Below are 52,820 nucleotides of genomic sequence, written 5' to 3'. Positions count from 1 at the left end.
CTGGGATTACAGGCATGTGCCACTGTGCCCAGCAAGTTTTTTGTATTTTTAATAGAGACGTGGATTTTACCATGTTGGTTAGGCTGGTCTCGAACTCCTGACCTCAAGCGATCTGCCCCCCTAGCCTCCCAAAGTACTGGCATTACAGGTGTGAGCCACTGCACCCTGCCAATAGAATGAATATATAGTATGGAGGTGAGTAATTGACAGATTTGGGAATATAGTGGTGGAAGTGTTGAAAATACTATAAAACAAGAAAATGCATAGACGGAAGTTATATGACCTCAAGGCTCCACTTAGCCCTATCAGGAACAGTAGCAAAGACAGGCCCGAGACTCAGCAGAGGAGAGAGTGAGATAAGAACCAGGTGGAATTCTGGAGCTGGGTCCTCAGGGAGCATAGCTATCCTAGGAAAGCCCCAGGGCACCGAGCAGGCCAGGAAGAGGAAATGAGGCAGGCTGGAGGCCAAGAGTCTCCTCAGACCTAAAGACAACATCCACCCGAGCCCAGGCCTCTCTTGGCCAGATGGTTCCGGAGAAGCATCTGTCCCTCCATAAATTATCCAGGGCTCCCTCCAGCCTATCCTCTCTGGTGACAGCCGGAACAATTGTCCAGGAATTCCATCTGCTCCCCTATCCCTCTCTCCTCCACAACTCATCAACATTTCAGAGCAGCAAGGTATCCCATTTCCCTGGGCCTAGGCATGGAGCTGGGTCTGCCCGTTGGTGAAGCTGTTATCAAGTACCCACCCCCCATCAAGGCACACACACAAAAACCTCAGCAGAGCTTCCCAGATCCCCAGAGGAATAGGTCAGCCATCTTTATTTTTCATCCCATCCATGCCTTTCTATCCCATACATTTTTTTTAAAATGAACTTATTAAAATTACACTAAACTTAAAAAAATTACACTAAATACATTAATCATATAGCTTTTGGTACAGCTTAAGATGAAGGCTTCCAATCGTTATACATCTCCACATGGTTCCTCTTAAATTGCCCATACAGTACTTTCAAAATGTGACATTTGTTGTGATATGAGACTACACATTTCGGATTCTTTGAAATATGATTTTTGCTGTTTACCAAAAGGTATCTGTCTGAAGGAAGACATGTAGGAAATTGGTTTGGTTTTCTAAATAGGTATAATTCCCAGATATCATAACAACCTTTCCAGAAATTGTTTTGGGGTTCACAAAGGCTGTTATACTTTCAACCGCAGATTTGAAAAGCAATTCAAGTTTATATTTTGAAATGGAGGAAGTATCAATAAACATAAACATACCTTTGAAAAGAAAGGGAATCACAGTCCTCTAGAATTTTTAACTCTTATTATTATAGTTATTATTACTTGAGATGGAGTTTCACTCTTGTTGCGTAGGCTGGAGTACAATGACACAATCTCGGCTCATTGCAACCTCCACCTCCTGGGTTCAAGCAATCCTCCTGCCTCAGCCTCCCAAGTAACTGGGACTACGGGTGCATGTCACCAGGACCGGCTAATTTTGTATTTTAGTAGAGATGACTTTCACCATATTGGTCAGGCTGGTCTCAAACTCCTGACCTCAGGGGATCCACCTATCTCAGCCTCCCAAAGTGCTGAGATTACAGGCATAAGCCACTGTGCATAACTTATTATTTATTTATTTTTTTTTTTGAGACGTAGTTTCGCTCTTGTTACCCAGGCTGGAGTGCAATGGCGCGATCTGGGCCCACCCCAACCTCTGCCTCCTGGGTTCAGGCAATTCTCCTGTCTCAGCCTCCTGAGTAGCTGGGATTACAGGCACGCGCCACCATGCCCAGCTAATTTTTTTGTATTTTTAGTAGAGAGGGGGTTTCACCATGTTGACCAGGATGGTCTCGATCTCTTGACCTCGTGATCCACCTGCCTCGGCCTCCCAACACTATTATTTTTAATAAAGAATGCTTCAGCCGGGCGCAGTGGCTCACACCTGTAATCCCAGCACTTTGGGAGGCCAAGACGGGTGGATCACGAGGTCAAGAGATTGAGACCATCCTGGTCAACATAGTGAAACTCCCTCTCTACTAAAAATACAAAAAATTAGCTGGGCGTGGTGGCGCGTGCCTATAGTCCCAGCTACTCAGGAGGCTGAGGCAGGAGAATTGCCTGAACCCAGGAGGCAGAGGTTGCGGTGAGCCGAGATCACGCCATTGCACTCCAGCCTGGGTAACAAGAGCGAAACTCCGTCTCAAAAAAAAAAAAAGAATGCTTCATGAATTCCTGTGTCAATGTGTCATCCTTGCACAGGGGCCATAGTAATCTTCCCTGAATCATTCCAGTTTTAGTATATGTGCTGCCGAAGTAAGCACAAGTTTTTAACTTGTAACATATGAAAGATAAGTTATTTTTATTGTAGGGTGGTTGGTTTACTTCATCATTCCCCCTTCTGCGGATGGACAAACTCACTTGTATACCTAAGTATTCATTAGGCCACAATTACATAATTATTCACTATCACTATGAAAGAATCATGAGAAAAGTGGTAAAAATGAGGGATCCCTTCTAGCTTTCAGGGTCTTAAGAAGTAGCTGCAATTTCCAGAAAAGTTAGGCTCACTTCATTTTGATGACAATTTTCATATGGTCGATGTCCATATGGCTGCAAGTATGCAGAGCCCACCTGCACAAACATGGTCAAGCATTTCTCAAGGCATAATCCACCTAGGTTCAAGGCAGTCCTTTCTGATGTTTTTGTTTTTTTTTTTTTTTTGAGGCAGAGTTTCACTGTTGTTACCCAGACTGAAGTGCAATGGCACTATCTTGGCTCACCACAACCTCCGCCTTCTGGGTTCAAGCAATTCTCCTGCCTCAGCCTCCCGAGTAGCTGGGACTACAGACGCGCACCACCATGCCTACCTAAGTTTTGTATTTTTATTAGAGACAGGGTTTCATCTTGTTGACCAGGATGGTCTCGATCTCTTGACCTTGTGATCCACCCGCCTCAGCCTCCCAAAGTGCTGGGATTATAGGCGTGAGCCACAGTGCCCGGCCTGTCTGATGATTTATTTTATACGGACTATTTACCCTGCTGGGACAGATGTGCTGGGAGTGGAGTCCAGGGTTGGCATGACACACTCTACATAGGCAGAAAGGGGTCTTGGACAAAGATAGCAATTTGAGCTTCAGGTATTGGAGGAAATCACTGGGAAAGAGGAGTTGAAACCATACTGGGTTCAGCCCCACAGTCCTTTGACCTGTTTATTATGACAGCTAGAAGGGCCTTAGGCCATATGCAGTCTTTTTGGTTGCAAGCGACATCATCTACTAATAGTGTGAAGCCATGGGGCTAACTATATTCCTAGTTGTGATTCTGATTTTGTGATGCTGAACCACATATACATGGTTGTTATAACAATGATTTCAAAACTTCAAGAGGTGATAACTTAATCTACTTCTCTAGGTTTAAGTTACATACATTTCCTAATTCTTTAGTCTATTAATAGAAGTCCACAGCTGCCAACCTGGTGGATAAGCTTTTATTAGATGTAATGACTTTTTCCTAACTTGAGATGTTGAATTTTATGGAAGCCTAAGAAATGTAATTTTAAAGACCTTAAAACTTGGTGGGAACTTGCATTCTTCATATTATTAAAACCATTTATCTCTCAAAAGATACTTAATGAAAGCAGGAACTCAAACACTTATACACCTGTGTTCATAGCAGCATTATTTTACAATAGCCAAAAGGTAAAAGCAACACAAAAGTTAATCGATAGATTAATGGATAAACAAAATGTAGCAAAGACATACAATGAAATATTATTCAGCCTTGAAAAGGAAGGAATTCTGACACAGGCTACAGCATGGATGGACCTTGAGGTTACCACACAAAGTGAAATAAGCCAGTCACAAAAAGATAAATAACTGAATGGTTCTACTTATTTTAGCTACCTGGAGCAGTAAAATTCATAGAGATAGGAAATAGTAGCCGGGCGCAGTGGCTCACGCCTGTAATCCCAGCACTTTGGGAGGCCGAGGCGGGTGGATGATGAGGTCAAGAGATCGAGACCATCCTGGTCAACATGGTGAAACCCCCCCTCTACTAAAAATACAAAAATTAGCTGGGCACGGTGGCGCATGCCTGTAATCCCAGCTACTCAGTAGGCTGAGGGAGGAGAATTGCCTGAACCCAGGAGGCAGAGGTTGCAGTGAGCCGAGATCATGCCATTGCACTCCAGCCTGGGTAACAAGAGTGAAACTCCGTCTCAAAAAAAAAAAAGAAAAAAGAAAAGTAAATTAGGAGTTAGTGTTGTGTTCTTATTTTGTTGTTTAAAAATTTATTTAAGAGGCAGAGTCTTGCTCTGTTGCCCAGGCTGGAGTGCAGTGGCATGATCATAGCTCACTGCAGCCTCAAACTCCCAAACTCCCAGGCTCAAGTGGTCCTCTAGCCTTCACCTCCCAAATAGCTGAGACTCTAGCATGCCTGCCTAATTTTTAAATTTTTTTGGAAGGCAGCTATGTTCACCACTATACCACCAATGCTTTTTTAATTTTTTGTAGAAATGGAGTCACACTTCGTTGTCCAGGCTGGTCTTGAACTCCTGGACTTAATTAATCTGCCTGCCTTGGCCTCCCAAAATTCTGGGATCATAAGCATAAACCACCACGCCTGGCCATCCATACATCTTTATATGAAACCACGTCTTGTTTTCTGACTTCTACTGAGATCTCACGTTCCCAGCTGTAAAGCAGGAACTCCCTGAGAGCAAAGCTTGTTTCCCCCACCTCAGAATTTGGGCACCCTGCAGTTAATGCCTGTGCCTCCCCTCTCAGACTGTGATTTGAATACTGGGAACACTCAGAAAGTGCAGGACTAGTTTACCCCTCTTTTCTGGACTGCACTGGGACCTGTTTGTCAGGCTCTGCTTCACTCTGACCCAGTTGGGGCTGGGTAGTTCTCCAATCCCTCATCTCTTTGCTGAATCAGGAAGTCCTCCCTCCATCTCAGGTCAGGACCTGAAAGTTGGCCTTGAAAGTGTAACTTCAAAGTTAAACTTGGGCAGTTTAACTTCAAAATGCATTTTTGAACCTTTCTTTTCCTTTCTCTCGAGTCTCAAAATGTAACCTCGAAGCTTATTGTGGAAACCTTTTTATCCCCCTTCTTCTTATTCTTAAAATATAGCCTTGAAATATACTTTCTTTTTTTGTTTTTGTTTTTGTTTTGTTTTGAGACAGAGTCTTGCTGTGTCGCCTAGGTTGGAATACAGTGGCACGATCTCAACTCACTGCAACCTCTGCCTCCTGGATTCAAGCAATTCTTCTGCCTCAGCCTCCTGAGGAGCTGGAATTACCAGCCTGTTCCACCACACCCGGCTAATTTTTGTTTTTTTTTTTTTTTTTAAGATGGGGTTTCACCATGATGGCCAGGCTGGTCTTGAACTCCTGGCCTCAGGTGATCCACCCACCTCGGCCTCCCGAAGTGCTAGGATTACAGGCGTGAGCCACCGCGCCTGGCCAATTTTTGTATTTTTAGTAGAGACAAGGTTTCACCATGTTGGCACGGCACCTGACCCAGAAACTTCAAGTAAGCCTCCGGGGATGACTCCTATAGCAGCTACTGGAAGGGCTGGACCATGACCCATCCAGGGGCTACTCTTGAGACAGACAGAGCAAGCCTGAAGATCCAGCAGCAAAACTCTGGAGAGTGTCTCAAGGTGGCCAGTCAACAAGCTGGACAGTATTAAGATGAAGCCAGCCCATGATCTAGGTGTACTGAGACCCAAGCTAGCCACTGGAACAAGATACACGGACATTGTACTCAGCACAATTTGTGCATGCCTTCCATATCAAGTTTTCCCTTTTTAAGTCCCTGCCTTCAACACCAAAATCAAAGTGCTTGCTTTGGATAGGAATCCAGCCACTTCCCCATTACTATTTTTGGTTAATAAAATCACTTTATTTTATTTATTTATTTATTTATTTATTTTTAATTATTTATTTATTTTTTTTTTTGAGATGGAGTTTTGCTGTTGTTACCCAGACTGGAGTGCAATGGTGCGATCTCGGCTCACCGCAACCTCCCCCTCCTGGGTTCAAGCAATTCTCCTGCCTCAGCCTCCCGAGTAGCTGGGACTACAGGCACGCATTACCATGCCCAGCTAATTTATGTATTTTTAGTAGAGATGAGGTTTCACCTTGTTGACCAGGATGGTCTCAATCTCTTGACCTCATGATCCGCTCACCTTGGCCTCCAAAGTGCTTGGATCACAGGTGTGAGCCACTACGCCCGGCCAAATCACTTTCTTTCTACCAGACCTTGTTCTTTTTTTTTTTTTTGAGACAGAGTTTGCTCCTGTTACCCAGGCTGGAATGCAGTGGCATGATCTCAGCTCACTTCAACCTCCACCTCTTGGGTTCAAGTGATTCTCCTGCCTCAGCCTCCCGAGTAGCTGGGATTACAGGCACCCGCCACCACGTCCGGCTAATTTTGTATTTTTAGTAGAGAAGGGTTTCTCCATGTTGGCCAGGCTGGTCTCGAACTCCTGACCTCAGGTGACCCTCCCGCCTCAGCCTCCCAAAGTGATGGGATTACAGGTGTCAACCACGGCGCCATGCCTGCTTGATATTTTGGATACGAGCTGCATGACTGCAAACTCATCCTATCAGAGGGCAAAGCCTCCTCCCTTATCACCTTTCAACTCACCCTAAAGCCCATAGTCAGTATCCTCCCAGGCCCATCTTTCTCTCTTTCCCTGAGCAAGCATTTTCGGCTACCCTAAGCATGGTATTCAGAGCCTGAGCTTGGCACAACTGCCCTGGAGGCACACGATGGGTCCTGCCAACACACACTTGCACACAGTCAAACAGCCAAAAGATGGGGAACAATTGCTGGGTTTGGATTTCAGCCCTGGGGCCGCTGGCTCCACCTCCTGCGCTGAGGTAGGGGTGGGATGGGGGAAGGAAGCAATCAGAGGGAGACAACATTGTTTCAGGACCCAAAAGCCCTTCCCGGCCTGGCAGAAGGCCTCACAAAGTCCGGACTACTTGGATGTGCTCGACTCCTTCCCAGCACTGACTGTCTCTACCCTGGGGCCCCCACTTGTTGGGCTGACCATAACTGGCTTGGAGAGGCAATGACAGATCAGAACAAGCAGGGACCGGATTATCCCTTACCTGGTGAGGACAAAGGCCAGCTCTGCATGCCCCTGGGTCTCCATGAAGTCTAGGGCCCACTGGTGCCTCTGCACCCCCTGTTTACTGGGGGCGTGTGGGGTAAGTGACTGTGTCTGCCCTGCTAGGCTGTAAGTTACTTGAGGTCAGGGCCTAGCACTTTTTTTCATTTGTATTAATTCAGTCACTCGTTCAACTCATATTTATTGAATGTTTGGCACTGAGTTGGAATGTGGGTGGGTCAATGGATGTGTGAATGAAGAGTGACAGCCCTTGTTCCCTGTTCTCTGGTCTCTGCACTCTCATTTGGTAATGCACAAAACCCTCTGATAAGGAGGCTAAGGAAAGAAGAGGGGAACCTGAGAATCCACTCTCAGGGTGAAGGGTGGGGAGGCCAAGAGAGATAAATCCTTATAAGTGGGGGCCCTGGAGGAGGGGTTTTTGATAAGTCCTCAGAAAAATGCTCAGGAAAGTAGGGAATCCCGAGAGTTGGGGTACTGGCGTGTTCTGGGGCAGTATAGTTACTATTCAAGTCTAGCGTGAAAGCCAGAAATGAGCCTCACATGTCTACTGACAACCCAAAAAAAGAAGACACTAGAAGATAGGCTTAGGAGAATCCTAAAGTCATGAGGCTGCCAACCTGTTCCAAAATCCTCCAAGGAATAGCCACTAGGTTGTATGGTAGGAAGCAGAAATTAGAGCCAAGAGGTGAAGAGTGTCAGCCAGGGGCTCTCACTAGGTCTACCAGTCAGTCACCTTTCCCAAGGGCAGGACAGTGATAAGAGCAGGGTCCCTGAAACAGACTGCCTGGCTTCATCTCCCAGCTCTGTCACCTAACTATATGAACACAGGCAGATAACCGGAGCTGTCTGTGCCTGTCTTCCCATATGTAAATGGGGGTTAAGCATAGCACCTACCTCACAGAATTCTCGTGAGAGTCAAAAGAATTCATGTACATGAGTGGTTAGACCAGTGCCTGGTATATCGAATGTCTTTCTATTTTACCAGTGAGGGCTTGGAGGGTCAGAGAGGTTAGCTGTCTCCTGAAGGCCAGCCAGCTGCAGACGATAGAGCTGGAATTTAAAGTGACTTCTAGTACTCTTGCCTTGACATCACATAGCCTGAGGAGTCATAGGAGTGATCGCAGGCTGCTGAGCTGAGGAGTGAGTTGATAAGAATGGCATGGTAGGAATGTTTAGCCTCTAGGCACACTGCGGAATGAGTGATTGCGGGAAACAGATAGGCCTGAAGGCCGGGAGACCAGGTAGGAAATGCTTATCATGGGTCTGGTGTGGTGACAAGGACTGAGGTGGTGGGACAGAAGGGACACAGGGCCATGGGAGAAAGAGAACTGGACAATATTTGGTAGCCAGCTGGAATAAAATAGAGGAGTTAGAGGAGGCTTTAAGGTTTTGTTTGTTTGTTTGAGACAGAGTTTTGCTCTTGTTGCCCAGGCTGGAGTGCAATGTCACAATTTTGTCTCACTGCAACCTCTTCCTACTGCATTCAAGTGATTCTCCTGCCTCAGCCTTCTAAGTAGCTAGGATTACAGGCATGTGCCACCATGCCTGGCTAATTCTGTATTTTTGGTAGAGACGGGGTTTCTCTGTGTTGATTAGGCTGGTCTTGAACTCCTGACCTCAGGTGATCTGCCCGCCTGTGCCTCCCAAAGTGCTGGGATTACAAGTATGAGCTACCACGGCTGGCCAAGGAGGCTTTAATGTTGTAAGCTCTAGTTACCCAAAGAACAGTGGAGTTTCTGCCAAAAACAAGTGATTGGTGGGGGATTGTGTTAGTCCGTTTTCACTCTGCTGAGAAAGCCATACCAGAGACTGGGCAATTATAGAGGAAAGAGGTTTAATGGACTCACAGTTCCACATGACTGGGGAGGCCTTCCACATGGCGGAAAGCAAGGAGGAGCAAGTCACATCCTACATGGCAGCAGGAAAGAGAGAGAATAAGGACCAAGCAAAGGGGTTTCCCCTTATAAAACCAACAGATCTTGTGAGACTTATTTACTCCCATGAGAATGGTATGGGGGAAATTGCCCCTATGATTCAATTATCTCCCACCAGGTCCCTCCCACAACACCTGGGAATTATGGGAGCTATAATTCAAGATGGGATTTGGCTGCGGACACAGCCAAACCATATCAGGGATGTTCTCAGAAATCCAAGCAGTGAGACAAGCCCTCTTTACTGGGCGATTTTTAAATGGGGGAAGGGGATGTGCTAGAAAAATTTCACAGAGACAGAAGCCGGGACTAAAGGATGCCTTTTATGTAAAGGGGCTAATAGTGGCTAGATTCCTGAAGACACTAGGACAGAAACAATTGCTCAAGGCTGGGCACAGTGGCTCACACCTGCAATCCTAGCACTTTGGGAGGCCGAGGTGGGTGGATCATCTGATGTCAGAAGTTCAAGACCAGCCTGGCCATCATGGTGAAACACCATCTTTAAAAAAAAAAAAAAAAAATTGCTCAAAGGCAAGCCCCATCACAGCCCGGCTCAGCCTCTTGGCATTGCTTCTGTTGCCAATCACCTCTCCTGCTCCACTGTAGGAAACTGACTTTACCAGGGATCCCACAGTGCCTCTGCAACCACTCACCTCAGCCCTGACTCTCTAACCTCCTATACACATACCTCACCTTTACACACACTCTCATTCTACCCCTCACAGCAACCGTGTTAGAGAGTGGGGCTGGTGCTCTTCTCCTCATTTTACAAGTAGGGAAACTGAGGCCTGAGAAGTTTGTGAAACTTTCTCAGAATCACACAACCAATGCCAATCAGTGACCAGATTCCAAATTCTGTGCACCTCACTTCATTACACCATGCCTCCACTTCCAGAGATCTCAAGCAGATTGGAGCCAGAGGCACATACCTCCTTTTCCTCAGCAGATCCATAGACATCCCTTGGTTTCCGAGAGCATTCATTTTCCTTCTGGGAGTAATGGAATGATAGCAGAAGGGAATGGAATGGAATAAAGGCAGTGAAAATGGGCAGCAAGGGATGTGGCAACATTATGGTTAAGCACCAAACATCAGGGCTGAAAACATCCTTAGAGACCATTACGTTAACTCCTTCTGTTTGCAAGGGAAACTTAGGCCCAGAAAGAAGGGACTTGCCCCACAGGACACTGCAAAGTTTATGCTACTCCCATCATTCTAGTTATCTATCACTGTGTATAAAAAATCACCTCAAAGCCCAGTGGCTTGAGACATTTTATTATCTGTCCGATTTCTGTGGGTCAGGGACGCAGTCAGGATTCAGCTGGGTGGTTCTGACTTTGTGTCTCATGCAGCTGCAGTCAGTTGGTGGCTGCAGGTGAACAGGCAGGGGCTGGAGCAGCTAGGGACTGTCTGGGCATCTCTCTTCATTTACGTACTCTCTAGACCTCTCCTTGTGGAAGCCTCTCCAGTGGGGCTAGTTTGGGCTTCCTCACAACTTGGTGACTTCAGGGCAATCAGACTAATCACTCATACCTCCAAGACAAGTGTCCCAAGAGAATAAGGAGAAAGCTGTATCATCTTTTGTCATCTAACCTCAAAAGTCATATAACATCACTTCTACCATAGTTACAAGGCTGCCTAAAGTCAAGGGAAGGAAACGTAGACTCTACCTCTCAATGGGAGTGTCAAAGCCACACATTTTAAGGGAAACGTGAAATGGGAGGTCTTGTGATAGCCATCTTTGGAAAATGCAGCCTGCTGCACCCTTGCACAATTACCTAGATCAATAGCATGGCCCAGGGGAAAGACAGGCCTGTGTCTGAACCCTGGATTCTCACTCACTAGCTTTATGACTGTAGGGAAGTCACCTAACCCCTGGTATCTTCTCCTACCCCATCTATAAAACTAAAACAATGAGGCCAGGGGCAGTGGCTCATGCCTGTAATCCCTGCACTTTGGGAGGCCAAGACGGGTGGATCACCTGAGGTCAGGAGTTCCAGACCAGCCTGGCCAACATTGTGTGAAAACCTGTTTCTTTTTTTTTTGGAGACAGAATCTCACTTTGTCGCCAGGTGCCAGGCTGGAGTGTAGTGGCACAATCTCGGCTCACTGCAACCTCCGCCTCCCGGGTTCAAGCAATTCTCCTGCTTCAGCCTCCCGAGTAGCTGGAACTACAAGCGCACGCCACCACGCCCAGCTAATTTTTGTATTTTTAGTAGAGACAGGGTTTCACCATGTTGGCCAGTTTGGTCTTGATCTCTTGACCTCGTGATCCACCCACCTCGGCCTCCCAAAGTGCTGGGATTACAGGCTTGAGCCACTGTGCCCAGCTGTGAAAACCGGTTTCTACTAAAAATACAAAAATTAGTCGGGCACGGTGGTACATGCCTGTAATCCCAGCTACTCGGGAGGCTGAGGCAGGGGAATCGCTGGAATCTGGGAGATGGAAATTGCAGTCAGCCGAGATTTTGCCACTATACTCCAGCCTGGACAACAGAGTAAGACTCAGTCTCAAACAAATAAACAAATAAACAAAACCACTAGAATAATAATAATGCCTGTCTGGCAAGGTTGTGGTGAAAATTAAATACAAGAGCCTGGCTGTTTATTAATTAAAGTAGTATAAGGGATGATGTGTTCACTGCTATTTATTTTTTTATTTTTTTCAAAGTCTTTCTCTGTTGCCCATGCAATAGCACTTTGGGAAGCCGAGGCGGGTGGATCACGAGGTCAGAAGTTCAAGACCAGCCTGGCCAACATGGTGAAACCTTGTCTCTACTAAAAATACAAAAATTAGCTGGGTGTGATGATGGGTGCCTGTAGTCCCAGCTACTTGGGAGGTTGAGGCAGGAGAATCACTTGAACCCAGGAAGTGGAGGTTGCAGTGAATTGAGATCGCACCACTGCACTCCATCCTGGGCAACAGAGCAAGACTCCATCTAAAAAAAAAAAAAAAAAAAAAAAAAAAGAACAAGCTAAATTCTAGACTTTATTCAGGCTTTGCCATCCACTATTAATGTTTTTCTGTTTCAGAATCCAGTTTGGGATAATACATCACACTTAGCTGCCTTCCTTAGCATTCTTTCCATCAGGATCACCCAGGCTGTTACATAATAGAAGCCCAGTTAAGAAGCCATTGCAGAGCCAGGCGCAGTGGCTCACGCCTGTAAGCCCAGCACTTTGGGAGGCAGAGGCGGGCAGATGATGAGGTCGGGAGTTCAAGACCAGCCTGGCCAACATGGTGAAACCCTCTCTCTACTAAAAAATACAAAAATTAGCTGGGCATGGTGACATGTCTGTAATCTCAGCTTTCTGGGAAACTGAGGCAGGAGAATCGCTTGAACCCGGGAGGCAGAGGTTGCAGTGAGCCGAGATCACGCCATTGCACTCCAGCCTGGGTGACAGAGTAAAACTCCAACTCGGGGGAAAAAAAAGAAGAAGCCATTGCAGCAGTCCAGGCAAAAGATAATGGGGTATTCAACTAGGGTGTTAGAAGTCACATTGTGAAAAGTGGTCAGGTTCTGGATGAATTTGAAGGCAGAGGCAAGGGAATTTATAGGATATGGATTGTAGGAGAAAGAAGAGAATCAAGCATGAACCCAAAATTTGGGGCTAAACAACTAGACAGATGGAATAGTCATTGACTGGAATGGGTAGAGCTGACCAAGAAATACTATTTGGGCTGGAGATCAGGAGTTTGCAGCAGTCAGACAAATGAGTGGTACTACCAAATTTATTTTTAATGAATGAATTTATTTATTTATTTTCATAAGGACAGGGTCTTATTATGTTGCTCAGGCCTGAGTAACACAATTGAGGTCTCAAACTGCTGGGCTCAAGTGATTCTCCCACCTCAGCCTCCCAAAGTGCTGAGCTTACAGGCGTGAGCCACCATGCCCAGCCAGACTCACAAGTCTGGATTTCAGGGAGAAAGCTTGGCTGGAAATACAAATGCGGGAGTCATTAAACTTATAGCTAGCATTCCAAGAAATTAAGCTGTATGAGATCATAAAAGAAGTGAATGAAGACAGAAAAGACAAGAAGTCCAAGGATGGAGCCCTGGGGCTGAGGAAGATGTTGGGAAGAGGAGGAGGAAGCAGAGGAGACCGAGAAGTGGTGGCCATTGCATTAGGTGAAGAAGTAAGTGAGTGATCCCAGAAACCCAGTGTCGAATGCAGTTAACAGAGTCTTTGAGATGAGGACTGATAATTAATCACTGAATTTGGCAGTGGTGAGGGCAATGGTGATTTTTTTTTTTTTTTAAGATGGGGTTTCAGCTAGGCTCGGTGGCTCATACCTATAATCCCAGCACTTTGGGAGGCTGAGGCGGGTGGATCATGAGGTCAAGAGATTGAGACCATCCTGGTCAACAAGGTGAAACCCCGTGTCTACTAAAAATACAAAAATTAGCTGGGCATGGTGGGTGGTGCGTGCCTGTAGTCCCAGCTACTCGGGAGGCTGAGGCAGGAGAATTGCTTGAACCCAGGAGGCAAAGGTTGCAGTGAGCCGAGATTGTGCCATTGCTCTCCAGTCTGGGTAACAACAGCGAAACTCCGTCTCAAAAAAAAAAAAAAAAATGGAGTTTCACCATGATGGCCAGGCTGGTCTTGAACTTCTGACCTGAGGTGATCAACCCACCTTGGCCTCCCAAAGTGTTAGGATTACAGGCATGCGCTGCCACGCCTGGCCGGCAATGGTGATCTTTACAGGAGTGATTCTGGAATGGTGGGGTGAGAGTGGGTTCAAGAGAGAATGAGAGGAGAGGAGGTGATTATGAGAGCAAGGAGAGTTTTCAGTAAAGAAGAGCAGACAAATGTAGCCAGAAGAGAACAGAGGGTTGAGGGAGGTGATTTATTTTTTTATTTAAGATCTGAGAGAGGTTGATGACAATGATCCCGTAGAGGCAGGCAAACTGATGATGCAGAAGAGATGGAGAGGATTGGAGAGCTCTGGATTTGCCCAGGTGAGAGAGAATGTTAACTAGTGCCCAGGTGAAGGAGCTCACCTAGGTAAGAACACAGGCAGTTCACGTACAGTAACAGGAAGGATGACGGAGTACATGGAGACAGATGCAGGTAGGTGGTGGAGGCATGTGGAGATTCTTTCAGATTGCTTCTATTTTCTCCAGGAAGTTGAGAGCAAGACCATCAACAGAGTGAGCAGAGAGGAGGAGGGGGTGGAGGTTGGAGGAGAGAGGGGAATAAAATAGTTTTCGGGGTGGGCGGAAGAGTGCACAGAACTAAGGAAATCCAAGAGCGCTGGTGATCAACACAAACAGCATTTGAGGGTCATGAATTTAAATGAGACTAGCCAGTTCGGAGGCATGTTTTTTTTAGCTGTTTGGGTGAAGGCTGAAGTCACAGCAGTGGATTTTTGCCACATGAATATGATGGAAGGAGAGGGGGCCAGGGAGTTAAGCGTGTATGCAATGGACTAATTATAATAATGAGGCATGGAATCAAAGCTGAGGAAGTGTGAAGGGTGGATGTGACGGGGATAGGGGATGGTGAAGGGAGGTTGATTCTACCTCCTTTTCATGAAAGACAAGGCTGGGTGAGGTGGCTCATGCCTATAATCTCAGCACTTTGGGAGGCCGAGGAAGGTGGATAACCTGAGGTCAGGAGTTCGAGAGCAGCCTGGCCAACATGGTGAAATTCAGTCTCTACTAAAAATACAAAAAATTAGCTGGACATGGTGTCACATGCTTGTAATACCAACTACTCAGGAGGCTGAGGCAGGAGAATCACTTGAACCCAGGAGAGATCACGCCACTGAACTCTGGCCTGGGCAACATAGTGAGACTCTGTCTCAAAAAACAAAAAAGACAAGGTCAATTTATTCACAGTAGGTACAGGGCCTAAGTCCCGTAATACTTTTAAGGACCCGCAAAATGTTTTTATTTTGAATTTATTTTAAAATCAGAAGGGAAAATGAATACAATAAAAATGTGTATAATAATGAATTCAACCTGGATTATATTAGTCTTTATACTAATGTAGTTATACAATATAATATTTAATATTCTTATGTGGAGGAAGGGGCCCACTAAGGTGAAATGGCTAGGGCCCATGAAAGCCATAATGTGGTTTTTGTGAGAGATCCCAGTGGGTTAGTAGACTTGTTTGAGCCAAGGTGCTAGAGGTCATGGGCTGGAAAGCTAGGAGTTGGTAATAGGAAAGTATGATAATTAAAATAGAGATGATGGAGTATATGAAGCTGTTGGTAGCAACAAGGTTTAGGGTGGGATCATCTTTCTCACTGGAGGGGAAGAAATCAAGGAAATGAGAAGCTGGTTTTATCACATATCTATTGCTATATTAACAAACCATCTCAAAATTTAGTGGCTTAAAACAATGACCATTTATTTGCTAATGGCTTGGCAATATGGGCTGGGCTCTGCTGAGCAGTTCTTCTGTTGGTCTTGCCTAGGTTCACTCATGGGGCTGCAGTCATCTGGAAGCTTGACTGGGGCCAGGTAATCTAATAGGACTGCATGTCCAATGTTGTTGGGCAGGGTACCTCAGCTCTCCTAAACTGGGTTTTTCATCTTCCAGTAGGCTAGATGGACTTCTTGACCTGATGTTGCAAAGTGGCAAGCTGCAGTCTCTTCAGACCTAGACTCTAGGAACTCACACAACATTTCTACCCCATTCTATCAGCTAAAGCAAGTCATAAGGCCAGCCCACATGCAAGCAAGAGGTTAAGAAATAGATTCCACCTCTTTCTGGGAAAAGCAGCAAAATAATTGCAAAGTGTCTTGTGGAACAAGAGGAAGAAGAGTGGCCATCTCTGCCACTATCATACTTATTGGAAGAACTGTTTATGTCATATCGAATCATCAAGAATCACCAAGAATTTGACAGAAGTGGGAGTGAAGGGATTGACAAGCCAGGTGCTAAAATCTTCAAAGCAGGAGGAAGCACTAAGTGATATTCTCTAATGCCATCAACTTCACATGCTTCAAATACCTTTATTGTTTCATGAATGAGTTTTCATACATTTCATCAGTTAAAAGGAATTTATTTTTCATGACTTCTTTGACTCAGTCACTCATCAGTTCAGACCTGATCCTAAGGAAGGAGCCTAAAACATGGGGAAAAAAACCTATCTTCATAAAAATGTGTGGCACTGGCCGGGCATGATGGCTCATACCTGTAATCCCAGCACTTTGGGAGGCTGAGGTGGGCGGATCACCTGGATCACCTGAGGTTAGGAATCCAAGACCAACCTGGCTAACATGGTGAAAACTTGTTTCTACTAAAAATTAAAAAAATTAACCAGGTGTGGTGGCACACACCTGTAATCCCAGCTACTCAGGAGGCTGAGGCAGGAGAATCGCTTGAACCCGGGAGGTGGAGGTTGAGGTGAGCTGAGATTGCACCATTGCACTCCATCTTGAGCAACAAGAGCAAAACTCTGTCTCAAACAATAAATAAATAAATATGTGTGGCACTAATATTTATCTGGGGGCTGTATCCTCAGTGCCTCTGGTATCTAATGGTAACATATGAGTACTCAATATTTTTTGAATGAATTTATAATGAGAAAAAAGTAAAAAACCCAAGCAGCCAATAATCAGCCAAATATAGTATATCTATTTACTATTAATAGAATATCACACAGCCATCAAAAATTATGCTTTTGAGAACTATCGATATATGATATGGAGTAAAAAAAGCAGGATACCATATTGTAGATACATTATGATGTTGCCTGTGTAAAACCATCTGGTTGGAAAAAAGGAATCAAAACAACAATAATAGTGGTTTTCTCAAGCTAATAGAATTGTGGGTGTTTTTTTTTTCTTTTTACTTTATTCTAAAAAAAAGTTAGGCTGGGCACAGTGACTCATCCCTGTAACCCCAGCTCTTTGGGATGCCAAGGCTGGTGGATCACTTGAGGTCACTTCAAGACTAGCCTGGCCAACATGGTGAAACCCCGTCTCAATTAAAAATTCAAAAATTAGCTGGGCGGGCTGGGCACAGTCGCTGACGCCTGTAATCTCAGCACCTTGGGAGGCCAAGGTGGGTGGATCACCTGAGGTCAGGAGTTGGAAACCAGCCTGGCCAACATGGTGAAACCCCCGCCTCTACTAAAAATAAAAAAATCAGCCCGCTGAGGTGGTGTACGCCTGTAATCCCAGCTACTCAGGAGGCTGAGGCAGGAGAATTGCTTGGAACCGGCAGGCGGAGGTTGCAATGAGCCGAGGTTGTACCACTGCACTCCAGCCTGGGTGACAGAATGAGACTCAAGAAAAGGAAAAGAAGTTATAGATGCTCATTGTAAAACAAACAAAAACTAAAGTGTTAATGCCGAAAAGTATCAATAGGAAAAAAAAAAACCAAACTTCTATAATTCCATCATCCAGAGCAAAGCAATGCCAAAGTAGGTTCTGCTTTGTTTCCGGCTTCCCCCACCCCACTTCACAAGTTCTTAGCTTTTTTAACATCTTCAGAAGTCAAAAAAAGTATTTTTAACAGTCACATAGGGTTAATGTACCATAATTTATTTGGCTGCAGTAATTTTTGAATTACAGGTTGTTTGCAATTTTTCACTGAAAAAAAATTTTAAACAAAATGAATGGTAGAGCCATGTCATTACTCAAATTCAGAGAGCTCTTCAGGGAAGAGGCCATCACAGTTGAGAGGAGGCCAGCTAGGGAGCTGGGTGGGTGTGAGTGTTATGTCCAATGGAGACTGCAGGAAAAATGAGCCCAGGAGCTCTGTGCCCATGGGGGTGGCTGTGTGAAGGTGAGAAGCTGCTCTGCATGGACTAGGGACTGCTCCTTCGGATGTTTTGAACTTAAAGAGGTGAGATCTCAATCTGATGGACTGGAGATGGATGTTAGTGTTCCTGACCTCTGCCCTCTTGTCCTGCACAAACTAGAAATTATGTTGTGGGTCCTTTTTATTTTTGAGACACAGTCTCTCACTGTCCCCTAAGGTGGAGTGCCGTGGCACGATCTCAGCTCACTGCAACCTCTGCACCTCCCGGGTTCTCAAGCGATTCTCCTGGTCAGCCTTCTGAGTAGCTGGGATTACAGGCGGGCGCCACCAGCCTGGTTAATTTCTGTATTTTTAGTAGAGACGGGGTTTCACCATGTTGGCTAGGCTAGTCTTGAACTCCTGGCCTCAGGTGGTCCGCCTGCCTCAGCCTCCCAAAGTGCGCCTGGCTGGGTCCTTGTCTTGAAATGTGTCAGGCCGGGCGCGGTGGCTCATGCCTATAATCCCAGCACTTTGGGAGGCCGAGGTGGGTGGATCACGAGGTTAAGAGATCGAGACCATCCTGGTCAACAAGGTGAAACTCCGTCTCTACTAAAAATACAAAAATTAGCTGGGCATGGTGGCGCACACCTGTAGTCCCAGCTACTTGGGAGGTTGAGGCAGGAGAAATTGCTTGAACCCAGGAGGCGGAGGTTGCGGTGAGCTGAGATCGTGCCATTGCACTCCAGCCTGGGTAACACGAGTGAAACTCCGTCTCAAAAAAAAAAAAAAGAAATGTATCTCTGAGCCAGGAGCGGCAAAGAGGCCTGGAGGACAGACTTCCCCCACTGCCCCTACCTTACTCTCTCAATCTGAGCTCGGGGTTTGGGCAGTTGAGGATTACCCTGAGGCCAAGGACGAATGTCACTGGGTACCGGAGAAGGAACTCGGCGGTGGAGGGGGGAATTGCGCGCACATTTACAGAGTCCGGGGCATTCCCAGTCTAAGGAGGATTCTCAGAGGCGGTCACAAAAAGGAATGGGGTAGAAGAGCTGAGACTTGAGTGAGGGAAGGGTGCTGGAGGTAGGGCGGGGGTGGGGGTTGGGTGGATCGGGTTGATATTTGTATAGGGATAGGTTGATCCCGAAAGGCTGGAGACGGCGAGGAGGAGCGGAGGAGCACACAGATGAAGAGGGTGATAAAGGATTTTACAAGCGGAGAGGCGTGGGTTGGTGACAGGCGGAGGGCGGGGAGCGAGTGCCTGCGTGTACAGGGATCTATATGAGAAGCGTGAGGGGAGGCGGGCAGGCGAGGGCAGGGCTGGGGCGTGGGCCGCGGGGCGGGAAAGTGGGCATGGGAGATGGCAGAATAACGGGGTGGCGCGCCTCTGGCTTCTTAGTTTGCTCCCATTGAGACTCTTAAGATCTTCTTCTTTCTTGGAAGGAAGCTGGGTTGGGGAGTTGGGTGGCCGCGGAAGGCCGGGGCCCCGGGGCGCGCCGGGTGCTAGGTGTGCGCCGTGCGTCGCGGGGGGGTGGAGGCGGGCTCCGCCCCTGGCAGGGGGCCTGAACGCGTGCGAGGAGCCGCCGCCGCCGCTCGGGGTCGCCTGGAGCCCCAGATTCCCGAGCGCTCGGCTCGCATGGCAGCCGCTTGGGCGCCCGGCCCCGCGGCCAGCTAGGGGCGGCCCCGCGCTCCCGCCCGGCCCCTCGGCAGCGACCGTCGGATCCGGCCTCGCTCTGCGCCTCGGGGCACGCCGCCTCCCCGCGGGAGGTGAGGACTGCGGGGACTGGGCGCGCGGGGCTACGGGCGCCGCCGGGATTCCAGGCCCCGCGCCGCCGCCTAGCCCAGCGCGGCGGACATAGGAAGGGGACGTGGGAGCGAGTGGTGGGGGGGCTGTCGGAGCCGTGGGGCGGAGACTGCTTGCTGCTGGGAACCGTCCCTCCCTCCGGCCTCCGCGTCCCCTCCGTGCTCGAGGCCGCCTCTCTGCGCTGTCCCCATCCCGCAGACCCCTCTGTCCTGACTACGATCCCAGCCCCAGCTGTTCCCGCGCCTGGCCTCGCTCCGCGCTGCCCATCTTTCGCCTCCTTCTTGCAGACCCCGCTCCCGGGTTCCTGTCTTTGCTCCCCTCGCCTGCTCAACCATTCCCCGCCCCCGCCCTCCCGCTGTCCCCACCCCTTCTTCTGTCCCGGCGCCCCTCTCCCTCGTCGGCTCCTGTCACTTGGAACCGGTATCCGTGCCGCTGTCTCCGCATCCGGCCGCCTCCCAACCGGTGCCGTCCCACAGGTGTCCACGCGTCCGGCCGTCCATCCGTCTGTCCCTCCTGGGGCCGGCGCTGACCATGCCCAGCGGCTGCCGCTGTCTGCATCTCGTGTGCCTGTTGTGCATTCTGGGGGCTCCGGGTCAGCCTGTCCGAGGTGAGCGCTCCCGCGGGCTCCAGTCGCGGCCCTGTCCAGTGGTCCTCGCTTGCACGTTGACCTCTGCCGGCCGGAGACTGCACTGCAGCCGCTCCGACCCGCGGGGCAAACAAAACCGAGGTTGCCTCTTTGGAATGGGATGGGTTTCTGTGTTGTCCTGCCCTTGGGCTGAGTCCACTCAGTTACCGGAACCCCAATCCTCTTCTGAGTCCCCCATCCCAGGTAGCTGTGTCCTAAGACTCACCGCTCCCACATCAATCTCTTGCAGCCGATGACTGCAGCTCCCACTGTGACCTGGCCCACGGCTGCTGTGCACCTGACGGCTCCTGCAGGTACCTGTCCTGAGCACGTGCCCCCAAACCCTTTGGTCCCCATTTCCCAGCCCTTACATGCACAAGAGTGTCTAGGGGCTTCAGACTCTACTCTTCATGCCTCATTACTCCTATGGCTGACTGGCCAGCCCCCCTGTCCCCTTTACCACACCTCTGTTGCTTCTTCTAGTTTTTATCTCCCCACTTCTTTCATCTCCCAAGTCTGATTCAGGGATTCTATCTGAACCACTGCTCCTCAAGATACAGGGAAAGAGACCTAAAGCTTGAGATAGTTTGGGGATTGGGTGCCATGAGGAAATGGGGAGATAAAGGAAAGAGAGAAAGAGAAACGGTTTAGCCTGGAAAAGAAACGCTGCAGGGAGGGTTGCTGGAGAGAAACATTTATAATGAAAGAGGATCTTTCTTGAGTTTGAGTAGTTGGCTCACTGAGGTGGAGGGTGGAGATTGGGCAAATTCTGTAGCAGGAGGAAAGTGGACATAAAGAAATAAGCTGATAGGGCAGGTAGTTCAATTGGTTGGGGATCTTTGAGACTTTTCATCCCTGGAGGGCTTTTAAAATATGGGTTGAGTGTTTGCCCCGGAATTAGGGTGGGAGGATAGTTCTGATGACCCCCCCTTTTTTTTTTTTTTTTGAGAGGGAGTCTCACTCTGTTGCCCAGGCTGGAGTGCAGTGGTGTGATCTCAGCTCACTGCAGCTCTGCCTCTTGGGTTCAAGTGGTTCTCCTATCTCAGCCTCTTCAACAACGGATTACAGATGCGCACCACCATGCCCGGGTAATGTTTTGTATTTTTAGTGGAGACGAGGTTTCACCCCATTGGCCAAGCTGGTCTTGAACTCCTGACCTCAAGTGATCCACCGGCCTCAGCCTCCCAAAGTGCTGGGATTACAGGTGTGAGCCACACCTGGTGCTGATGACCTTTCAAGGTCATTCTTCTTTAAATGTCTGTGAGCACCTCAGACGTGCCAGGAGGGGCACTGGAAGCATCTACGGACATTTTATTTCTTCCCCTACTCAACCCTGCAAGGTGTATCCCCAATTTACAGACAAGAAAACTGATGCTCAGGTTAGACAAAGTACAGAACCAGGGTTTGAGTGCTGATGTCTGATGGTCTGATTCTATATACATGTCCTATGACCCTGCACAGCCCTACACCTACCTGGGACAGGTCTGCTTTCCCTTAGGGGCTGTCATATGTCCTCTTGGTTTCTAGAAGCTCTAGTTCTGTCTCCTGCATTTCTTAACTTCCATGACCCAGAGCCCTGACCCCTGTGCTTCTCCGTCAGGTGCGACCCGGGCTGGGAGGGGCTGCACTGTGAGCGCTGTGTGAGGATGCCTGGCTGCCAGCATGGTACCTGCCACCAGCCATGGCAGTGCATCTGCCTCAGTGGTTGGGCGGGCAAGTTCTGTGACAAAGGTAGGGGAAGGAAGGGTAGCTGTTGGTTGGGAACCCTATGCTCTTAGGGGAACATCCATCAGTGTTTATTGAATGCCTATTGTGTCCTTGTCAAACCCTCAAATACATGGTATAATTTTTTATCTTATACTTTTTATATGTTGTCTGAATTGATCCTCACCATAACCCCACAGGATAGGAAACACAGCTGCTAAAAATTGTACTCATTTTTGAAACTAAGGCCCACAGAAGGGCTATAACCTGCTCAAAATCAGTTGTTTTTGAGATGAACTCTCAATCTGTCACCCAGGCTGGAGTGCAGTGGTATAATCTCAGCTCACTGCAACCTCTACCTCCTGGGTTCAAGTGATTCTCCTGCCTCAGCCTCCCGAGTAGCTGGGATTACAGGTGCCCACCACCACACCCAGCTAATTTTTTTTTTTTTTTTTTGAGACTGAGTCTCACTCTATTGCCCAGGCTGGAGTGCAGTAGTGTGATCTGGGCTCACTGCAACCTCTGCCTCCTGGGTTTAAGCAATTCTCCTGCCTCAGCCTCCCAAGTAGCTGGGATTACAGGTGCCTGCCACCACGCCTGGCTAATTTTTTGTATTTTTAGTAGAGATGGGATTTCACCATGCTGGCCAGGCTGTTCTCCATATCCTGACCTCAAGTGATCCATCTGCCTTAGCCTCCTAAAGTGCTGGAATTACAGGTGTGAACCACTTCACTGGCCTAATTTTTCTATTTTTAGTAGAGATGGGTTTTTGCCATGTTGGCCAGGCTGGTCTCAAACTCCTGACCTCAAGTCGTTCCCCCACCTCGGCCTCCCAAAGTGCTGGGATTACAGGCATGAGGCACCATACCCAGCCCAAAGTCAGTTTCAGACAGACTGAGAGCGAGGGCCAGGAGCCTCCTGACTCCAAATTCAGGAGTACACACCAGCCTGGGCTCGGTTTGTAGTACAGCCACACCCATAGAGCCTGGGGCCTGGAAGGCATGGACAAGTCTGGTCTGGGGACCAGATGTGAGGGGCTATCCCAGAGCCTTTCCTGTCCCTTCTCCAGATGAACATATCTGTACCACGCAATCCCCCTGCCAGAATGGAGGCCAGTGCATGTATGATGGGGGCGGTGAGTACCATTGTGTGTGCCTACCAGGCTTTCATGGGCATGACTGCGAGCGCAAGACTGGACCCTGTGAACATGCAGGGTGAGTGCTGGGCCCTCGGGGTGAGTGTAAAGTTAGACCAGAACCTGGTGATGAGATGAGGAAAGAGGCAGGACTGTGAGGAGGATGCGAGACTGAGGATCAGACCCACATAGGAGCACTCAGATGAAACCCCTGCATGCCAGTGTTCCTAGTTCAGGGTTTAACTTTTTTTTGTACCTTCTGAGCCATTTCTTCAACAACCTATAGGAGCTAGAGCAGTAACAAATGTGTGACTGCTCTGATTGAGAAGGGTGGGTGTGGGGAGGTATAGGGGCCTGGTCTCCCCCTATCCTCTCCTGAACGCTGGCTTGCACCCTTCTGTGTCACCGCAGGGATGAGGAAACAGGCTGCAGGGCTGGACGTGTCCTCATTTCCGCATCAGGCCCAGGAGCCTGTGAGGATAATAATAGCACACTTATCCTGAGCCTTGCCTTCCGGCTGGGCCCTATACTAACTGCTTAACATTGATTATTTCATTTAACCCTCAGTTAGGGAACCTGGGCGCTATTTTTATTCTCACTTTTACAGTGAGGTATTTGAGGGTTGGAGAGGGTAGCCCAAGGTGACATGGCAGGCAGTGGTCAGGATACTGACCTGGGCTACCCTGCAAGTGTCAGTAAGTTGGTATCATGTCCTCTCCCACCCTCACCCCAGCTCTCCATGCCGCAATGGTGGGCAGTGCCAGGATGACCAGGGCTTTGCCCTCAACTTCACATGCCGCTGTTTGGTGGGCTTTGTGGGTGCCCGCTGTGAGGTGAACGTGGATGACTGCCTGATGCGGCCGTGTGCTAACGGTGCCACCTGCCTTGACGGCATAAACCGCTTCTCCTGCCTCTGTCCTGAGGGCTTTGCTGGACGCTTCTGCACCATCAACCTGGATGACTGTGCCAGCCGCCCATGCCAGAGAGGGGCCCGGTGTCGGGACCGTGTCAATGACTTCAACTGTCTCTGCCCTAGCGGCTACGGTGGCAAGACTTGTGAGCTTGTCTTACCCGTCCCAGATCCCCCCACCATAATGGACACCCCTCTAGGGCCCACCTCAGCTGTGGTGGTACCTGCCACGGGGCCAGCCCCCGACAGCGCAGGGGCTGGTCTGCTGCGGATCTCAGTGAAAGAGGTGGTGCGGAGGCAAGAGGCTGGGCTAGGTGAGCCTGGCCTGGTGGCCCTGGTGGTGTTTGGGGCCCTCACTGCTGCCCTGGTTCTGGCTACTGTGTCGCTGACCCTGAGGGCCTGGCGCCGGGGTGTCTGCCCCCCTGGACCCTGTTGCTACCCTGCCCCACACTATGCTCCAGCGTGCCAGGACCAGGAGTGTCAGGTTAGCATGCTGCCGGCAGGGTTCCCCCTGCCACCTGACTTGCCCCCTGAGCCTGGAAAGACCACAGCACTGTGATGGGGGTGGCGGCTTTCCAGCCCCCTTCCTCTTCCACCCCTCAGACTGGAGTAGTCCTTTCTCACCACCCTTCAGCTTGGGTACACACACTGAGGAGACCTCAGCCTCATACCAGAAATATTATTTTTTTAATACACAGAATGTAAGATGGAATTTTATCAAATAAAACTATGAAAACGCAAATGGGCTCCTGCGCCAGAAAAACCCACCTGGTGTCCCAGATGCAAGAGGGCCGGAGCAGAGGCCTGGTTCTGAGGAAGCTTGGGATGCTGTCCACCAAGGAGTGGTTTCCTAGAGTAACCCAGCGCGCCCTTTTCCCCTCTGGAGAAGTGTGGAGAGGTAGAGCCCCAGAGGAGAATGTAAACAAGCAGCCAGCACCTCTGTACAGGCCCAGCCTGGATCAGAGAGAGGGGAGAACCCTGCAGGGTGTGGGATGCGGCTCAGGGACCTCCGAGCGAGGAGGGGACTCCCTGCTGGCTGCTCTGCAGCAGCTGCTGGAACAATGAGTGGGGCTGGTTGTGCAGGGCAGCCGGGGAGTCCAGCTCAACTACTCTCCCCGCTTGCAGCACCAGCACCCGGTCTGAGTTCAGGATCGTGTTGAGCCTGTGTGGGGAAGATGGGCAGTGTGGGGGATGAGGGACAATGCCCTAAGTGAGAAAGCTGATGTGCTTTCCCTCCTCTCCCCTCGGAACACCACAGGTCTGTCCCCACAGGCTTTATCCCCTGGATCAGTGCTGGAGAAGAGACTACAGAGTCCCTCAGATAATGTGGTATAAAGGGCCCTGAGCAGTACCTGGAGAAGGAGGAGCTGTTATCTGGGGGACAGGATCTCTAGGGCCCTGACCCCTGGGGTTCCTGAAAGTAATGGAGGCTCTGGGTGCATGCTACCACAGTCCCTGATTAGACTGTCACTCTGGGCGTTTGCACACCTGTGGGCAATGGTCAGCACTGTCTTGTTGGCAAAGTTTTTGCAGATGGTCTGTTGGAGCAGCTGGTCTGTCTTCTGGTCCACGCTTGCTGTGGCCTCATCAATACACAGGATCTGGAATATGGGAATGGGGTAGGGGAAGACAAGGAAGGAGAGGCTATAGGGTGGGCTGGGCCTGGCCCAAGCAACAGCTCCCCACTTCCAGCTCTAAAAGGAAGATGAACACCTAAAACATCTTCCCACTCTACCTCCTCACCCTGACACTCCCCCACCACCTCCTTCCTAGCCCTCTCTAATGTCTCCTCCTCTCACCTTACCTTGGCATCTGTGAGGAGAGCCCTGGCCAGACACAACAGCTGCCTCTGCCCAAGGGATAAGCTGCGGCCCCCCTCACCCAGCTCACCATCCAGACCACCTGCAAGGAGAGCATCTTCACTGCAGGGTCCAGGCCCTCCCTGCTCCCTTCTTGCTCTAGGGTTGGGGTCCAGCACTCACCCATGGATGTAATCACCTCATTCAGGTGGCACTGCTCCAGGGCTTGCCACAAGGCCCTGTCCTTATGTAGGCCTCGGGGGTCCAGGTTTTCCCGAACAGTCCCACTGAACAAAAAGGGCTCCTGGGGGATGATAGCCAGCTGGGATCTAGGGGTCAATGACATGGAGTCTAGTGGTTAGAGATGTAGCCACTTCTGCTCCCAACTCAGTTTTTGACTACAGGGCTAGCACCTCCACAAAAGCCTGGAGATGAGACCTGAACATAACCCATAACCCCAACTCTGCTCCCCACCCCATCCCCACCAAATGATCTGTTAGTCAGCTGGGTACCCAGAACTGCCAGTGCTATGAGCAATACCAAAGAAACCAAAGGCTGGATTGTGTCCTGAAGGAGCCTACATTTCATGGAGGTGGACACACACAAACCAGAGAAAACAAATGGGCTAAACTGTGGCACTGACTCTAAGGGTAGCAGTGGCTACATGGGGATGACCAGAGTGACTAAAAGGGCAGGTGACACTTCAAGGTTGGAGTGGGCCTAGAATTGGGTCCTGAAGACATGGTGGAGGTATAAAGTAGGACCACCACAGCATAGAAGAGAAGGCAGAAGAGGCAGGCCTACGGCTTTAGGATACAGCTTCCCTACCTTTTCCATGGCACAGAACTCAGAGAAAATGATACTGGGGCCAGGCATGGTGGCTCACGCCTGTAATCCAAGCACTTTGGAGGCCAAGGCAGGCTGATCACCTGAGGTCGGGAGTTCAAGACCAGCCTGACCAACACAGTGAAACCCCGTCTTACAATAAATTATGAAAAATAAATAAATAAATAAAATGATAATGATACTAGGTTGACCTGGGGGTAGGGAAGGAGCATGCACCCTCCAGTGAGGCCACCTGAAACCAAAGGCAACTGGCTCAGGTCCCAAGTTGTCTGAAGCATTCCCTGCTGAGCCTGAGGACTCAGGGGATCAGTATCTTGGGACACAAGAGTAGAGGGTATATGCTGGGAAGTATAAGGAAGATGAAGCTGGAAAGGTGGCCTGGGTCAGGGCAAGGAAGACATTGAGATCACCAGCCATGAATCTGGGCCTGGGCACTGGAAGTTCGCTGTTGTTGCCTGCTCATCCTGTCCTCCGTTTCAGCCCCCTGATCAACCCTGGCTGCCTTGAGTTTACATAAAGCCTTCTTAGCTGTGCCCTCCTCTAAGTGCCAGAGTTCTGGTTCCCCTGTCCCCCTCCCAAGTCCACCTCTCCGAGACCTGAGCTGGGCCAGCTCCAGCTGGCTGGTGTCCACGCCATCCAGCAGCACTCGCCCTGAACTGGGCTCTAGCAGCCGGAAGAGCACCAACAACAGGGAAGACTTGCCGGAGCCCGTGCGGCCCACGATGCCCAACTTCTCTCCAGGCTGCACACGGAAGGTCACTCCATCCAGGGCATTTGGCAGCCCTGGCCGGTACACCAACACCACGTCCTGGAACTCCACGCTCCCCTGGGTTAGCCAGCCAGTGCCCAACTGGTGGGGTCCATAGGTGGGAGATAGAGGGAGAGAGGGAGATGGGTGAGATGAGGAGTGATGGTGAGGAGGGGTGAATAATGAGAAACGGACAGTGTGAGAGGAAAGGGGAAAGAATGAGGAGAGATGGGGAAGAAGGGACGTGGTGAAGAACTGTCATCATGCAGAGGGGTTACGGGAGCTGAGAAAGATGGGTGAGCAAAAAGAAATGACTTGGGGGGAAACGGGTCTGCAGAGTTCCAGAGCTTTGGCCTGGGGTGGGGGTACAGGCCCACCTGCAGCATCTGGCCCTGGGGTTCCTGGGGCAGGTCACAGGAGTACTCTTCCAGCCGCTCGACGCTCACCAGCATGGCCTCTGTCTGTGTGAAGCTGCTCACCAGGCCCGAGAGCAGGCCTGTCAGGGACAGGGCGTAAGACAGCGACAGGCCCACCAGCCCTGCAGGAGAGGAGTATTAGCTGCTGGGAGAGCTTGGACACTGGGATGTGTGTGGGAGACTCCCCAAGCTGTGGACTACGGGCATTTATTTATTTTTTTTGTTTTGTTTTTGAGACGGAGTTTTGCTCGTTACCCAGACTGGAGTGCAATGGCACAATCTCGGCTCACTGCAACCTCCGCCTCCTGGGTTCAAGCAATGCTCCTGCCTCAGCCTCCCGAGTAGCTGGGACTATAGGCGCGCAGCACCATGCCCAGCTAATTTTTGTATTTTTTTAGTAGAGACAGGGTTTCACCATGTTGACCAGGATGGTCTCGATCTCTTGACCTCATGATCCACCCGCCTCGGCCTCCCAAAGTGCTGGGATTATAGGCGTGAGCCACCGCGCCCGGCTGGACTGCGGGTATTTAAAGGAAGCACAGAGAAGCAGGAGGGTGACAGGACCCAGCCAGGGGCACAGGAGGCTCAATGCAGGGCAGGGGGTGGGGCTGGAGAAGCTGGGAGGGATGGCAGGTGGGAGACTGAGATGGGCTGGGGCAGTGTGGTGGGGACGGGGGGTGGGGGGCAGGAAAGGGACTAAGACCAGCAGGTCGGAAGACTCATTCTAGTCCCTGAGCCACCACCACTGGGGCGTCACTCCTCAGGACTGTCTCCTCAACTCCAAACTGGGAGTGATGACGATAAGCATGATACACCCTCATAGGGAACCCTGGGTAGGAGGTGAGAATGTTGGGGGACAGTGCAAGGAGAGATCTGGGAGGGGGTGGACTAAGTTGCAGCTGAGGTAGGGTTGAAGGGTCCTGGGGGCACCTGGGTTGGCGAGGCCCTGCTGGTATTGCACCAGGGCAATGCCTGCGATGGTGCTGACCACTGCTGCCCCCATAAGCTGTAGCCGAATGTCCAGCCACTGCATTGTGGCGCTGGTGGCAAACTGGCATCTCTGGTTTAGCTCTAGGAGTCGCTGGTTCTCCTCCTCAAACCTGGGAAGGTCAGAGGGATGCAAGGCTACTCCCCTGTTGCCCTTAGCCACCCAGGCTCCTTCCCTATCCAGCAGCTTCTTCTCGAGAGCTGATCCATACACTCATAGGCCTCCCTATGAGTGTATGCCAGCATGCTCTTTCAAAGTGGGGGTCTGCTCTGCCTCCCTATCTCCCTCTTCTGTTGCTTTTCTCCTTCCCCATCCCTTGTCCCCAGGAGGCCTGAACCAACTCTACACTGCATATTCCTCTTCTCAGGGGTCTCTCTTTCCCCCTCCCCCCAACATCTCATCCCCCTGGGCTCTGGTTCACAGACCTGTAGGTGGCCCCTGCAGCCCGGAGCACAGGGAGGCCAGCCAAGGTATCCGCCAAGTGGGTATAGAGTGGAGACAGGGTGAGGCTGCCCAGGCGCCGCAGCTCCCGTGAGGAGGCCCTGTAGTGGCGCTGCACCTTATAGTAGATGATGCTCAAAGGTGGCAGCAGCAGCAGCAGCCAGGGCAGGCCAGAGCCCAGCACAGCCAGGAGCCCCAGCAGGCCTGCCGCATTGGCCAGGAGGATGTTGAGGATGAAGGGCAGGCTGTCATCCACACAGGCCACGTCGGAGGAGAAGCGGTTTAGGATCCGGCCCGTGGGCGTGGCATTGAAGAAAGTCACTGGTGCCTGGAAGAAGGACACTGGTTGGGCCAGAACAGAGCCTGGCACAAAAGGGGTTGGCAGGCAGCCCTGGGGGAAGTGGGGTGGAAAGGAAAGCCTAAGATAGAGAATAGGGAAGGAGTAAAGTATCCCCAGAATTTGGGGACAGAGAGGAGAGATTGGCAGAGCTTGAGGAAGACTCTCCCATCCCTCTGGCCAGTGGCAATCCTAGGAGCCTATGCTGGCCATTCCTCTCCCTCTGGGCGAGACGTGTCTACTACCCTTTTCAAGGGCAGGAATCGAAACTCTCTCTAGAAGACAAGGACTTCTGGCCAGTGAGTGAGATTTAGTTAGATGTTCGTTAGAACAGTGGGCAGCTGCTCCCTGACAGGCAGTGGAAAGACCCACACAGTGCTCAGTTTGTTTACTGGCTCTCCACAGACCTAGCCTTGGCCAGGTCACTTCAACTTTCAGAATCTCAGTTTCTTCATCTGTAAAAGGGGAATAACAGAACCTATTTCACAGGGTTATTGAGAGGCCCTGCTAAGAAAGTGGACACAAAAGGGGCTTTGTAATAACAATGTTAATAATAATTGCAAAGTGAGTACTTAGTGTGTGGCAGGTACTACCCTAACCCCTTTCCATGTGCTAATTAATTAGGTCCTCAGAAGAAGTATACAGGGTAAGCAGTAGACGAGAGATATATGGAACAGCAGGGATGGATTTTAGAAACAGCCCTAAAAAAAAATGGTAAGAAATGGAATGTGAGATCTAACACAAGGTCATTTGCATAAATTAAAAATACATATATACCAAACAGACGTTTTGTAAAAAGACAAACAAAAAGATACATATGAAACTCGTTTTAGAATGGCTGCTTCTTAAGGAGCCAGAGGAAATGGAAACGGGGCATAGAGATAAAGGGGATGGATAAAGAAGTAAAACAGGCTGGGTGTGGTAATCCTAGCACTTTTGGGGGCCAAGGTTGGTGGATCACCTGAGGTCAGGAGTTCAAGACCAGCCTGGCCATCATGGTGAAACCCCATCTTTAAAAAATAAAATAAATTAAATAAAAAAGAAGTAAAACAGGAAAGGGGCCTTGTGTGAAGTCAGGGGTCAATCCTCTGCACCTCAAAGTCCTAAACTGAAGTAATTCTCAGGTAGATTATATTATTTGCCTCATTATACACGAGAAAACTACAGCCGTAAGTAACTGGGTTTGAACCTGCGCATCCACTCTGCCCTGCAGCCTCTCCAGGTCTCAGAGATTGTCACATGCCAAACCCATCTGTAAGGATGAGATGTAGGACTAGGGATGTCGGATGGAGCCCAGTGGAGCCTGAGTATTGGTAGGACACTCCACAGGGCTAGGAGACTGCACTCCCCCACCCCCAAGCTCCCAGCCCCTCACCATAAGGACTCGATGCAGCAGGCGGCGATGTAGGGTGGCAGCTGCTTGGAGGGTGCCTGCTGCAAAGAGCACTGCCCGGAGGAAGGTGCAGAGGGAGTTGACACCAGCAATGGTTGCATATACGGTGAGGTAGAAACGGAGGTCTGAGGAGCCATTGGGGGCAGCTCTGGGCAGTGGGAACACTGGGGTGCTGGGTGGTGGGGAAGGGGCTGTGGGTAACCAAAAGTAGGGCCACTCAGGGGTCCCTTCTCCTCCCCCATGCCATCTCTCCCACCCTCCAGAAGTCACAGCACCTGGAATACTGGCCCCAACCCTCACTCCCTGCCTGGCGACCACTCTTGAGAGTACCAGGCCTACTCCCAGCCCCAGGCACTTACTAGAGGTTTCCAGGGGAAAAGAGGAGCAGCTGTGGACAGAAGAGCCCCATAGAAGCTGGGCTGGTGGAGGCTAGTGCCTCCTGGGAGCTATTCTCAGCCTTCAGCTGAGAGATCCAGTGGGAGAGCCACCAGTCAGCAGCATTCCGCGTGGCTGGGTGGGGACAGGAAGTAAAAAGCTGTGAGAGGCTCCTCTCCCTCATTCATTCTATTCCAATGCCACCTTTCTAGGCCCTTGCCTCTGGTTCCTGCCCAACTCCATCCCTCTGGCCTGGCCTCCCCACCCTGCCACTATCCCATATCTTCCCTAGTACGCACTTCTCTCCTAGGCCCATCACCCTTCAGCTCTGGGGAGAACAGGATTTCAGACTTGCAGAATGGGAGCTAACCTGGGGCGCAGAACTGAAGCCAGCTATAGAGCACATGCCTCCGGCCCTCAGGCCTCTCAGAATTAGGAATATGGCTTTTGCCCCAGATGTGACCCATGCTTGGTGAGTCTCTGGGCTTTGTAATGATTAGTGCAAGGTAATGGGCACCTGGACAGCACACCTTACAGTGGTGGTATAAGAGACTCCCTGGCACACTCACCTTGCATGAGGAGCAGAGAGAAGAGGATGGCTAAGACCAAGCCCCGGCCTACAGCCTTCCAGTAAGCTTGGTACACATGCAAGGCCACGGCGCCCTCCTTCTTGCTTTCTTCCTGTAGCAGGCGACCAGATGTGCTCTGCTCCTCCTCCAGCCCCCACTTTGTTTTCTCTTGGTTCTGTACTGACTGGGCTGTGGCTGTGAGAATCAGGGGTCATGGAGGAATTAAGCTTGCAGGGTGCCAGCTGGAAACTCAATATTTCAGAGGAGTAGGCAGCCTTTGTAGAAAAAGCTCCACAGTGTGGGAGTGAAAAGCAAGCCTTTTTCTCCCACTGGGGAACCATACCTGAGTCAGACTCTTGTCCATTCTCAGCCCAGGCTTTGGGGACAGCTTGTACGAGTGGCAGAATCTCAGAGGGAGGCCCTGGAGGGTAGAAGGGGAGATGAGGAGGGGCTGTTCTGAGTCTATACTATGCTTTTCTCAGTGCATGTGCAGATCCCACCTCCCATCCTCTAAGGCCTCCCTCTCTAACCCACCCTAGCAGGATCCTGCTCTGGATAACCCGACATCTTGAGCAGGACTCAAGTCCATCCTTGTAAACCTAGATTCCAACCAGCAAAGAGGGACCAATGTCCATCCCCAAGAGGACATCCAGAGCTACACCTGCCACGGTTTCCAGGGTTACTTCTCATTACTGCAGAGCTTTTTCTCATGCTTCACTCAATTCCTAACATCTGGTTGGAGCTCCACTTCCTCCTATTTCTCTCCCAGTGACCTTGCAGGTGGTCATGTCCCTCTGCATAAAAATCAGAGTTTAAAATTTTTTATTTTTAAGGCCGGGCAGGGTGGCTCACGCTTATAATCCCAGCACTTTGGGAGGCCGAGACGGGTGGATCACGAGGTCAAGAGATCGAGACCATCCTGGTCAATAAGGTGAAACCTCATCTCTACTAAAAATACACAAATTAGCTGGGCATGGTGGTGTGCGCCTGTAGTCCCAGCTACTCGGGAGGCTGAGGCAGGAGAATTGCTTGAGCCCAGGAGACGGAGGTTGCAGTGAGCCAAGATCGGGCCATTGCACTCCAGCCTGGGTAACAAGAGCAAAACTTCGTCTCCAAAAAAAAAAATTTTTTTTTAATTTTTACAAAAAGACCATTCTAAACCTGACTGCTTTCTTTTCTCTGAAGATATCAGACTGTTCTCTCTCCTGTTCCCTGAACCTCTAAGTTCCCAGGAGCACTTAGTGAGAAAGCCCATGAGTTCCAAATACACTGGCATTTCACCAACATGCTCCTTTTCCCTCCTGTTCTCCTAGTTCCTCACACCAGTTCTGTGAAGGCAGGAGGCGGCAATGACTGGCTCAGGCTACACATGCAGCAGGTGGCAGAGTCTGTACTTCACAATCCCCTGCCACACCTGGGCAGACACCTCCCTTATGTGGGGCTCCTGCCCTCATTACCAGCCCGGATGAGACGCCCAGCTTCCATCAGCAGCACCACATCAGCCCTCTCCAGGTACTCGGTGCGGTGGGTGCATAGCAGCCGTGTGGTGTGGCTCAGCACGCCCAGAATGCAGCTGTGCAGTAGATGGTTGGCCACATCTGCATCCACAGCAGCCAGAGGGTCATCGAGGAGATAGAGTTCCTTTTCCTAGGAAGACGTAAGGGTACCATGGGCACCAGGACCCAGAGGCTCTCCTGGGAAGATCTCAAGGTGGTCATGGAAGACAGTTGAGAGGAACTCTGGGGGCTACCCCTACACTAGCAGAGAAATTGGTGAGACCCGAGGGTGGACATCCCTTCAGGCAAGCAAGACCACCACCCCAGGGCCAGCACCCAGCTTTCCTAGGTCGTCCCAGGGCCCCAGCCCACATAACTTTTTTTTTTGGAAAAGGAGTTTTGCTCTTGTTGCCCAGGCTGGAATGCAATGGCGTGATCTTGGCTCACCGCAACCTCCACCTCTTGGGTTCAAGCGATTCTCCTGTCTCAGCCTCCCGAGTAGCTAGGATTACAGGCATGTGCCACTATGTCAGGCTAATTTTTTTTTTTTTTTTTTAAGTAGAGATGAGGTTTCACCATGTTGGCCAGGCCAGTCTCAAACTCCTGACCTCAAGTGATCCACCCTCCTCAGCCTCCCAAAGTGCTGGGATTACACCAACTAGCTTTTTAAAATTATTTTTTGTAGAGACAGGATTTTGCCACATTACCCAAGCTGGTCTTGAAGTTCTAGGCTCAAGCAATACTCCTGCCTTGGCCTCCCAAAGTGCTGGGATTACAGACCTAAGCCACCATGCCCAGCCCGCATAATGCTTTGTAAAGGGCCTTGAACTCTGCCTTAAATCTGCAAAAGGGGATGGGACAGCCAATATCTCAGGAACATTCAACGGGGCAGGGAAGGAACCAGATGCCAAGGAAAATATTCCTATCCTCCTGACTCAGCCAAGCTCCCAAGGCTCTGGACTTGCCCGACCTCCCTGCCACTGCAACCCCCATCTTTAACTTACCTGGTAGACAGCACGAGCAAGGGCAATCCGGGCACGCTGTCCCCCACTAAGGGTCACACCCTTCTCCCCCACCTCTGTCTGGTCTCCAGCAGGCAGGATCTGATGGAACAGGTGCCCCAGTGGATCAGGGACCTCCCCATTACCTTCTGGCCCACTTCCTATCCCTTTGCAGGAAAGAGACTGTGGGAGTCAAGAGAAGTAGGGAGCTTGAGGAGAACAGACTTAAATTTGGGGACTTCAGAGGAGACAAGGCATAATTCTAATAACATCTAACATTTATCAAGCACTTACTATGTGCTTAGCACTTTACAGGCATTATCTCATTCAAGTCCTCTGATAATCTTATGAAGATGGTATCATTTCCTTTTCTGAGGTGCAACCAAAGCTCAGACAGATTAACTAGCTTGCCCACAGCTAGTAAGGGGCAGGATACAAGTTCAGATTCTTAACCACTCTGTTACGTTTACTACCCTTTTTTTTTTTGAGATGGAGTTTCGCTCGTTACCCAGGCTGGAGTGCAATGGAGCAATCTCGGCTCACCGCAACTTCCACCTCCTGGGTTCAAGCAATTCTCCTGCCTTAGCCTCCAGAGTAGCTGGGACTACAGGTGCAGGCCACCATGCCCAGCTAATTTTTGTATGTTTAGTAGAGACAGGGTTTCACCTTATTGACCAGGATGGTCTCGATCTCTTGACTTCCTCGGCCTCCCAAAGTGCTGGGATTATAGGCGTGAGCCACTGCACCTGCCCTACCCTGTCTTTTTAATAGGCAGATACCTTGGGCAAATTTGATGTAAAAGCTTTTATAGATTTTTACTTTTTGTGTGTGTATGTGAGACAGAGTCTTGCTCTGTCGTCCAGGCTGGAGTGCAGTTGCACGATCTCGGCTCACTGCAACCTCCATCGCTCTAGTTCAAGCAATTCTCCTGCTTCACGCTCCCGAGTAGCTGGGACTACAGGTGTGAGCCGCCATGCCCAGCTAATTTTTGTATTTTTAGTAGAGACGAGGTCTCATCATGTTGTCCAGGCTGGTCTCAAACTGTTGGGCTCAAGTGATCTGCCTGCCTTAGTCTCCCAAAGTGCTAGGATTATAGGCATGAGCCATCACACCTGGCCCAGCTTTTGCAGGTTTTTAGAGAAGGAAGGTACTACCTCCAAGCCTTCTTGTGGCCTCAGGAATGGTCTACTAAGCAAAGGAATTCCCATCTTCATGCATAGGAAGCAACTGTGATCCACTAGATGGTGAGTCTCCTGAGCTAAAAGCTTTGTTGTTCATCTCTTTCCTTAGTGTCTAGAACAGTACCCAGAACCTAGCAGAAGTAGGAAAGCTTGATGTAGCAATGAAGTATTGGCTGGGTGTGGTAGCTCATGCCTGTAATCCTAGCACTTTGGGAGGCCAACGTGGGTGAATCGCTTGAGGTCACAAGTTCAAGACCACCCAGGGCAATATGGTGAAATCCTGTCTCTACAAAAAAAAAAAAAAAAAAAAATAGCTGGGTGTGGTGGCTCATGCCTGTAGTCCCAGCTACTTAGGGGGCTGAGGTGTGAGGATCACTCAAGCCCAGGAGGCAGAGGCTGCAGTGGGCCAAGATGGCGCCACTGCATTCCAGCCTGAGCAACAGAAAAAAGACCCTGTCTCAAAAGGAAAAACCAAAGAATGACAGCTGCATACAGGATGCCTCATGGTCAAAGTTAAAGGTGCTCCTTTCCAGGGATGTTTTACCTGGGTAGGGTAGTGGTGGTGACACTCCCGAAGGGGATGGTGGGGTTGGGTGGGAAGTCAAGGGAGAAAACTGGAATCTCTTCCTCTATAAATGTAGTACTCTAGATTGGGGCAAGGGGAAATCTAACAGTCTTGGCAGGTTTCTCTAGTATATCCTGCAACCCAATGAGACTTTGACTCTTCCAAGCCTTTCCAGCGGCAGGTGGGGAGAACCTTCCAAGCCTTCCCAGTGGGAGGTGGGTATGGAGAAGGGGACAAGGAGCCAGGCTGTGCAGAGCTAAGCCTCACAGGTAGAACCCTCCCTAGCTCCAGAGGCCATAGGGCTCTTCCCACTGCTATGTAGAACACCCAGTCGCCACCCTACTGGGCTCTATAGGAAGGGGCAGCTGGACACTCTGGGAGGACCACAGTCCAATGGCCATTCCTAGATAAGTGATGCCCGAGTAGAAGGAACCCCTTTCCATAAAAGCAAGGCTCTGGTTTGAGGTGTCAGGGACACATGGAGAGGCAAGCAGCTAAGAGGATTCAAGGTCAGGCACTCACACTGAGGTCATCATTGAGGGCGCAGGCTTCTAGCACCTCCTTGTACAGCTGTGAATTAAATGTCTTCCCAAAGAGGATGTTGTCTCGGATGGTGGCAAACTGGATCCAGGGTTCCTGGGTGGCCAGGCCAAAGCCTTTGGACAGCCCCCACACTGCCACATGCCCACGCAGCCTACAGAGAGCCAGGCCAGCAGTATGGGGACCAGCTCTTCTCTGGGTCCCTCCATGCCCAGCACTTGACTCCTAGAAGCCTCCCCAGGCTGCTGTCTTCTATACAGGGTCCCCTTTCATATCACATGACTGAGCTGGCAGCCCCTGAAGTGAAGGGGTCCTAATGAAGCCCATCTTGGATGGAGAAGCGAAAAAAATTGCTCTTTGGCTACAGCCAAGCAGCTGTTGTAATTACAAGTGCTCAGGAACCACCAGATTGTATTTGTTCTCATCTGGAAACAAGATCTTCCCTCAAACCTATGCTCCTCTCTAGATGCCTTCCCCGCACAGCCACATTTCTGAAAGAATGGCTGACACTGGATGTTTCCATTCTTTTGCTCACTATTATAGCATTTAAAACACTCTGGTGTAATGATTACGATGGTTCACTTTCTTGGTCACCTCCTTCTTTCCAGATTGAAAACTCTCCCAATTAAGGGACCATGCATTGCTCTTTTTAGTACCCCTGACCCCAAAAAGGTGTCTGACACATAGCAGGGGCTCAGTAAGTGTTTTCTAAAGGGCAGAGTGAGGACGGGGTGCACAGGAGGTTGGTTACCTGTGGAGCTCTCCAGTGATGGCAGCCAGCAGGGAGCTCTTCCCACAGCCCACCTTCCCCACGATGCCCACCAGCATACCCTGCAAGGAAGCCACACATCAAGTGTCTTCTGTTGGTAGGGGAAGGAACAGAGGTGGCAGTGCTCTCCCTCTTAACGCTCTGGGCTGCCAATCCCCCCACTGAGGCTTCTCTTTTTCTCTTAGTGTGTAGAGAAAGAATTCTCCACCTTATAGGCTGATCTGTTGGCTCTAGAGAAGTAGGGTGTTTTTTTCTCCACTCAGAGTGGCTATCAGTTTCACTGTCTATGTGAAGGGCCTCTGAAGGGAAGCAGCAGGCCAGAGAGAATGGGAGGAAACTGCCCAAGAACTTCCAAGGTAAGCTCTGAGACAAGCCTCTCAGAATGGGAGAGGGGAGAGTAGGACTCCAGGCTTTGGGGCATCCGGATGCTGGGTGGGCTAAGTCAACCTGTGGCTAGACTTCCCATATCTCAGGGCAAAAAGCAGTGCTTTGCATAAATGCCTATTTCTGTACCTTATAGTTTAAAATTTTGTTTTCCTTCATTTTTTTGTCATAACGTTGGTTCATGGAGCTAACTCCCTGCTCAAAAAAAAAAAAAAAAAAAAAAAAAAAGTCCTAGTTCCCTCTCTAGAAGGGACTGAGCTCTCAGAAGTTCTACCTGCCTGTGATACGCCAACCCTGGCAGCCAGGGTTGACCCATCTACAAGTGGGAACCACTTCTGAGACCATTCCCTGGAAATCTGGATTCAGGTCCCAGAGGCAGCTTCTCCTTGTTGGTTATAATTTGGAAGCACAAACGCTCTCTGTAGTCACATCTTCTGCTCAATGGAGGGTGTGTCCACAGAGAGAGGAGAATCAGGCAAACACAGGGAGAGGTACACATAGAAGGCAGAGAGCTCTGCGAGTTGAGGCCTGGTTCTGGGCTGATTCTAAGATCCAGCTGCGTTCCTGCCTTTGGATTCTGCAACACATCTCTATATCCTTATTACACATTCTTGTTTGCTTGAGCTAGCTCCAGTGTGTTTCTGTAACTTATATCCAAGAAAAGCCCCAACTAACACGTTAGCAAAATTCCTTTGTACAATTCCAGCCTTGTCTTGCCTGAACTAAGAGGAAAAACAAAACATACAGCCTAAGCCAGAAACATGAGCCAAATGTAGTGGAAGCAATTCAGCCACCACCAGAGAATGCCGGGTTGAGCTGCGGGGCACAGGGTTGGACAGAGGTCAGGAGAGAGTGAAAACTCAGGACAGGAGGTGAACAAGAGCTGGTTTCTTGCCAGGAATGCCCCATTTTAAGTTCTTTGTATGCTATAGTGTGAGTCACAGGGTGTGATTGCTTTTCACCAAGCTAAAGAGAGGATTCCCATTTGCAAAATATTTCTTAAAAGTGCTTGCTGGGCCCCTCCCCCAGATCCCCAATGTTGGGTAGATGCTAGATAAGCCACAGGGCCTGTTCTGAATGCTGTAGCTTCTGAGGGACATGGAGAGACAAACACACCCCTTGGTCTGGACTGGATGGATACAAGCTGCCTGAAGACCAGAGAGAGGTGCAACTATTCTGAGATTCAGAAATGAAATGTCATCTCCTCATGGATTAGAATCTTCTCACCAAATGCCTCTCCCTCCTGTAGCAATTAGAGCTGCAGAGCCATCAGCTATGACTGGCTCCGTCACTGCTTCTCTGTCCTGAGTTCTCACCTCTCCCGTTAGTCTGAGGACTCTCCCAGGGTGTCTGTCCAACAAACCTTTTTCACTTCGAGATGACTGATGAAGGTCTCCTGGCTGGTTCCAACTGGGTCCCAAGAGAACAAGGCTCCATGCAGCTCCAATATTGTAGATGGCTCTGTGGGGGGATCTGAACAGAGAAGCCACTTGACTTGGGCCCCTAATCTACCACAATCTGCTTATGGAGAGTAAATCATGTAATTGACTTGCTAGCCCCATATCTACCTGCCCAGAGCTGAGTCTGAGTTTTGGATTCCACTATCTCTACCCCTCTTGGTAACATCTATGCACAGCACCCAAGTGGCTCCACTCCTCTCTTCACCCTGTGCCAGGTTCTGCCCACTAGCTTCCCATTACCTGGGCTGTAGTAAGCCTCGGGGTTGTGGTTTGGAAGGTCGAGGAAACGCTGGATCCGCTCCAAGGACACTTTGGCCTCCAGGAGGCCATTGATCACCCAAGGGAAGTTGTTGAGAGGAAGAATGAGCATTCGTACCAGTGCCAGGGCTGTGAACACCTGAGTGAGGTGGGAGCAGAATATAGCACAGCCCCAGGAGTTATCCGAGGGCCTGCTCTATGGAAAGCCCTATGGACAGGTCTGTGGAGGGAAGAACCAGGCAACAACAGCACTGAAGGGCTGGCTGTCCAATCCTGAGTTCAGACATGGCAGAGATGGCCACTTAAAGAATCCTAGAAATTCCAATGTTCCTCCAGGGATCTAGGTTGCATCTTTTTTTTTTTTTTAAGATGGAGTTTTGCTTTGTCACCTAGGCTGGAGTGCAGCAGCACAATCTCGGCTGACTGCAACCTCTGCCTCCAGGGTTCAAGTGAGTCTCCTGCCTCAGCCTCCCGAGTAGCTGGGATGACAGGCATGCACCACCACACCTGGTTAAGTTTTATATTTTTAGTAGAGATGGGGTTTCACCATGCTAGTCAGGCTGGTCTTGAACTCCTGACCTCAGGTGATCCATCCACCTTGGCCTCCCAAAATGCTGGAATTACAGGTGTGAGCCACCACACCCAGCCAAGGTTGCACCTTTTTTTTTTTTGCGACGGAGTTTCGCTCTTATTACCCAGGCTGGAGTGCAATGGCACGATCTCAGCTCACTGCAACCTCCGCCTCCTGAGTTCAGGCAATTCTCCTGCCTCAGCCTCCTGAGTAGCTGGGGTTACAGGCATGTGCCACCATGCCCAGCTAATTTTTTGTATTTTTAGTAGAGACGGGGTTTCACCATGTTGACCAGGATGGTCTCAATCTCTTGACCTCGTGATCCACCCGCCTCGGCCTCCCAAAGTGCTGGGATTACAGGCGTGAGCCACTGCGCCTGGCCAGTTGCACCTTTTTAAGTGGGCAGGCCTTGCTCATTTGGAGACTTTTTTAGAATTCCCAAGTAGCAACATCACCTGGCCTTGGCTAGACCCAGTATTGGATTATAGATTTTTTTTTTTCCCAAGGCCATTAAGAATGAGGATAAAGAGACCTAACCCCAAGCCTAGAACTGACTAGAAGTTAGAGTGAAAGATAAAGGAGAGGAAAGAAAGGAATTCCTTCACAGAGGGGAAGGTTATATGTCTAAGGCCCCAGAAAAGGTTCCTTCAGTTTTCCCTTGGGAGATGAGGCAGTCGGGATCCCTCCCTCCTCAGCCGAACTGAGGGCCCAAGCCCATGTCTCCAATTCGCTGAAGTCTCCTTGATGCTGGTCCTTTTCCTTCCTGGTCCTCACCTTGGTGGCAGTGAGCAGATGCCCCATGAGGACATAGGTGATGAAGATGACGATGGAGATGACAACCGGCAGGGCAGCCCACAGGTATACACAGGCTGCATCCAGGTATTTGATGACCCGGAGTCGCCCCAGCTCTCGAGCCCGGCAAGCCTCTACTCGGGCCCCCAGTGCCTGCTCCCACCTGCAGAACTTGATGACCCGAATGCCACTCAGCAGCTCTGTGACAAGCTAGGGAAAGGAGACAAGGGAGCAGTGTGAAGTGGAGGCACTGCTCATGTATCTTCTCTGCCAAGCCTTCCCCAGGGTCCAGGAAGAATGTCCAGTACTCCAAGCTCCCAGATACTCTGCACTGCCCTAGTCCTGGTTTTCTTCCTCACCTCCAGTCCTTTCTAAAATCCTGCCCCTCAAATCCTTTTCAGCCCTGGGTTGCTTCCCCTCCCAGTCTCTTTTACTTCTCCATTTGTTCCAGCTGGGGACAAGCTGGAGCTGGAATTCCCTACCTTCCTGGGAGGAGTGGTGGCAGGTGCAGCCAGGTCACCACAGTGAAGTAAAAGCACTTCTCCCATTAGATGAGGGACAAAGGGCTATCTCCCAAAACCAAAAGATGTGGGCTTTGAGGCTGGCCCCAGTTCTGGCCTATGGCTTGAGTGGTACATAAACTATTCCTGTAGGAGTATACAGGCATAAGAGGCCACACCACAGCCCAGGGTCAAACAGGCTAATGGACCTAGGCAAGACGGGCAAGGACCAAAACTTCTTGGAGACCTTGTCTGTAGCTGTCACAGGTAGTGGAAAAGGCCTCATGCCGTAACCATCTAATAACCTCCCTTACCTTCAGAAGCACTCTGAGCTATTCCACTAAGAGTCAACAACTATGCTGTATGAATCCCCAGGACTGCCATTCCCTTTGTGAAGGTGCCCACAATCACTGCAGAAGCCAGAACTGATTCAGCCAAACCTTAACACCTAGAGTTGGCCCAAACAGGAAAGTGACCTATTCCCTTCCCCAGTCTACCCAAAGAGGCAGCTGAGGTTCTCCTAGGCCTCTCTACATGCAGCCATGGGGTAGCCTGTGCCCCAGACAAGGAGGTGGGAGACTTGGGTCCCAGCTCTGGCCCTAAAAACCTGTCTGGTGCCAGGGAGATGACTTCCCAGGGTGGTCACATGTATTTAGAGCTGACTTTGTGATTTAACACTATGGTAGGTATTCTCTCATGTGATCCTTACAGCAACTCTACGAGGTGAGCTACTATTATTCTCCTTTTACAGACGAGGAAGAGGAAACCCAAATAGGTTAAGTGACTTGTCTGAAGTGATTGAACTATTAAGTGTAGAGTCAGGATTTGAACCCAGGTCTATCTTTCTCCAGTCTCAGCTCTTAACTTCAAGGTCACCCTCACTCCCTCTGGTGACGCACATGGGAAGACCTGGGGCCCTGGGCTGGATGGGTCTCCAGATAGCTGAGGGACCTCAAGTAGCCCTTTACCTTAACACGCGCATCCTTGTGTCGTAGCATTTCCTGGTTGCTGGCCATGATGCGGGTGGCGATCACTTTGTTGACAGGTACCAGCAGCAGTGCCAAGATCAGACCACCCACAAAGGCAACACCTACCTGCTGGTACAGCAGGTAGAGGGTGATGGCCAGCTGCAGGGGCAGGCCCCAGGCTTCATGGAAGCTCCCAGCAAAGTTAAGCAGTCGTTCAGAGTCAGTGCCTAGTAGGTTCAGGGCCTCCCCAACAGGAGGGCGGCTGGGCCCCAGCTGTAAAGCCTTGCAGTACAGGATGTTCAGCACGGCCCCCCGTGCCTGAAGTGCTACCTTACGTACCTCATAACCATACTGATTCTGCAGCACAGCACCCAGCACAGCCCCACCAGCAAGCCCCAGAGCATACAGCAGGCCCTGGCTTAGTGGCTCCTGGCCCTCTTCCAGGAAGCCCACCAGTAGGGAAAGCAGGAGGGGCCCTGAGAATCCCAGCATGGTCCCCACCAGCTTCAGCAGTCCAAGTGCCAGATAGTACTGTCCAAAGGCCCCATACAAAGCCCTCCACAGCTGGGCCCCCTCCTGCCAGTGTGCCTGGAAGACACGAGCCAGGTAGGTTGGATGCAGTCTGTGGGGGAGGCGGCAAATGTCCTGAGGCTGCCGGAGCTCTCCACAGGCCCCACGGGCCAGCAAGGGTGCCAGCCAGGCATAGGAAAAGCGTGACAACCAACTCTCCCCATCTTCAGCTACCTCGGGTTCTTGATCCCCAGGCAGGAGGGGCTCCTGAGCCCAGGGTTCTCGTGGTCCCCCAGGAGCTGCCCATCCCAGTGCGTAGGCCAAGAGTGCAGCCAGCTGCAGAATGAGCAGGCACAGACGGGCCACGGGCCCTGGGCGAAGTGGGGGTAGAAGTGTGCCTCGCTGGCAATGCCACAACACGGTCAGCACTAGGGCGGGAGCTGGCAGCAAGGCTACCAGAGCCAAGGCCAGGGGACCCCGGGAGTGGCCATGAGGGGAATGGGCCAACACCCACAGGGCCAGGCTGTGGCTGATCCAGGCCACAGCTGCCACACACCCTGTCAACACCTCTAGTCCTATGGGTCCTGGGCCTGCCCCTGGTGGCAAAGCAACTGGAAGGAGGTCGAGCAGCGGGAAGATGGAAAGCAGGAAGGAAGCTGCAAGTCGGAGTAGCCATCCAGGACTGCAGGGTAGGATGTGATCTGGACTCCTGGGGACAAGGGGGAAGAAAAAGAGGCACATCATGGCTGACTCAGGACCCAGACATACCCCCTCACCTCCAAGAATTCACTTACCTAAGGAATCAACTCCCTTGCTGCCTTGCACTTATCCCTACCCCACTTTACCTTGGAACTCAGGGTCTTTTCTCCCAGGAAGTCTTCCCAGATGAACCTAACTCATTTTCTGACCAACTGAGCTAACTGGCCACCTGAACCAAACTCATTTTCTAAACTAGCCACACCATTTCTGATTCTTCTTTTTTTAACCACAGACTTTAACAATTTTGAGGTAAGGTTGTACCTAACATGAAGACTAGGAAAAAAAAAAACCCCAGGGTATCATGTTTGCTACTTGGGTGATGGGAGTATTAGAAGCTCAAACTTCAGCATCACACAATATATCCATGTATAATAACAAACAAGCATATATGCCTCATGAATCTAAAACTTAAAAAAAAAAAAAATCCAGGCTGGGTGCTGTGGCTCACACCTATAATCCAGCACTTTGGGAGGCCGAGGTGGGCCGATCACGAGGTCAGAAGTTTGAGACCAGCCTGGCCAACATGATGAAACCTGTCTCTACTAAAAATATAAAAATTAGCTGGATGTGGTGGCAGGCACCTGTAATCCCAGCTACTCTGGGATGCGGAGGCACGAGAATCACTTGAACCTGGGAGACAGAGGTTACAGTGAGCCAAGATCATGCCACTGCACTCCAGCCTGGGTGACAGAGTGAAACTCCGTTAAAAAAAAAAAAAAAAAAAAATGAATGAAATATAGGAAAACCCATCTGCAGCAGTGATGTCAGGATGCCTTGAAGGTTCACACAAAAAGAGGACTGAATCTGTTACACCCTTTGTTGGGAGGGCTGGGTTACTAAAAAAGTTTACTTGTAAACTAAAATGCTTGGGTTTTCTAAAAAGTCCATCTGATAGCAGTTATCTGCAGGGGTTTACACGGGAATAAAAATTAGCCTTTAAGAATTATTTCTGGGTTGGGCATGGTGGCTCACGCCTGTAATCTCAGCACCTTGAGAGGCTGAGATGGGTGTATCATGGGGTCAGGAGTTCAAGACTAGCCTAGGCAAGATGGTGATTTTTTTCTTTTTGAGACGAGATTTCTTTTTTTTTGAGACAGAGTCTTGCTTTGTCACCCAGGCTGGAATGCAGTGTTTCAATCTTGTCTCACTGCAATCTCCGCCTCCTGAGTTCAAGCAATTCTTGTGCCTCAGCCTCCCAAGTAACTGGGACTACAGGTGCACACCACCATGCCCAGCTAATTTTTTTTTTTTTAAACAAAGTCTCATTCTGTCACCCTGGCTAGAGTGCAGTGGCACAATCTGGGCTCACTGCAACTTCTGCCTCCCAGGTTCAAGTGATTCTCCTGCCTCAGCCTCCTGAGTAGCTGGGATTGCAGGTGTGTGCCACCACGCCTGGCTAATTTTTAGTAGAGACAGCGTTTGGTCACGTTGGTTTTGAACTCCTGACCTCCACTGATCCGCCCGCTTCAGCCTCCCACAGTGCTGAGATTACAGGCTTGAGCCACTGCACCCAGTCTATTAAAAATAATTTAAAAAAATTAGCCAGGCATGGTGCCATAGGCTTCTGGTCCTAGCAACTCAGAAGGCTGAGGTGGGAGGCTGCTTGAGCCTAGGAGGTCAAGGCTGCAGTGAACTGTGATTGGACCACTGTACTTCAGTCTGGGCAATAGAGGGAGACTGTCTCAAAAAAAGAAAGAAAAGAAAGAAGGAAAAGAAAAAAAATAATTACATATCCTAAGATGTGGGGACCCAACAAACAACACTGGGCCCTTGGAAGCATAAACTGGCCCCAAGTTGGCCATCAACCAGTCTCATCACCCCTTGGGCAGGTCTCTTTTCCTCTTTGAATCTCACTTTCCTCATCAGCACAGTGAGCAGTGAGTCTCGAAGTAAAGCCTTCTGAGGTCCTTTCCTATCTTAGATTCTGGATCTCTCTAACCCTTCTTAGCAACAAACACAAGGCTGATAAGTGAAGTGAGGCACAATTTCTACTGATTACACCATGGTCTTTCTTGCTTTCTCAAGGGGCTGATGAATCCCTTCCTTGGATAGAAGACACTGTGGATCTGCTTGGTCTGGGAGGTATCCTGATTTGTTTCTTACATAAAGACAAAAGTCTAGACGGGTTTAATCACCTAGCAAAGACATTCACAGCCTTCTCAGAGGAGTAGCTATTACAAATTGGCACAGTTTTTTTTGAAACTCAGTCTAATGAGAAAGTAAGAAAAATCTCTCAGATAGGGACACTTTCTCCCCATCAGACTAGGAACTCCCAAAGGCAGTGATCAAGACCGCCCTCCTGTCTTCTCAGCAGCCAGAATGAGACTAACTTTAGTCATCTCTAGCCATACAAGAACTAAATACAAAATCAAGGTGAGTTTAGCACCCACACCTTATAGCCCTAACTGGGGAAGGCTTAATGTTTGACTTTGCTCTTCTTGTCTATGTACTGCTTTCTCTTCAGCAGAGCCTACCTATGCTTTTCTTAATCTGGAAACACTGAAGTTTCATGGACTGAAGCGGTGAGAAACTGACCCTACAACTTAAACACGTCATCCCTTTTGGCTGAAAGCATTGTTCACCCAACTTACTTAGCCTCCAGTTCATGACAGCTGAGTCTGGGTAGCTGAAAATGGACAATTCTGATGATTTCCGACACTCATTGGACCTTTAAAAACATGCCAGGTACTGCACTATATGCTTAAATTCATTATTTCATTTAAACCTCCCAACAACAAGACTCAGAGAAGGCAGGTACTTGCCCAAGGGCAGTCACATTGCTGCTAAGTAGTAATGCTCAGATTTTATTCTGCTTCTGTCTTACTCCAGAGACCTCGCCATTCCGATGACACTGACGGAAGATGTAGGTTGTGGGTGAGGTGTGCAGGCACACCCGGACAGATACCTTGAGCCCGTCTCTACCCACCTCGGGGTGCCCAAGTAGCAGGCACTGAGCACGGCGAGGAGCGCGTGGGGCAGGGCGCTGAGCACCAGCTGAGTGAAGCAGTGGCCTGTGGTGTCCCCCTCCCACAGCGGGAGCGGCCACGCTGCGCTGCTACCGCACAGCTGGACCAGAAGTCGTTCCATGGACGCCTCCTCACCTGAAGAGAAAGATGAGGGTGAAGGGGGTGCAGGGTAGCAGCCGGCTTTGCCTGCACTTCCCAGCCGGGTGCCCCCAGCCTTTAGCCCCGCCCTTGAACCAGGGCCTCCGGTCGCTTCCGCCCCGAAGCCAGACCCCGCCCATTCTCGCGGTACCTTCAGGGATAGAAAGAGAGGAGGTTTCGCGGCGGATTTCTGGGCGCTGGTTACCCACCTTGCCACCAGTCTTTTTCCTCCCGTTTCTCCGCCCCTGGGCATCTGGAACCTCAAACCTGAAGAAGCTGCAGTGCACCGGATTCCGATATCTTGAGAACTGGTGTATGCAAAAAAAAAAAAGTACCGCCTGGCCAGGGTGTTGGACCTTCGCCGGCTGGCGCCCCCTAGAGGCTGGCAGACCTAGCTGGCGCTATTCCCCACGCCCATATGCAGGTAGCTGCACGCATGCGCACTGCTCAATGCTTAGGCTCTCCTTTGTACGCAGGCGCGCTGGTGCAGTTGCACAGTTGAGTCTCGGCACGCTTTTGTGTCCTGACTTATGTGAGGATCGATCCTTCCTTAGTGCAAAGTCATTTATAACCTCTCACGTGGAGTATTCGCTCCCAACCGTGTAAGCCTTCTAGTTGGCACAAGCATTGTAATCTCCAGTTTTTAAAGAGGTGGGGAGCCGCGCACGGTAGCCCGAGCCGGTAGTCCCTGCGCGCCGGTAGACCCCAGGAGGATGGCCTGAGTCCAGGAGTTCAAAAACAGTCCAAGCAGCATAGCGAGACCCCACTCTCAAGTGGATGGATGGATGGATGGCTGGGAAGTCAAACATACCTGCCCCACGGACAAATAATGCCACTTTGGGACACTTACAAACCGTTTTCCTTCATTATTCTAGGGCTGTATGACCTTGGCAACTTACCTAACCTCTCTGAGCTTCAACTTCTTTGTCTGTTCAACAGGGGCAATACCAATACCAAAGTACTGTTGAAAGGGTTGAATAATTAATTTAGAGTGCTTAGGGCAAGTGCTCTGCTTAGGGTAGTCCTCCAATGACTTTTTTTTTTTTTTTTTTTTTTGAGACGGAGTCTGGCTCTGTCGACCAGGCTGGAGGTGAGAGGTGAAGACGGCAATCTCAGCTTACTGCAACCTATGCCTCCCAGGTTCAAGCCATTCTCCTCCCTCAGCCTCCTGAGTAGCTGGGATTACAGGCACATGCCACCACACCCAGCTAATTTTTGTATTTTTGGTAGAGACGGGGGTTTCACCATGTTGGCCAGGCTGGTCTCGAACTCCTGACCTTGGATGATTCACATGCCTCAGCCTCCCAAAGTGCTGGGATTATAGGCGTGAGCCGCGCCCGACCCTAACTCTTCTTAGTGATTTAAAACCCTGGCTGTTTGGCTGATTGGGTAAGCAGCTACTTGCAAGTTTTAGCCACTGTACACAAATACATCATCGTACCACAGAAGTCTGTGCTAAAGTGTGTTTGTGTGTTTTCTTTTCTTTCTTCTTCTTCTTTTTTTTTTTTTTTTTTTGTTGTTGTTGTTTTGGTTTGGTTTTGGTTTTGGTTTGAGACAGGGTCTCTCTCTGTGCACCCAGGCTGGAGTGTAGTGGCATGATCACAGCCCACTGCAGCCTCCACATCCTGGGCTTAAGTGATCCTCCTGCCTCAGCCTCCCAGCCAGGACAACTAAAGTGTATTTCACTGCATGTATACAGCTGGATGAGGTAAAGTTAAGTATGAGAGATCTAAGAGTGAGAGGACAAGAGGACTCTTTAGCGAGGCCACTTCTGAAAGGAGGGTTAGAGGGATAGATAATGCTTCTGTTAAGGATTCCTCGTCCTCCATTTCACTCCAAGCTGGTGCTTAGGCGGGGAAGACCCTAGTCCTACCAAATAGGTGGCAGAAGATGTGGTTCCCTCACGTTATTATTTTTCTTTTAAAGGGAAAGAGGGAGTGGGAGACCAAAAGCCTATAGCTCACCCAAATACTAACCAGGCACAACCTTGCTTAGCTTCCAAGATCAGACAGGATTGGGTGTTTTCAGGGTGGTATGGCTATAGACCTCTCATGTTCATAACATTCCAGAGTCCTTAGTTTTGATAAGTTTGGCAAAGGAGTCATACCATCAGTAGGATCCTTTCTGATGGTTACAAATAACAAAAAATTTATATTTGTCCAGACATAAAGGAGGAAAGATAATTTAGAACAAACAACTCCTTCATCCAACATCATATGGCATTGCATCTACATGTTTTCCAGATTAAAAAATAAATATAAATAAATAAAATAAAAATAAATGAAAACAATATTGTATAACCCCCTAGTTTCACCCAGTTTCCCGGAGACACTTATGCCACAGTTTCTGAAAAGTAAGCCAAAGATACAAGTTTGTCTCCTTCCTTCCATTTTGGGTAATTGTTGGTAAGTGAAGTAACAGCTAGGTGGGAAGAAGAAGAAATCGTTGGTCACAAGATAATTCACAATCCATAAAGTGGAAGGATGACCAAATTCTCCAAAACTTGGGTGGCCAAAGAAAGATTCTATTAATACAACTTTGAAAACCGACTTTGAATTCATTACACCCAGATTTGATGTGAACTGAGCATGGATGCCCACCCAGATGCTTGGAGTGGAGGTGGGCAGGTTCAGCGGAGTGCCTAGGAGGGGGTGGGAGGTAAGGGAAGGAGGTAGAGGTACCTCTGAGGGATAATGAAGAGCCTTCACGATGGCTTTCCAAGGCAGTAGGTCCTGTCTTCCAGCTCCCCTCTTGGCTTACTTTTTCTTTTTGGCCTGTACTTTGCTCCATAGTTATCAGCAAGGTGATTATCTGGAAGGCAAGGGGACAAGTGTAGCCAGGGCTGTCATTTTGGAAAACAGTTTGGTAGCTACTCAAAATGTTAAAATTGCAGTTACCATGTGACCCAGCAATTGTACTCCTACAATTAATACAACGAATACAACTGGGGCTGGGCAAGTCCACTGCCACTCTGCCACGTCACCATTTTTTTAAACATCATTATTAAGATGTAATTCGCAAACCACAAAATTTACCCCTTTAAAGTGTACAATTCATTGATTTTTACTACATTCAGAGTTATGCAACCATCATCATAATTTTTTTTTTTTTGAGACAGTCTTACTGTTGCCCAGGCTGGAGTGTAGTAGTGTGATATCGGCTCACTGCAACCTCCACCTCCCAGGTTCAAGTGATTCTCTTGACTCAGCCTCTTGAGTAGCTGGGAATACAGGTGCATGCCACCATTCCCAGCTAATATATATATATATATATATTTTGTAGAGATGGTGTTTCACCATGTTGGCCAGGCTGGTCTTGAACTCTTGATCTCAGGTGATCTGCCTGCGTTGGCCTCTCAAAGTGCTGGGATTACAGGCCTGAGCCACCAAGCCTGCCCATAATTAATTTTAGAAGATTCTCATCACCGCCTAAAAAATCTCCATATCCATTAGCAATTAGTCCTCATTTCAACCCACCTGCTGCAGCGCTTGGCAACCATGAATACACTTTTCTGTATCTATAGGTTTTCTTGCTTGTACTGAATATTTCTTGTAAATAGAATCATACATGTGTGTCCTTTTGCATCTGGCCTTCTGCACTTAGCATGTTTTCAAGGTTCATCCATGTTGTGGCATGTGTCAGTACTTCATTGCTTTTTAACACTGAATAGTATTTCTTTGTACGGATACACTGCATTTGATTTCCCATTTCTCAGTTGATGAACATTCGTGTTTCTACTTTTTAGTTATGAATAAAATTGCTATGAGTTATTCAGGTACAAGGTTTTTATGGCTATAGGCTTGCTTTTCTTTCTTTTTCAACTAGGAGTACAATTGCTGGGTCACATGGCAACTGCAATTTTAACATTTTGAGTAGCTACCAAACTATTTTCCAAAATGACAGCAGCATTTTAAAATCCTACCAGCAGCCGGGCATGATGGCTTACACCTTTAATCCCAGAACTTTGGGATGCTGAGGCAGGAGGATTGCTTGAGCCCAGAAGTTCAAGACTAGCCTGGGCAACAAAGCAAGACCTGGTCTCTACTAAATAAATATATATGCAAATATATATACATTTAGTCAGTCGTGGTGGTGTGCCCTTATAGTCCCAGCTACTCAAGAGGCTGAGGCAAGAGAATTGCTTCAGCCCAGGAGTTTGTACCTAAAGTGAGCGATGATAGCACTTTTTTTTTTTTTCTGGAGCAAGGGAATGCTGAGGGTGGGGTGGCATAAAAATTGTTAAATTAGAATGCCCAAAGTAATGGGAGAGGCTATTTTGTTGTTGCTGTTGTTGTTGTTTAAGAAAGAGAAAAAAGAAAGGAAGAAAAAGGAAGAAAAGAAGAAAAAGAGAGAGAAAGAAAAGAAGAATGAAAGAGAGAAAGAGGAAGAGAAAGAGGGAGAGAGAACAGGAATCTTGCTCTATTGCCCAGGCTAGAATGCAGTCTAAAAATGGGTATTAAAAACCTCTTTTATGCCAATAAATGTGCTTAACAATGGAGACAGGAAGGAATAAGGGAGGAAAATAACAAACAAGCAGCCAACCAGTATTTCATTTAAACCTGTGAAATGCTATGCAATTGCTGAGGAGTGATTTACTTCCAATTTTGTGGTCACTATTAAAATAGGTGTGATGTGATACTGAGAAAAATGTATGTTTTGTGGATTTGGGGTGGAGAGTTCTGTAAATGTTTATTAAGTTTACTTATTCCAGGTCTGAATTCAAGTCCTGGATATCCTTGTTAATTTTCTGTCTTGTTGATCTGTCTAATATTGACAATGTAGTGTTAAAGTCTCCCACTATTATTATGTGGGAGTCTAAGTCTCTTTGTAAGTCATTAAGAACTTGCCTTATGTATCTGGGTGTTCCTGTATTGGGTGCGTATATATTTAGGATCATTAGCTCTTCTTGTTGCATTGATCCTTTTACCATTATGTAATGTCCTTCTTTGTCTCTTTTGGTCTTTGTTGCTTTAAAGTCTATTTTATCAGAGACTCAGAGATGAGAATTGCAACTCCCGCTTTTTTTTTTTTTTTTTTTTTTTTTTTTGCTCTCCATTTGGTTGGTAAATCTCCCTCCATCCCTTTGTTTTGAGTCTTTGTGTATCCTTGCATGTGAGATGGGTCTGGATGCAGCATACAGATGGGTTTTGGCTTTTTATCCAATTTGCCTGTGTCTTTTGATTGGGGCATCTAGTCCATTTAAATTTAGGATTGATATTGATATATGTGACTTTAATACTGCCATTTAATTCTAGCTGGCTGTTTTGCCCATTAGTTAATGTAAATTCTTCATTATGATGATGCTTTTTACCTTTTGGTATGTTTTTGGAATGGCTGATACTAGTTGTTCCTTTCTATGTGTAACACTTCTTTCAGAAGCTCTTGTAAAGCAGGCCTGATGGTGATGAAATCTCTGAGTACTTGCTTGTTTGTAAAAAATGTTATTTTTCCTTCATTATGAAGCTTAGTATAACTGGATATGAAATTCTGGGTTGAAAGTTCTTTTCTTTAAAGATGTTGAATATTGGCCCCCACTCTCTTCTGGCTTGTAGGGTTTCTGCTGAGAGATCTGCTGTGAGTCTGATAGGCTTCCCTTTGTGGGTAACCTGACCTTTTTCTCTGGCTGTCCTTAATATTTTCTCCTTCATTTCAACCCTGGTGAACCTAATGATTATGTGCCTTGGGGTTGCTCTTCTTGAGGAATATCTTTGTGGTGCTCTCTGTATTGCCTGAAGTTGAGTATTGTCCCGCCTTGCTAGGTTGGGAGAGTTTTCCTGGATAATATCCTGAAGAATATTTTCCAGCTTGGATTCATTCTCCCCACCACATTCAGGTACACCTATCAAATACAGATTAGGTCTTTTCACATAGTTGCATATTTCTTGGAGACTTTGCTCATTCCTTTTTAGCCTTTTTTCTCTAACCATGTCTTCTCATTTTATTTCATTAAGTTGGTCTTCGACCTCTTGTATCCTTTCTTCTGCTCAATCAGTTGGACTGTTAAAACTTGTGCACACTTTGCAAAGTTCTGGTATTGTGTTTTTCAGCTTTCTTAATTCACTTATATTCCTCTCTAAATTGTCTATTC

The 52,820-nt window shown here is 49.2% G+C and overlaps 2 protein-coding genes and 1 non-coding gene across 26 annotated transcripts; 1 reads left to right on the top strand and 2 right to left on the bottom strand.

The window, feature by feature from the left end:
- Positions 1–2,220: 2,220 nt before the first annotated feature.
- On the bottom strand, positions 2,221–2,330 carry LOC118153286 (U6 spliceosomal RNA). Its single transcript, XR_004742542.1, has one exon. It is a non-coding gene; the product is annotated as a U6 spliceosomal RNA (small nuclear RNA).
- A 16,607-nt stretch (positions 2,331–18,937) lies between these two features.
- On the top strand, positions 18,938–24,704 carry DLK2 (delta like non-canonical Notch ligand 2). Of its 4 annotated transcripts, none has more exons than XM_035295712.3 (6): positions 18,938–18,979; positions 20,065–20,195; positions 20,464–20,527; positions 21,814–21,944; positions 22,987–23,131; positions 23,786–24,704. In XM_035295712.3, the coding sequence occupies exons 2-6, from the start codon at positions 20,120–20,122 to the stop codon at positions 24,519–24,521; spliced, it is 1,152 nt and encodes a 383-aa protein (XP_035151603.1). In that variant the 5' UTR covers positions 18,938–18,979; positions 20,065–20,119; the 3' UTR covers positions 24,522–24,704. The 4 variants fall into 4 exon arrangements, with proteins under 4 accessions (XP_035151603.1, XP_035151602.1, XP_002746618.1 ...); XM_035295711.3 differs by having other exon boundaries at positions 18,938–19,012; XM_002746572.5 differs by lacking the exon at positions 18,938–18,979 and adding an exon at positions 19,398–19,551.
- Positions 22,659–47,042, bottom strand: ABCC10 (ATP binding cassette subfamily C member 10). Of its 21 annotated transcripts, none has more exons than XR_013534230.1 (22): positions 46,730–46,876; positions 42,360–43,578; positions 40,874–41,101; positions 39,511–39,667; positions 39,174–39,283; positions 37,409–37,488; positions 36,640–36,811; positions 34,375–34,473; positions 33,332–33,521; positions 32,218–32,295; positions 31,875–32,069; positions 31,290–31,440; positions 30,913–31,102; positions 29,185–29,528; positions 28,702–28,871; positions 27,733–27,893; positions 27,310–27,457; positions 25,945–26,090; positions 25,767–25,864; positions 25,451–25,563; positions 24,731–25,124; positions 22,659–23,523 (listed from the first exon to the last, which is right to left on the bottom strand). XR_013534230.1 is itself a non-coding variant. In XM_035295706.3 (22 exons), the coding sequence occupies exons 2-22, from the start codon at positions 46,713–46,715 to the stop codon at positions 24,962–24,964; spliced, it is 4,560 nt and encodes a 1,519-aa protein (XP_035151597.2). In that variant the 5' UTR covers positions 46,716–46,729; positions 46,942–47,042; the 3' UTR covers positions 24,631–24,961. The 21 variants fall into 21 exon arrangements, 11 of the variants coding, with proteins under 11 accessions (XP_035151597.2, XP_008992716.3, XP_078225344.1 ...); XR_004741811.3 differs by having other exon boundaries at positions 27,204–27,457; positions 34,375–34,554; positions 46,555–46,829; XR_013534225.1 differs by having other exon boundaries at positions 25,961–26,090; positions 27,204–27,457; positions 34,375–34,554; positions 46,555–46,829.
- Between the last annotated feature and the right edge of the window lie 5,778 nt (positions 47,043–52,820).

Source organism: Callithrix jacchus, chromosome 4 (genome assembly GCF_049354715.1).
Source record: "Callithrix jacchus isolate 240 chromosome 4, calJac240_pri, whole genome shotgun sequence".
NCBI lineage: Eukaryota > Metazoa > Chordata > Mammalia > Primates > Cebidae > Callithrix > Callithrix jacchus.
This window is presented reverse-complemented; position numbering and strand designations above follow the sequence as displayed.

What these genes read in the sequence shown, in the direction of transcription:
- DLK2 (XM_035295712.3), top strand. Translation starts at nt 20,120, where the DNA reads ATGCCCAGCGGCTGCCGCTGTCTGCATCTCGTGTGCCTGTTGTGCATT. An exon ending in TCCGGGTCAGCCTGTCCGAG is followed by an intron (nt 20,196 to 20,463) that starts GTGAGCGCTCCC and finishes AATCTCTTGCAG; the next exon opens with CCGATGACTGCAGCTCCCAC. An exon ending in GGACCCTGTGAACATGCAGG is followed by an intron (nt 23,132 to 23,785) that starts GTGAGTGCTGGG and finishes CCCTCACCCCAG; the next exon opens with CTCTCCATGCCGCAATGGTG.
- ABCC10 (XM_035295706.3), bottom strand. Translation starts at nt 46,715, where the DNA reads ATGGAACGACTTCTGGTCCAGCTGTGCGGTAGCAGCGCAGCGTGGCCG. An exon ending in TGCTACTTGGGCACCCCGAG is followed by an intron (nt 43,579 to 46,554) that starts GTGGGTAGAGAC and finishes CCTTGTCCCCAG; the next exon opens with GAGTCCAGATCACATCCTAC. An exon ending in TGGACAAGAGTCTGACTCAG is followed by an intron (nt 32,070 to 32,217) that starts GTATGGTTCCCC and finishes TGATTCTCACAG; the next exon opens with CCACAGCCCAGTCAGTACAG.